Source organism: Anopheles coustani, chromosome 2 (assembly GCF_943734705.1).
Source record: "Anopheles coustani chromosome 2, idAnoCousDA_361_x.2, whole genome shotgun sequence".
NCBI classification, from domain to species: Eukaryota; Metazoa; Arthropoda; class Insecta; order Diptera; family Culicidae; genus Anopheles; species Anopheles coustani.
The window spans coordinates 8,039,333-8,109,885 of NC_071289.1; the positions used below are offsets into that span (position 1 = coordinate 8,039,333).

Below are 70,553 nucleotides of genomic sequence, written 5' to 3' on the forward strand. Positions count from 1 at the left end.
GAACCGATTGCCTTTGGTGGCGCCATTTATACCCCGAAATCGATAATCCAAATTAAGTATAGCGATTTCTAAATCGTTTGTTTTCGAACACTCGTTTCGAGTGATTCCTGGTAAGAACTTTTTTTTTCATTTTTAAACACCACATTTTACACTTTGGTGGGTGACTTTTGAATTACAGAATCGTGCACTGGCGCGTGCTGTATTCCGTAATCATAAATGCCACCATGTCGTTTTCCCCACGGTGGCATCATTTTCCACGCTCGACATGCAGTTGAGCAACTTCCCGGGGACGCGCACATAACCTCAATCCGTTGTGCGTTATCCAGTTGCACGGAAAAAAAAGGATGTTCCTGCGCATGCTGCACAGTTTTCCTCCCTCCTGAGCCTACGGTGAATCGGCGCATTTTGTATTCGCAACACATTGGCTTCCTTGCCAATGCCAGCAGGCTTCCATCCTTCCAATGTATTAACCCCCGACGGAGATGACAACAATATAATGCATGCAGGCACCACCAGGCAAAAAGGGCCACGAAGGGAAGTTGCACCTATTCAAAACCAACCCAGGTCTATGGTGAGGATGAAAATGGTTTGCAATTGCACAATGGGAGCTACCTAGCGGAGAAGTTTCATACATTTCCATGCCTTCATTTGGGAGTTTAGTTGAGCTCAGCGCTGAGAGTATTTGAATTTGTACATCGAGGTTTAAGAAAAAAGTAAACAGCTAGATAGCGGAATAACACACTGTAATAAAAATGTTTCACCTGACTGATTGTATTCTGAATAAGCCCTACACCTTTCCCCTTCCAGAAGCTTTTCAATCCACCGGCTCCCCAGGACATCTCCCGGCTTTGGATGAATATAATTCCTTACAGTAAAATTATCCCCCACCATTGCGAGCGAAACTTCTCGTCCATGCCACGTGAGCGTGTAGCATAATCATGTTTATAAATTGTCAATGCCCTGGCTCGGCGTGTGCGACGCGAACGAAACTCCGACACCGAAGTATCCTGCCGTGTTCGGCATTATCCTCAACAAGCAAAGCGAACGGGGCTCTTGAGGGCGACAACATGCGAAGCGAACCTGTCGAACGACGGGAAAATGTCTGAGGTTGGTTGCATTAGTTTATTTTCATTATTTCATCGTTACACTGCATTAACATTAGCATCATCACCGTCATCGGGTGCTACGATCGAGGTCATACTGAATGTTTGCGTGTGTGTTTGAGCGAGGTGTCGTGGAGTGGTTCCCGGTAATGGTTCACGTGTTGTAGGTTTACTTTCGTACAATGTTACGAGCAGATGGTGACTAAAGCACATACAATTTTAAAGTATATGCGGCACTCACTTTATTACATAAATGAATTACCTATTTAGGAGAAAAACAAAATTTTTAATTTTTTCTTTTATTTTAGATACAGTATAATTTCCAAAAGTGTTTCTCAAATTATATGTTTTACTCCTCCAAATATTCGATTTATGATTAAATATACAAACTTATCGTTACTTTTTTAGGAAGAATCAAAAAGTCCTTAATAGAAATCTCTGTTTTTTTTGTTGGTTTCGTTTATTGTTAGTGACAAGACGTTAACATTCATTCATCGTTCTAGAATTAATTAAAACGTTCTACTATATTACGGCTGTAATAAACCCTGCTCAACCGACTAAACAGCTTATTTCTCCCACTCTAGATAAAACTTTAATTACTTTCCACTCTCTTGCACTTGGTAATTAACTTTCTCTTGTTACAAACTTCCTCCCCTGTGTTTTTTTGTGTTTTAACTCAATTTTTCTTTTTTGTGTTTTCTATACGAACTAAAGCACGCAAGTCTACGACGCCGGCTACGACTACTTCTACTACTACGCTCGGTTGGGCAGCTGGTTTTGGCAGGTCAGTACCGAAATAGGGAGCTCTAGGAGCACTCAGTGTAAAACGCTGTCGATGTGTATAGCATGAGTTTTACCAACGTGAAGGCGGCGAATGAAAACAACGAAAACGGAAAACACTGCATCGAACAGGATACCATCGAGTTGGCATTGATTTTTCCACAACACTTCTAAATTTCGAACCGGTTTGATGATGGGCAGTTAACAACAACCAACAACACACACACACACTTTCCTCGATGGCTTGGAGGTCGTTGATGGATCAAACCGGATTCGGTGTGCTTTTGTTTTCGCTTCATATTTTAACATTTTCTGCCTCACGCAACTTTCGCATTCGTTTACGCTTCAGGAAGAGCAGTGTGCAGATGATCGCCAGGCAGAAGAGCAGTATCAGAGCGCCACCGATCGTCATCGCCTTCACGCGTCGGTACGGATAGACGTAGATCTCGAACTCGTTGCTGCCGCTGGTGTAGTTGGTCGTCGACAGGGCAAACACTTGGAACGTGTACATCTCGTCCTCGTCCAGATCATCCACTGAAAGTAGATGGAAGAACATTAGTGGAGAAAAACACGGATGTCCAATGAGACTTCTGGCACTCACGAATAAGCTGCGTTTCGGAGGTCTCCCGACTGCCATGAAGTACGTGTTTCGGCTCAACCCACCAGCGAAGAATGTAAAAGCGCAACTGATCCAACCCAAGCTCCGGCGGTTCCCACTGGGCGAGGAAGTGTTCCTGCTCTTTGCGCACCAAGAAGTTCCTCGGGGAACCAATCTGACTGAACTGCAGCAGTGCGTCCTGGAGTCCGTTCTCCGGTTGCTCGTATTCGGTCGCTATTGGTGAGGAGATTTTAGAAACGACTAACGCCAACGTCCAACCCTAACGTCGAGTGTCAAGATACTTACGCTTGGTGAAGTACCGGAAGGCCTTGCTGAACATTCCGTCGCCATAGTTATCCTGGCACAGGACCATGAACTCGTACTCCCGAGCCGGCTGAAGGTTGGTGATTGTCGCCTCCAGGATGTGCTTATTGCTCACCTTAAGGGTACGCCACTCCGGTGCGTCAGCCAACCGGTACCAGATGATGTACTCCAGGTACTGCCGGATATAGCCCGGAGCCCAACGGATCGTGATGGCCGTGTCGGTGCTGTTTCCCGTCAGATTGTACGGAGCCCTTGGCGATACGTTCTCGATCATGATCTCCGCGTCCACCGTTACCGTCGCTGCCTCGTTCGTCGCCTGACAGCCGTATATGCCCCGGTCCGACTCTACGATGTCCGTGATTGTCAGATTGCCACCCTCGATCGTATACCGACCGTGCGGCAGCAGGCTTCCATCTTTCTGATGGGACAAAACGCAAAACATGATTTCAATTAAAAACACCTACTCGGAAGTGATGGCCATTTATGACTCACCTTAACCCACATGATGTCGGGAGTGTGGTAACCATCCCGATCGCGTGCATCGCAGTGCATCTCGACCGTGCCACCCATCTTGGTCACGTACACAAGCTTCGGCTTGAGGGTGAAGTACGGTGGTCGCTGTACGATCACGGTGATGATCGGCGACGCACCGTCCGTACCGAGATCGTTGTACGGCGTGCAGGAGTAACGTCCCGCGTGCGAATCATCTACTTTGTCGAACTGAAGACTCCCGTTACGGTTGTAAAAGACGCCCTGCAAGGGGGTATCTTGCCTTGTAACGTGCTCTCTACCTAGCTCCCAGCCACTTACTTGCACATTGTACGGATCGAACAGGAAGCCATCCTTCTCCCAGCGCAGATTCTTCAACGGTGGATTCGACCGGAAGTGACAGTCCAGCACCGCCGACTCGCCAAACGGCAGGTACACCTCCTTCGGTGCGTACACTACTTTCGCTTTATCTGGAACGAATACGAGTTGGACTAAGTTAATCCCCTTTGGTTTTGTAGCATTCCCGTTTGAGGGCTTACATTGCACGTTCAAGTAGGCACTGGCCGCCTGGCTGTCGTTGGCCGCGTTGCGCACCTCGCAGGTGAAGAACCCGAGATCGCTCATCTGCGTCGGGTTGATCGTGAGACTACCGTCGGGGCCCATCGTCGAGCGGTGCGATAGGTCGAAGTATTCCATCAGCGACACTCCATCCTTATACCATTCCACGAACATCGTTTCCTGGTTCTGCACGACGCAGTGGAAGAAGGCTGGATCGCCCTCGAGCACCGTCTGGTTGATTGGAGGAACGCGCAACAGCGTCCCACCTGCAATCCGATGAGAGACCCGTCAAAGGCAACCCTCCGGTAGGAATGTTCTGGCTCTAGGAAAGGGTTCACTCACCAAGTACAGAGATGTGGAACCACGTGCCGTTGTTTCGTTTGTTCGGGACGCGATTGGGGAAGATCACCTTGCACTCGTACCAGCCGTTGTCGCTTTCCCGAATTGACGTTAGGTTGAGCGAAGCCTTGCCGTACACGATGTCGTTATTGAGCATGGTCACGCGTCCGATGAACGTTTCGTACGCATTCAGCAGGCCGTCGTACAGCGTGAAGACCGGTTTGTTCTGAAGATGAAACAAGCCAAAAGTTGGTAAGGTCATAAACTTCATTATTCTGTGTGGTAAATTTGAAAAGTGGTACATAAATGAACTTATTCATGGGTGTGGAACATGATGAGACAATTCGGTCCGAAATAACACGATGATCACATAGTTTACCATCAACGATCAGTTAGGATGACGTAAGGTTCGGATTAATTTGATCAAACGGTAGCATTCCAAGTCAACGATGCGTTTTATTTTGCACCACATTTCGGAACATTGAATTAGAAGAGAGTTTCCTCCAACCGCAAACCGAGCGCGGCATCTCCACAGCTGCTTGCTACAAATTATGATAAATGCGATCAATGGAGCCCCTCGATGGCATGGGAAAATGTTAACCTCATCTCAAAGCCACCATGTTTCGAACCGAAACCATTCCGGACCGTTACGAGATGGTTGGTCTTATCTTTTCCATCCGTTTTCGTATCTTTTCTTCACTGTTCGCCACTTCCCCGCCGCGCTCCGGAATAGGAGCCAATGATAATTGTCATAAAGCCGCAGAGTTGGGCAACGGTTTCCCGGAAGGGAATGGCCGTTCGGGTGAACCGGAGTCATCACGTAAACGACGGCTGATCCCGGTCGTGTTAAATTGGCGAACTCGTGTTTCTCCACCGGTGCGGCCGGCGGGAAGTGGAGGAGGAGCGGACCACCGCACCCCATTCATTATCGAATTAAGGTCATGCTGTCTTAGAAATGGTAATGAATTTATTGACAATATCATTTAAGCGGCCCGCAAAATTCGCCCTCGGAAGTGGTCAACGGTCAGCAATGTTCACCCCGAGATCCACGAGTGGGTTTGGGAGTGGCCGGAGCGAAATTTGGCCCAAGGTTATAGCTGCAATGTTTTGGATTTCTTCGACTTCCCTCAGTACCGTCGTGATGAAATGAACCAAAAGCAGCGAAATTGGAAGGTTTCAAGAAAAGCAGTTCTTTTATTTCTTCTCCAACTCAAACAATCTTCACGGTCTCCTAACGATAATGGACATGTGTTTCGACGTAGTTACCGGCATTGCTTCAGCGTGCTCTTCATATCTCGAAGTAAGTGCCGTTCAGCTTGGCTAGCTCGCGCAATTGCATGCACCGTAGCTCGTTGCCCTCATTCGGTACGTCGACGCCCTTTCGGATTACCTCCCTGACGATATCGGCCGCCTTCTTCACCGCCTCCATATCGCCGGCGCAGATGTACGCGTGCAATGGCTCGTCCTCGCCGGGCAGCGGCTTACCTTTGTTGTGAGCGGCTTTACTAGGCTTCACCGACCCCTTGCCGCGGATGACAATCCTCGCTCCGGAGTCCTTCTCCATCGCCTTTAGGGTGTTTCCCCGGGGCCCAATCAGCAGCCCTATGAAGTTAATGTCCTGGTACTCGTCCTGTGGAATGAGCACCTTCTCACAGGGCCGAACTACAGGCGGCTTGTAGTCCGGTGGGGGCTGGAAGCACGGATTGAGCGACTGCATTCGTCGGATGAGCTGATGGCGTTGCTGTTCCAGCTTCTTGCGCATCCGATACTCGCGCGTGTTCAGTCGAATTCCGTCGCTTCGGTAAACCGGTTCCGGTGACGGAGACCTTTCGTGCCGATTTTGTGGTATCATGAAGTCACCCGTCCTAAGCCGGTAGTTGATCTCTTCGATCTGCAGTTGGACCAGGTACCGTTCCTGCTGATCGGGCGTCAATGATGCTGGCAGAACGGTTGGCATACCCGGAATGAAGGTCCGGCCGTGGATGGCGTCTGACCAGCGGGTCTTTTTTCTACGTTTCCGGACCAACTCTCCCTCGGTGGCACTACTGGGTCCAGCCGAATCGTTTTCTTCTTTAGGTAAAACCGAGGAACACCCACCTTCGTTGTCCTTGTTCAACATTGTTTCTTCCTCCTGCTTTTGATCATAACTGTTTAACAAGTTAACATAGTCACTTACTGTCGATGCTGTTTGCATCGTCAATGTGGTGAGGTTTTGAGAGAACTCTTTTCCCTTGCAATAATAAAGCTTCTCCGGGCTTGACTGATGTGAGCGCTTCGCCATTCTGGAAACATCATCCTCACGTTGGTCTCGTGAACGATTCCGGTACTTGTGGTCACGGCTACGGCTACGATGATGCTCCCGGTGCTGATGTTTGGTCTTCCGACTATCTTCCCGTGAGTGCATATGCTTTTCCATACTGCGTACACTATCACGGATCCGCTTCGTACTTCGTTCCCGGTGACGACTTCGATGATGTTCTTCCGTCGAGGTTCTTATCTTGTAGTCACAGCGAATAACACAGAGTTATTTGGGGTTGAAAGCTGTTACAGATGGTTTTCTATATGCTAGGGTCAATTACACAGCTTCACTTTTGGTCACTTTCAATCCCAAGCGCAAACTACTCTAGTTTCTTCTAGGAAATAGCAAAGTCAACTGGGATGCTGCGTTTTTTGGCAGGGCTGCTCTGTTAGTCGGCTTTGCCATAAAAGCCATAAAATTATGCCATAAAAGCCGTTGTGTAATTGTAACAATATAGTTTTAAATTTCAATCTCTACCAAGCACTCCACATTTTGTTAAGAATTTTATTCAACGTACCACAAAGTATCAAATGCATGCCACACCTGATAAATGTAACGAGTCGTGCATGAGAACTGGTTTGAAGTTTATGGCATTTTAAAATGCTCATGTGTCAAAGTCCCCTGTGAAAAAAGGCGATAAGCAGCATGCAAAACAGCTTTAAATGAATTATTACAATGCATGGATACGAAACACAATTACCTCCCGCCCAAACCGGGCGAAGACCCAAACCGGGAGACAGTTTCAATTAGTGTCAAACCCAAACACGGGCAACCCAAACGCCATCCCAATATGCACTGGCCTTCATTTCCCAGCACGCGTTGTTTCTTTTCCACTTTTTCGTGTTTTTGTTCGTTTTTTGTTCTTTTCTTTCGAATGCCATGCACATCTGTTATCTGTCCAATTGCAACACTGCACGCCAACTGCACAAGATTTCTCATTTGCATTTGCAAAAACGAGCCCCTTTATCCGGCCGTCTGGCGGAGAACCGGAAGCCGTCCACTCGACGACTCTGCTCCGGCTCTGTGCCGCTGTCTCTTTCTGTGTGTGTGTGTGTGTATGAGAATAATTTGAATTGATTTTTGCTCGCAGTGTTTTCGGCGCAAATTAATGCGAATCGCGTGCACTTTTGCTAATTACGATTCTGCCGACGCCGGCCGAGTTTTGCCGCCCTTTTGGGGCAGGGAAGGGGGGCAACGAGTAGGGGGGAAGGGCGTGTGCAACCCTCAACACTGATTGTTTGTTTCTTTGGTTGCTCCAGGTTCTTTGTTTACTCTTGGCGTCGGAGCAAGAAAGCGCTCTCTGTCCGGAAATGGCAAATTTATGTCCGCTCTGCCGAACGATGGACAGTGTTGGAGATAAACATTTTTGCAGCAACAGTCCGACTGACTGAAATAATAATGCAATTATGCGAGGGAAAGATGCAAAAGTGCATCAGTCGTGCCCCGACTGTACCGGTGTGCAATCGAAAATTCAGTTTGTGAATTTATTAATTTATGTTAATAAGCAAATTGTGTTGAAAAAAAAACTACAAGGTGCCTGTTTGGCATTAACATAAACAGATTGGAGTAGCTCTGCATTTTGCTATTCATTTTGAACACAAATTGGATAAAAGAGCAGCTTCTTGATTTAAAGAGGTCCACCAGCAACAACCATTGGTTTGGCAATATTTCTTTAACACGTTGCGTACCGCGTCACCCAAATATGGGTGACGGCAGTTTTAGTACAAAAAAGTTTTTGACCTATAAATAAATGAAAATGCAACATAAAAATTATTGTAATATTTTATATAAATATGTTGGGAAGCTAAGTTTTTGCTTGGCCTTCGAAAACAATCGGTTTAACAAATATGATAAACAAATTGTAATTAGAAAAATTGTACTAAAAATTGTGCTAAAACGCTTGGTACGCAACGTGTTAAACAAGCTACAGCTTTATGTGGATGGATTCCACATTTAGTAGGAAAAAGAAATTAATGACAAAGCAAAAGAAATTTAAATGAAATCGTTTATTAACTCACTTTGAGATGTATCTATTTCAAAATTCACGGAAATTGCTAAAGCCTTCTAACGAAGAAGAATAAATCGAGTAATTAAAGAATTTAAGGATATTCATTATTTTGTAAAACCGTCCTGCCTTCCGTTCATGACTTAAATTCATTTTATTCTTTGCTTTGGCTTCTTTTGAGTACTTCTGTTGTGTTTTCAAATCATTGAAAACCAATTGAAGTATACACCAGAAAGGTAAAATATGCGAGCAGTACAAATTTTAAAATAACAAACACTTCCCAAACATGAAAATTCAATATATTGGTGGGCGTTGTATAACAATAAGCGAACACCATTACCCCCGGAACAACAAACACTTTAAATTCTAACATAAACCATTATTTACGGCCCATTAAAACGAACGCTCGGCGGAAGGAAAAGCAGAGCCGAATAGAAAATAATTGCCGGCGGTGTTTCGAATTAATTTAACCCGATGTAAATCGGGCGATAAAAACCTATGCGCCGACGTCGCCCGTTAAAACCCATTGTCAACCCATAATTTTAAATTCCGCACCATTATTCACAACATCGCCCCGCGGACGGGCGAGCGGGCGTGACATCATAAAAGCGGGCCCACGGTAAAGCTTTATCTCGCCTCATCAGCGTGGTGGTGAAAGTGCACTAAAATGCACACTTTTCAAATGTGAACACACGCCTGGAGAGTAAAGAAAAAAGGGAACAGGGGGAAAGAACCGAACCGCGAGCCACGGAAAAGCTCGTGCAACGATGGACCAACGTTGATTAAGCCACCATTGGGTTGTTTCATTTTGTTTTGGGCTCCAGTTTAGGGTTGGTGTTCCTTTCTTCTGCTGCTCCCACGTTAATCGCATGTTGCGCCCGCGAAACGTGGCCCGTTTGTTTGTGTGCAAACCCGCCTCCCCGGGGCTCTAGCCCTCATTCCCCTCATCATCAACCTGTCAGCTTGACAAGTGCACGCAAAAGCCGTCATGCACCGGATTAGGGGCTGCATGTTGCACATTCGGTTCGCGTGCATGTCACGCTTTCAGTGTCAGAGGCGTCAGCAAGTCATCCGTCCCTGCCCGAGCTGGCGTGCCTGCTGGAATGGATTGCCATCCTCCCCATTCCGGGGTGGCTTAAGCCTGGTCGGACGGAGGGAAATAAAAACCCCATTTACTGCAGCTCCTCCTCCTCCTTCAACTCCCACCACAACCGTAGATGTGCATCTCGTCTGATAGGCACGCTGTTGCCGTTGCGTAAAACAAATAATAATAAATTTGACCTTAAACTTTGCGGTCAATGAAATGATACCCTCCGGCCACTTCTGGGGAAGCTGCATTCCCCTGCCTCCCGTCCCTCAAGCTCGACTAGGCTAGAGATGCGCTTCAGGGCTCTAATAGACCGAGAGAGAGAGAGAGAGAGATGGGTAGTGTGTGTCTTTCGAAGAACGGAACGATACCGTTAACAACAACAACCTTTTACGACGCTGACGTCGTTTCGCAGCGCAACACAATCCCATTTCGCAAAACATGGCCAAATTTGTTTTCCATTAAGGAACCCGGTATCTGGTCCGGGTTTCCACCGTTGTTTACGTTGACACCAATTTACACCGGTAAAATTGGATCGTCCTGGTGAACGTCCGGATGGACGCTATCCGAATCCAGGATCACGTTGTTGTGCCTTTGGGTGTACTAGAATGTTGTGGCTTGATGGACCAACCTGGGTGGTTTGCGATTGGTTTCCACCGAGCGTACCGTTTTTTTTTTATTTTGTTATCTTGGAAAACTCTTCCCACCAACGGCGGTTGGTGAGTAAATTGAATTTTTATCGCAATTTTATCACACTCCAACGATGCTTACCTCCTTGTTCCAGTGCAGCACGTACGGGATCGGTATGTCCTGGGGGAAATCAACCGGACAGTCCAGCACGACGTACGAGCCGATCTTCGCCTCGAGGTAGACCGGTTTGCGGTCCGCCAGGAAGCCGGCGTTACGCCCGATGGCGCCGAACAGCGTCAGCAGCGCCAGCACCGACGACACGTGGGCGACACTGCCCACGACCCGCGCCACCACACCGGTCACTTCGGGCAGCTTCCAGCTTCCCCGCCGCCAGCAGCCCCCGTTCGCCAGTAATTGCTGCATATTAATCATTGTTCTGCCACGGCGCGCGCGCGTTCTGGCAGCGTAATTTGCATTAGCCCTAATTGATGGCTATCTCCGACGGCCGGCGGACTAGACCGAACTCCGCAGGTCTCCTCCCAACTCCCCACCACCACCTCCAAGGTGCACAATGACTTCACTCGAAAGTAGATTTATTTCCCGAAGAATCGAAGCAAATAACACACTTCCTTCGCACTCGGGCTTTGTCTACGGAACGCCACGTCAACGAAACGATGGCTTACGACCTTTGCGACTTTTACGACCGAACTCGTTACCCGGCGGCGCACCCACACAACACTGACCGTTCCCCCCCCGGGGGGCGAGCTGGACTCCGGAATTAGTTTGATTATTTTATTCCGGCTGCAGCTCACCTCACGCTTTGCAGAATTCGCACTGCACGCCAGCCACCAACCACCAGGTCTTACGTAAACCGGCCGTTATGGTCGATTATGCTAATCCGCGAACGAGGAGACTAGCACTTGGAAGGAATTCTTCACTCTCGAACCAGTTTTCGAACCGCCACCAAAATCGCGAACAAGTTTGCTCAACCAGATTCCATTCAAACAGCTGATCGTGGATTCACCGGACCAGCTTCTTCCCCGTGATCTCGATTCTCGAAGGGAAGATTAGAGGCCCTCCGTAGCCGACGCGATCGCAAACGCTGCCAATCCACTACTGATCGCTGGACCAGCGACGCTACACGGTCTAAGCTGCGCATCGCAAATCATCTGAACCTGGCCGGGCCGGGGATGGGAAGATGGGCGGGCCGTCGCATTTAAGGTTGATTCGTTTGATAACATGACAGCGCAGTTGTGTCATGCGTGCGGAGTGCGAGGAAAGATGCTGCGGTTAAACCGGGTGGACACAACGACGCATATGTTTAAGCGCATATGGGTTTCGTCAAAAAAAAAAAATGGAAGAGAAAAAGAGCGTGCTTTCGAAAGAGATGGACAAAGAATGAAGAATACGCGAGAATGAAATAGAAAGTCACCATCGCTAAACAAATGGAAATACTAAACAGTACGGTTACGAACTTGTAGGTGACAGTTGCACAGCGAGAAAGACAAAGAGTACTGAAAGGGAACAAAACGCAATTACATCACAACTGAATGGGGGGGAGGGAGAGGGGGAACTCACGCACACACTTTCCCCCCGATTGGAATAATCGTCAAACACTAAGCCTGATCATCGGAAAACGCTCAGATGAAGTAATGCAGTTGGGAATGGATCACGAGTTAGCATACCGAAGCACGGAACACGGTTACGCGATATGGAACGGCGAGTTGCGTGTTCGCGAGCATTTACCTATGTTTGCAGGAAGCGACGAGTTATTGAACAATTGAGACGAAGACAATAGGAAACCATCGGAACGATGATGCAGCATACCTTCGAGCATAGGCAAGAGATGAATGTTTAAGTAGACAACTGACGAGGCTGACAGAAAGAGGCAGCATGGATTAAACGGTGCTGACATGTATGATAAATGTACAAATCTAGAAACTCCTTTTTTAGTTGATCCTCCTTTAAGAAAGCACCTCATTTTACTACGAACTTCAGCAGCAGCAGGATTATTTTTGATTATTTGCTTTTGGTTTTGTCATATTCTGAAGTAAACTTTTCGTATAATTTCGAGAGTCTGCTCCTAGGCTACCTGCAGATCTTGTTCCTAACCTCTAAAACCCCCAGTTTTAAGATGTACTGCGTACTTTACTTTATTAAAAAAGACACATTAGTTTACTCTTATTAAGAAATCGTGGATGCATGGTTTAACATATTTCAAAGATACAAAAGAGCTACGTTTTTCACTTTAGCTAACCATATCAATAATCAATATGTGTACAAGTATAAAAAAATCATTTATGAAAGTTTTTCATTCTTGTACAAAGATTCTAGTCCCCTTTATCTATACTTGTTTGTAGGCATCACAAAGAAATTAAAGAATAAAATTGTGCACAGCTACGCAAAGAAGTTTAATTAAATTTAAATTGCGTTCCGAAAAATCCATCCAGAAGCGTTATCGTAAGCATTTAAAATGCGTAACTGATTGCGCAGTCTCCCCACCCGAGAAATCTCATCCTAAATACAATCCATCAATCATTTTCGTCTAATGAGCTCCGTCACGGTTCGTTCGAGGGGCCGATCGATAAATCCCGAATGCCTCTGCCTGCCGGATTCTCCAATTTAAACACTCTCCAATCGTGTGTACAAAACAGCGATGAAGTTAAGTAAATACTCTACTCTCAACTTTGGCTCGCCTTTCGAAAATCGCTAGGCACATCACCACCACTTGCCCGCATCCGCATCGAACCTCTGGCTGGTTTCACTTCCTCGCGCACCTAACCCGGAAAAGTTTGGCCCCGGCATCAGACGTTACTGATGCCAGTTTTAGACAGCTTCGCACCAAAACGTTCGTCGTCCGTAGAGAAGGGGAGTGGTCGACGACGTGCCTTCAATTAACATAAATTGTTTAATTAAACTCTTTCACCAAAGTCACCGAAATACCGGTAACGCGCACCCCCCCTCCCCACCGTTACTGCGAGGCCTCGAAGCGGCAGCGCCACATTGCTCCACATTTTCGTGGCTTCGAACGACTCATAATTTAAATTATTCAATTAAGATAGTTCGAACACGGCGTTTGGAGTGGGTTCGTGCGGCGTAAATGTGCTACCGGCGTGCTCGTACGCTTTTCGGCAGTTGCTCGGATAGATTCCACTAAATCTCTCCCGTATCGTATCGGCAGCTTCCGTGACGAGAACTCCTTTTAGCTACGGTTTGATGGACGATTTGGAGCAGCACCTTTACCCTTTCGGGCACCTCCGTGTGTCGTTGTGGTATCGGTAACATGGAAGATAACGGAAACTAAGAACAACATACTGATGATGGGATTAAGAGTAGCTCTTTTCGAGCAGGAAAAAATATTGTGTATATTGTGACACGTGCCATCCGAGCGAGACCGTCGGGGTGATTATCCGTCCACTACATTGCACAACGACGGCTAGACGATGGACATTTGCATTTCTCTGCCGTTGCCATTCGCCCAATCTTCACTTTCCTCTGCACCCAACTCGGTCGTACCGCAACAACACTAGCATCACATTAGACTTTTAGCTAATCAACTGAATAAAAGTAAATCGGGTAAATTTTACTGCATAAAATAAATTTATAATATAGTTTCACCGATCAATGATAATGTTTTGTTTTTTAATAACATGAAAAGGTCTTTTGACTTAATGGAGTTCCAAACGAAAGTTTGTTTCGGACAAACCTTCATGCATAATTAAATCTGAGGATATATGAAAACAGGTCAAAAGATGCGAGCGCGCTCTGTTTAGTGTCAAAACTCTGGTTGCTAAATTTCATTTGGTGAAACCACTCAAATCTAGCTTCTAGCATTCCCCAAATACACTCGTTTTGCGTTCTTCCACCCGTTTGCACATCCTTCGGGTAATTGAATGAAGTAAGAACTCATCTCCACCCAGATGGAGGTGCCTGGTGTCCGGTACGAGGAACCGACCCGGGGGGCACAGGGGGTGGTCGAATGAAACCAAGAAAAATCGGACCCACCACTACACTGCACTCCAGCGTCCAGCAGACGGTCATTTGCATTTAAACAATCGATAATTTGCATGTAAATAACTTTGATAAAGAAAGTTCCGCCAGCGCAACCGTAATCTCGGCGTTTCTGTTTGCCTATCATTGGCCAGAGGCGGAAGGAGCGAGAGAGAGAGAGAGAGGGAGTTGGGAGAAGTCTTTGGGAGTGGCAGTGTAGGTCCTTATGTAAATGACCAGCACAAATAAGGGACGGTTTGGTGCGTTTAGGAAAGAGCACAATTTAATCGACTGAACACAGCAACTTTAGCCGTGCGATAAGATGCCGACAATGTTAGCGTTGATTTTTTCCGCATGGTTCAGACTGTGAAAACAGAAGGAAAAAAGAACAACCGACCTCAACGATGTGCCTTTCTGTTAGTCAATCATCAAAATCAATAATAAGAGTCGTGTTACCAAACTGAGTCAAAAAGAATTTAATAAAAATCAAGCTGCATGCATATTAAAACTTCAATCCAGGCTTGTTAGTAGCTTTTAATAACAATAGTACAAGCATTACTACATTAGAATTGATTTTTTTTACGTAAATGCTTACCGAAAAAACACCTAGAATAATCTATAAACACGGAGACAAACACTATAGTGAAACAAATCGGTCATTTTTATGAAAACAATGACGCAGAAAAGTATCTCTCTAGAACACAACTGTCAAACAAATGTAAATAAAAGAGTAAAAGAGTAACCAAAGTTATACAAATACTGCGGACAAACCAACAAACCAACTGAACTTAATCCGTTTATATTTGCACTATATTTTGTTGAACAAATTCCTTGGAAAAGATCATAAATCGTTACACAATTCAATTGTAAATAATAATTTATGAATAAATCGAATAAATCATAATTAAAATTATACTTATTTCCAAGTACAGATATGGTTTCAAAGGTGGAATTAAAATAACAAAAACGTCGAACATACAAATCACACCGCATTGCATAATCGTTCCACTCACACCTTCCCGGAGCATATGCTCGATGTAATGCACCGTGCCCTTCACCCCGCCCTCCCACATTTCCTCTCCCTCCACCAACCACCGACCAGCAACGGTGAATAATTTATCATTATTGAATTCAATTTCTAGAAAACAACTCTAAATTGCAATTACTTGTGCTGACTCCCCACAAACGCACACACACACCCATCGTCGGTTGTGGTAGCGTCCCGCGAAACGAATCGTGGATCGCGAACGTGAATGTGATACTCAACCCCTCCCGGCCCCCTCTCATGTTTTTCACCTGCCACTTCCGTTTCCCGTCCCACCCCGAAATCGGACACAATCGAGAAGCACCTACTCATGAATGGAAGCGAACGGCGTCGTACGTACCCTAACGGAACGGCTGTAGGTCGAGTGTGCTGCTGCAACCGCAAGGTGCATACGGTCATACAAACACACACACACACACACACATGGGATGTTGGTGCACCTTCGCCGCTGGCTTCGTGGCTTTCCTTCAAGCTGTTCCACCCTCTTTCGCTCTCTCCCTTGCACTCTAAGGACGTAATGCTTTCTTCGCGAAGTCATGCAACCGTAAGTGGCCCGCTGATATGCCCCGTACGGTTGAGTGCCATTGTGCGCGGGTCCTGAGCATAAGTCCCGGCTATGCTCGGTATTTGCCCTCCCCTCCCCGTCCCCCACATGCACTTCCGATGCACTTTCCTATTGTGAACAACGCAACGGCAACGACGACGACGACGACGGGAGTTGGCTTCGCGGCGCACGTTTATTGGACGGAGGTTCGCTCGTTCGAACCGTGAGGAATATTTCTAAGCAGTTCGTGAACTGCCGTTAATTTACGCCAGCCATCATAAAACTAATTGCCGCTGGCCCCGAAGTCGTGGGGGGAGTTCTCTGACTGGCGGGGCACAATTTTCCGCCTACAGTTCTGTGGCCCGTAGGTTGGTTGGTTGGTGCATTGGCCGTCGATGAAGAAGTGGTTGACGCCTGCGAGGGAGAGTCAAAGTGTCAACCTCCCTTCCCGGCTAGGAAGGGTGAAATTAGGGGTGCGTCTGGGAAGCGGTTCGGTTGAGTCATAGAAGTAGGGCCTCCGAAATGCGTTAGCCAAGCTCACTTAATGTCGTGTTGAAATGGAATGTAGTGAGGGTATTTAAAGCTTTAGACCTAGGCTCAATACTTGCAGGGAAGGTGTAGATCATAAAGCGCTTTAGGAGTGTGTTATTTCTAGCGGTTTCTGATTTCGAAATTTTGAGCATGCATGGAAAAATATTGAACGATGGCGAAAGCGAACCGAAATTCGGTTCCCAAACCAGCATTGTGTCTGAGTGGCTGATATTAAACAACGTGATGACAAACCTAACGATTGACAAATAACATGTTGCATGTCCGCCCCCCAAACAAACCGCCAGCATCGAACGGCCTGAGGCGCACCAGAACCGGGTTGCAAATTATGATAATCATCCAGCAAACAGCTCAACCGTGCAATTATCAGGTTGTGTGCTGTACAACCAACTCCTCCCCGTCTCGGGTTCCACCCGGAATCGTTCCTCCACGCCAGTCAGGCGTTTTGTGATTCCTCGGCGAAGCGTAAATCCGCGAATCCCCGCGAGCCGCAGAACAACAGAACAGAGGTGGAAGGCGCACACAGACCTTCCCCTTTCCAGTAGTTCTGGTTTGTGCTTCAGCTCATCTCACCGGCGATGATGCTGATGATGAGACGGCGATGACGGGGCTGCACATTATTTCGTCGCATGGAAATGAAAATAACCAAATTTCACCGAAAACGGGGGGCTTCAAATGGCGACCAAAAACGGAACTCGGCGGCTCATTGCGTGCGGAGAATAGAAATAAAAGTGGACGGTGGCGTTCCTGTCGGCCGCGGAAAAACCTACCGGAGCGCGACTCGGCCCCCGGGAAAAACCACCCCGACACGACATCGACACAAAGCGTTCCAGTGATAAAAGCCTCTCCGCGCGTCCGAAGAGCAAACATTAATAACTCCAACCGTGACACGGACGCAGCTGGACTGAATTTATGATCTAAATAGAAATGGACCTTGCATTTGATTGGGAAGTACAGTTTCCCTTTTTTTTTTTGGCGTTGGTTAGATGAAATTTGCCAATGTTAGATCACGAACGAGCTCCGGGAGCCGTTTTTGATGCGCTTTTCACCTCGAACATCAATCGATACTGGACTGAAAATGGACCGGGAAGACATGGGACAACTAATTCTACGCGACCAACAAATACGCAGAACGAACTAATTAGAATTTTACTCAATCAAATGAACGATATGATGTTCGAGAAAATCAAATGAATCCCAACGTACTGAGAAGTTATTAAAAGCGGTCGAAATTGAGGATTTATTGCATGAGAAAAAAGTTCGTGGAAGATTCGTTAGTTTCGGTTTGGTATTTCCAATCGTGGTTTTTGAACCTGTTTTTTCCAAAGAGTCTAACTAAGTTTATTGGTCTTTGGAAACATAAACAACAACACATGATAAAGTAACGTAGTCAAGGAAACATTGGTTGAAAATAAAGATCATGCTTTAGAAAAAACGTAACGTAAACGTAAAAACAGAAAATAAAGAAACGTTTTCAAATACAAATGTTTCTCATGTGAAATATTTACATTGATAACTTAAAACTTTTTTTAGTCATTTTTTAGTCTATCAAAACCAACGAAAAATAAATCACTATCTTCTTTTATAAAATCCCAACCAATACAAACCAAGCGTTGTACAACAAGTCTCGCTAAAACCAAATCACTTGTTGTGCGCGAAGGAAAGTTGTTGAATGGCAAACAAAACATCCGGTTCGCAGGCAGCAACTTGCCAACCTTAATCCACACTAATCCGGGGTTGAAGCTCGCGCAGCAAAACGCGCCCTGACCCCATGCCCGGTTGTGGTGGCGTTATTTTCAAATCAATTTTCATCCGCGTGGAAAGTGTGACGTAGATGGCGCGGAGGATAAATCGAATAAACCGCATAAACCGGGCACCAGCGAGCCTGAAATGGGTTTTCATTAGTGGTAAATCGAACGAATTTACACCCACCAACCGGAACCTTCGCCAAACCCCGCCTCAACTAACACCGGCTGGTGGGCAAACAATCGTAACATTACCACGACACGGTCCCGTACCGTGGACCACGAATTGTTGTAGTGTTCTGTTCTAGTGAGTGTTTTTTCAACTCTCCTATGCTCTCCTTTTACCGACAGACCATTAATCAGACGCTCACCACCTCGTCGCGCTTTATATTTATCATTCCAATTAGTTTCAGTTTTCCTTCCATCATGAAGTGCATGTGTATGTATGTGTGTGTGTGTGTAACACGTGGCTTTGTGGTACGGACCCGAACGCCAATGTGGATGCGTTCGATTATGAAAAGCTTTCAAGTGCGGTCATAAGTTATCATGGTTACCGGCGGAGTGGAAAGTGGAAACGGGACAGAAGGAAATGAAAGCCGAGAGAAGCGACCTGAAAAAGAGTGCACTTCAATATATTAATGCATACTATTGGCTTTTGAATAGGAGGAGAAAAAAAACCAGTACCCCTCTTGCCCGGGCAGGACACACATTTCACCCCCTTCACCATGTTGTGGTTTGACTTGTTTTAACGAAAGAGGAAAAGAGTGCAGAGGTGAGGATGAGAGCTGGTCAGCCACGAGTAGCACTCGATGTTTATTTTATTGTTTTGCTTTGGCAGTTATTTCTGTCATTGTTTGCAGTACCGGGTTTTCCCGCCCTCCCCCCAAGAGCTTTCCCGTGCCGTTGTTTTTATTGATGGTTTTCACTTTATCTATGCTCGCAAATGTGCAACAGTGAATGATCGGCAACGCACCGAGTGCAATATTGAACTGCGATTCCCCTCCCCCTCCCAAGGCCTCGTGGGTTGGGAAATGTTTTTCATTACGCACACGGACGCACCAGGCGAAGGATAGTAGTGATTTATGACAGGATAACAATTGGTTCAGATTCGAGGAAAAACAAACCCCCCGATGCAACGAATGTGACAAACGGTTCGTCAGCTGCGGTTTTAGGTTTCGAAGCATGCGCTGACGTTTATTTATACGGTGTGTAGATGTGTGTGCATATGTGTGAATTTGTTTGCTGCACAACAAATCGAACATGATAGCGAGTGGTTTTCAAAGTTTATTTTCGTTTGCAAACATTTTTATTTATTTCTGTAAACAACAAACAACATTAAACAAAATGAATATTAAAACTTCAACCAGTCAGGTTCAAAGGCAAAGTAATTAACCTCCTCTACTTTCAGGTCTACTTTCTCCTTTTTATTTTTATACTTTCATGAATTTTATCTTTTGTGTTCTTGCTTCCTTTTTTGTCATACTTTTAGCTAAATCAGTTTTAGCATGACAAGTTTACTAGTAATTTTAAATAACACTTTAAAAATCAGATCAATTGATTGTATTTCTTGATCCATTCCACTGAAGAAGGTTTCAGGAATGTCACAGGGTAGTTTAATGCGTCACGTGTGCTTCTTGAAAGTCATAAACTCTTTTCTAATCGTTTAGTAATATTCAGATTGAATATTCTGTCCCTTTACAAGATAAAAATACTATCATTCTTAAAAGGGAATTTCTTTTTCATCCCTGCATCCAATCTGCTGCCTGCAGTTGCACTTTGCGTAAAGGAAACCACCCCCTTCTAACACATCTTGCAACCCTCACTTGACCCCTCGGATGTGGCCATTGTTGGCCGAAATGTATCTATTCTATTCGTTCCATTTCCGACAATGTGCGCACACTGCGAAGCCCCTTTGTGCCGTCGGATGTTCATTGTTCCGTCGGTGTTTGGGGTGGGTTAGGAAAACCCATTCATTCCACCCTTCCTCCACCAAACCGGCGTAACTCCGTCCGTCGGTGTCGGAATCCATCCGTCCGTCCTGGGGTGGCATCCGGAGGTCATCAAGTTAAAAGCATTTCCCACCAAACGATACCATTCACCGGGAATCTTCACCCTCGGTGTCTTCACGAAACCGAATGCACATTCGCGAGCGTGCTAAGAAAATGGGACGAGAGACTTGGCAGGCCAACCCTTCGCTTGACACTTTCGCATTATCCGACGGTCCATCTTTTAAGCATTTTTCTTCCGGTGTAAATGTTTCTGTCCTCCCTTTTTCCCGAACGCGGTCGTTTTTGCCCTCGATCCCGATGCAGATGTGCATTCGAATGAGGCACGGTTGGGGGTTGCATGCCAACGATGATACTTTCCATTCCATCACCAGCACCAAGCGAGCCGTACGGCTTTGGCTCGTCCGGAAAATCATTTCTTTTACGGCGCATTTCCTGCTTTTGCGGCCGAATGCGGTGCTGTAGTGTACGTCACGTCAAAAGATGATGGGAAGTGTCAGTGGTCGCTTGGATACTCTTATGTTGGTGAGTGTTTGCAAGTGAAGGGTTTGTGGAGTACAGTAGAGTGCAAAGGATTTTCCTAAAGGAAATAAAGAACAGAAATTTCTTAAACACATTCAAATTGAAAGTTCCTTACTATTTTAATGCATTGAAAATAGAATCAATGTTTGAAGAAAACTCAAATGAGGTTTCAGTTTCGAATCTCTAGTCCCACACTGTTTGGTTCAATCTTCGTTCGCCTTTACATATCCGCTGACAACCGGCACGCGGGATCCATTGCATGTATGTACATCTATTTCTGTACACCTAATGACCTACAAAACGAGCATGGGAGCAGGAAAAACCCCTAGTGCTCATATGCCGAAAGCTTCATCCACGCCCGCGTTGCATGACACCGAGCGAATGTGGCACACGTGACGTGCTCCATTTTCCGCTACGGTGATGACGACGACGACGACGATAATGGCCTGGTGATATTCATGCTTTCATTCATTAGAAGAGACGGGCGAGATGGTGTTGTAAGAAAGCGTGTAGCCCTTTTACCTGTGGACACATCGGGAGCAGGATGGATCCATTTCCATCGACCTTCGGGATGGAAGGATGCTGAGTTTGGATGGGATTTCCACACAAAAGCGTGAGAGCACTTGTTCAGCGTGGCGTGTCGGTGAAGGAGGGTTGCAATATCAGTCAGGGTTGCGAGAAGTGCAAACGCCTTCTCGGACTCCTCAAGACGAGCGAGAGTGTAGTAAGACTCGACTAAGTGAGTCAGAGGTTTCCCAAAGAAAGCCTTTCGGTTCGGGGAAATTAATGCCACCCTTTGTCCCAGCGTTTCGACCGTTCGCTCCGCAGTTCGTTCGTTTGTAATTTTAATTTCAAATAAATATTTATCACCGACACCAACTCTCACTTTCTCCTTGCCCAACCTTCCTTAACCAACCTCAGCCAGCTTTCAGTATAAGAAAATCGCTTTTACTTACTCCACTCGTTCGCACGCAAAACATTAGTCGGTGAACTTTCAAACGCTCCCGACCCCCCAAACAAGGCTGTTGGCTGTTGTGTGCTGGCCAGGAAAAGTTTTGTCCCAGCCACATCCGGCTGCCATGGAACACAACCTCAGCCCGCAGAAGCACTCGGTTCCGGTTTGCACCGAAACTCTCAAGTGACGCCCCAGCGGAGGATTCGGTTTGGCTGCTCTTGTTTGGGTATTTTCACCCAAAAATACTCCACTCCAAACGTTCGAGCGCGTCCCATTGCCTTCGGTGGACGCTCCCCGGTGCATCCCTGGCGCAAACAAATGACGAAAGCGTGCAGGAAAAATGAACTGCATCTCGGCGAGGGCGCAGACCTCCGCAAGACAACGGCAAACACTTCCTAGCTGTGTGTGTGTGTTTGAGTGCCTGGCTCATCGCGAGGGTCGTGACCGGTCGGCAGACTTATAATTCTTACCCACCCTTTCCACTTCCTTCCCTCTTGGCAAACAGCGAAAAGTCCGCGGATTCTAACTTCGTCCACGGAAGCACGGTTTGACTTTTGAAATAAGACTCACGGCTACTTTGCGCCGTTGTGAATTGCGCGGCCCCCGCTTCATGGCAGTGAAATGGAACTTTAGTACGCTTTTGCTTTATGTTTCAGGGTGTGTGTGTGTGAGTGTGTACAATTGTGCTTCGAAACGGTGATGCTTTGGGAGGCCAACGAGCAAAGCGATGAATTATGTTGCTTACTCTGCCACGGCACTGAAACACCATAAACAACGGATGAAATAAATGATCCCCCAATGCAACGGGCACACGGAGGGTTTCTATTCCAAGGGAACTTGTGCGAAGTGCTTCCAAAGAGGGGTTTTAAAGCTGCAATTTCATGTAGAACCCCCGTAACGCTTTATGGTGCTTTATGGTGACACATTAAACTATCCCTAATTATCTTCTCGTGCGGGGAACTACTTAAAAGTACTGATTGTTTATTATTACTCTATGATCGGTCCAGTTGCTTAATGTAGCATGAAATTATGTTTTTATTTAAGTTGTATTTTAGGAAAAATATTTTTACATTTGGGGTGACTCAAATATCCAAACATTAAGTAAAGAAACAAAAACACTAAAAAAGAATAGAAACATATCATACCTCCCTGAACATGTAAATCGTTCTTTGTAGTAGAAGTATTTTTATCCTTTGGAAAACAGCCCACCAGGCGCCTCCATAAAAAACGGACCTTTTCGGATGTGATGGAGGCGCCTGGTGTTTGGTGCAATTTTATTTCAAATGGTATGAAAACTTACAAAAAAAAAAAAGAAAAACACTTCAATGCTCCCATGCACCTCCTCAGAAAATGTGTCTCCCGCACCAGAATCGTAGGTAGGGCTAGGAACTTTCAAACACACACTCACATTATTTAAACGGCTCTTTGGGTTTGAAATGAAAACCAAAATACGGCTCTCGCAAGAATCAACCAACAAGCACTTTGATGTCGGCCGGAGCGACCTTCGTATGGTTTGAAACACTTTTTCCTCTGTACCGCTCGTCATGGGTTCCGTCATGCAAACGGTCTTTCGTGTTCGCTTTTTTCCCCATCACCAAAGGTCCAACATCAAAAACTATACGCAAACACGGTGGGTCTATTCATCTAATTTTATGCAGGCCACCGGGATGAAAACCCAACATCTCGGCACTCGTTTGCGGGCAACATTTGCGTGGTGTAATATTGTGGTTGGGTTTTTCAGTTCTTTTTCTTTTCTTCTTTCACTTTGCTCTTTCAGCGCTTTGCAATATTTTGCTTCTTTATGTGGAAGCGGTACGGATAATCAAGGGGCATTTCTTCCGGCCATGAGAAACCCGGGTTGCTTCAAGACGGAACCGTTTAATATCGTTTTTCTTCCGCTCGTTTTGATCTTACGCCTGCACTGGAGCCTCGTTTCATCAGGTTTTCCACACACAAACGCCATGTACAGGATGGAATGTGTTTTCTTTTCCTTTTTTCCTCCAGGCCAACTAGAGCCTGGGAAATGAATAGCATTGAGTAAGGGAGTGGGAAAACACTACCGTCTTCGATATGGAAATAAGTGCACATTTCGTCCTCCTCTGGGCTAATACTTGCTTGGGCACGAGATCAAGCATCACTCCGGGGCAACCGGGCGCAAATTGTATGCCAGAGAAATGTTGACACATGTTCTCTTCTCTGAATAGGATTGTTTACTTCGGGTTTCATCAAAAGCGGCCTCTTGAAGGACAAATGCAGCTCGATGTTCTTGGGTATCAGTTTTGACTCAAGTTCGAAGTGTGTGCGTTCCTCATACTTCTAGTTGCAATTTAAATTTATTTTTCACATGAAACACTTCTCAGACATTATTGAACCGAAGCCGTTGAACTGGAAAAATGCATAAATGTAAAGGAAACAGTTGGTCACCAACTGGGCCATGAATTTTCGCTTTCGTGAAGATCAAGATAAAACGGTACCAATATCTCTCCGACAAAGCGTCGATTTATATCGTAGCGTATTTCATTTCGTGACCATGGATCGATGCCGCTTACCTTGAGAGAAAGGGACGCGAATTCCTTTGTCCTTTTGGCAATACGCGTATGGATTACATTTATAAATTGCATTGCTATTTGAGAAGACAAGGGACGATTTAGATGGTTTCGATACTTCGTTCTTTAGTAATACTTGTCTAAAACGAAACTGACAGATCATTTTATACTCAAATTGATGGTAAATATTTAAACACTTTTGGATTTAAAATCAATTTAACAATATTTTCCCATAATTGAGTCAACTCTTCATTATCCCACACGCACGAAAAACAATGTTTGCAGTTGAGCCTGCGACTGACAAATTTTTCCCAATTGAAAGACGTGAATTACCAAACAAACGAATATATGCTCCGGCGCATAACATGATTCGCACATTTGCATCATCATTTCAGCTCCAGTTCATTTGGTGCGATGTTCGACTTTATTTTATCGGTCCCCGGTCGGAACTCACTGTTGCCCAAACCGCCAACCAGTGAAGTTCCCACTTCGACTCCCATTAATGAGCTTGATTCGGGCATTTCTGACGGATTGTTTGCATTCCTGTCGAAAACTGCTCGTCATATTATTTATTTTACTTTTCCCACTTTCATCTCTCCTTCTCCCATTCTCACCCTGCCGTTGGTATACACCAAAAGAAAGAAAAATACACCAAACTTCAACCGTTGCCAACAATTTGCATCATTAACTTAACCTGACCGCAGAACTCCTCCATCATGCCGGCCGACACAACTCGCGCTCGTGTGCTCGTCGATATTTTATTCCGGGCAATTAACTTGCCACCGAAAGGAAAATTGCTTTCCCCGGTCCCCAAGGCCGATGGTGATAGAGTAAAAAAAGAAAGCGAAACGCCACAAAGAAGACCGGAACGCATCAGGCGAACGCAATCGATCGATCCATGAATCGTTCAATGACTCACCGAAAACGAAGGGATGGGGTAGAGAGGGGGCGAGGGAATGGACAACTGATTCATCCTCCCCGGTGGGGGTGGTGGGTGGAGAACGATTGACGGGAAAAATAATTATTACATACAAACAGCTATTAATTTGGCAAACGTAATGGGACGGCTCCGTTGCGCGAGGTGGGCGAATTTTCCCGGAACCATTTTCTGAACCGAATGTTGCGCTAAAGATGAAGGAGGATAATTAAAATAAAAATCAATCTTGCTACTGATTGACGTGTTACGATGGTATTGGAGCGATGTACGCGCCTTTGTATCGTGGTGCTAATTAGCAACAGGAATTCACGGAAAAACAGCAGGGAGAAAATTCGTTGCGAAACTGTCCGTGAATGCAATGTTTATTACAAAAGGAAGTTGATATGATCAGGCACATATTTTAAATTGGAGAAGAGTTACTTTATACTACATTATTTCGTTTTATTTCCATAGATAGTAGTATGCTTTATTGAGTATTACAATGAAAACTAATTAATATTCACCCTTTCTAAATTTACTTACCCTCCCCTCTAATAAGTCGTTCGATCATTCGCACCATTACATATTGTCACCACGCGGAAAGCCGCCGCTTATCAACCGGTTCCTATTGCGCACGATCTCCTTCGCAGGCCGACGCACCGACAAATGACAAATCCGACCATAATTATGAACCGTGCTAATTGTACATTTATTGTCTTAATTACGCCCGCCGGCGCGCCAGCGCGAGTAAGATAAATGCGATTTATTGCAATACAATGGGTAAACATTTGTCAACGGGTCCTACATAAATCCATCCTTCGCACGCTCTCCCCTTTTCGCCGCATTCCCGGGGCGTGCCTTTTCCAAGTGCGCGACGGGCGTGCAGTGGCACGCGAGCTTACAAAGCTCCCGCCCGAAGCATTTCCCGGAAGCGGCAAAGGAAAATATGGAGGGGGGTGGGGGGGAAAGTGCTCGAGAAGTGTGAGTTTTGCTGCAGCAACAGCAGCAGCAGGCAAGATAAAGCTGATTTGCGCGGTAAGCACCGGTGACGGAGCAAGTTTCCTTTTGGCGCCCTTGGACTCCCTTTTCATTCCGTATGTGGAAAATTTGCGACCATAAAACGACCGAGGGGTCGTTTGCAGATTTAAAGAGAGGAGAGAAAAAAAACAATTATCCTTGTTCATCATAACGAGCGGAGGGCAATGAATAAAATGCGCATTGCCGACTGCCGACAAAACATGAAGCACTACGTCATTTGGAAAACCCAGTAAATGTAAACATAATCCCATGGTAGAAACAAACAAACAAAAAACTGAACCCCGGCAACGTGAGTCGAGTGAACGGAACGGTTGCTAAGAAACGGTAAGCCACGGGGAAACACATAAAAATGACTCTCCATCCAGCGCCCGCCAGGCGCGTTCCACCCTTTTCGTGCAGTTTCGGTTTCCGGCAGTGCAGTTTCCACAGGGAGGAAAAAGGTTGCCAGGACCCGCGAGAGATTCTTCATGCTCATAAATATTTATTATCTGATTATAATCTGCTCATTTCTGCACACCGACGCCCACGAATACAAAAAAAAAAAACAAACTGTGGTGGGAAATGGAAAGCGAAAGCAAACCGGTACAAATTGAAGCAAAGGTCGAAAAAAGTACATGCATTCCGGGTTTCGGACAAAGGTTAGTTGTGGTATGAAAAAAAGATTGATTTCTGTCGCTTTAAACATCAAGTGAAGTGCTAAAAACTAAAAAACAGGTTAAATCAAAGATGGCTGATGTAAAGGCTTGTCAAATATTTGAAGAAAACAAACTAGATGAGAAAAAATGTAACGTATGTGTACTTGATCAATTTGATAAATAAGCACGCTGAATTACGCACACATTGTGCCACAAGCTTTATGCTCTCGTGGTGGATTAATTGCCACAAACATATTGCCGACATTATGGGCGATGATCGGCACACCTCACGCCCCTTAAGCTGCGCTAAGTAAAAGTACAGCAATCTAGTAAATTATGCATGAAGCAACAACGTCGCAAGTTTGATTAGCGCGTCCCTCCCCCCCCCCCCCCTCCCCCCTTCTCAGGGAACCTTTTCCACGGCGGGCGAGCGAAATTAATTATCCTCCCCTTAAATGGGCCTTGGGTTCGGCTCGCGTAAGTCACGTAAGTCCCGAGATTAATGGCCGAGGTCACACCGACGGCTGACAGATGGACAGATACGGCTTCGGGGACGGTTTGGGGCGCGTTCCTCGGTACGAAGGGAACGTTTATTACACCCTCCCCTCCCACGGCGGCCGGCGGTCCTTGCACTGATTAGGGTAAATTAGTTTAATCCAACCGGAACCGAACCCGGCCGTCAATTTTCATAACATAAATTATCCGAACCCGCGTGGAAGCGGGCGAACTGTGCGCTAATTCTTGAGCAGTTCCGCTGCGTTTTCTTGGAACAGGTGCGCCATCTAGCGAACGTTGGAGGATGGAGCGCATAATTCGATCAATCATCTTTCGCATCGCATTCGCAAAACACTAATGAAGTGCGTCGAAGAAATCCCGGGAAAACCCGTTGTGGAAGGTTTTGGCTATGAGCAAGCAACAGATGATGGAAAATTGTTTAGAAAAGAATAAGGCATGGTGGCATGATCAAATCTTAACTGTAATTGGAAATCGTTTTAATTGAATTCACAATTTGATTGAAATGAAGCATCGTAATTAATTTCATTTAGCTTGAACATGAAAACAGAAATAATTGTATTGATTTACACTACAAACAAATTTTCAAATGATTCTCAAACCACCTTGGGATTCGTTTTTCCCCATTTCTTTGATAAGTGAAAAAAATGAGGAAACTCTCCTGTTGAGGGAAAGAACGGACCAACTATGTGCCAACTCATTCGTGTATTATTTGCATTCCTCTTCCAAATGAACAAACAATTTCCATTTTCACTCTCCTCAAATCGTTCCCTCGGAATGCTTTCAGAATACAACCCTCACCGACATTCCAGAAGCTTAAGAAGTCTTCTATTGCCCAACGGAAATGATAAAACTGCATCCTCGCTCGGTAAGGAGGCGAAAGAGCGCATAATCATTTGCTGGCAGCAAATAACCTCCAGTCTGCATCGGATAGCTGACGCACCCCGAGCATACACACACACATGCATACTTGGACGCAGAAGAAAAAAAAAATAACATCACAAACAATCATACACCGAAAGATCCCGTCGACAGTTCAAAATAAACAAAGTTTTTAATTAAATTCCTGGCGAAACTTTTCCACCCAAAAGACACGACAATCTTTTCGGGAGCGAGCGCGAGAGGGGAAAAGAAAAATCCGGTTTGCAACAACAAAAAAAACACACCACACGGTCCTCCTTTACGGTTCCATAAAAGGGCGACGTCTCGGTGTCTGCCGAAAAGGATAACCCGAGAAACCGGAGGAAAATCGCGAAAAAGATCACGCTAACATTCTTCCCATCCACCACCCGCGCACTCTCTCTCTCTCTCTTTCCCCACCGAAGCGTCAAGATGATCTTTTGCGCTACAAAGTTTCCTTCGCGCCCGCTTTTCTTCATTGAGTTTTCCTTCTTTCGCCGAATCACGGCCTCCTTCGGTAGGCTTTGCTTTTCGTTGGTCGCGGTTTTTCTTTTTTCTCCATGGAGTTTCCTTCGCTTGTCCGCTGGTCGATTGCTACGTTGCGGCTCCGGTGGCCCAGGTTGAGTGCCCCTTTTCCTGGGAATGGTAATTAAATTTATAGAAAAATAAATTTTTAATGCTCATTTTCTTTCACTTAAGCCAACCACAAAGCCGAGTGGAGGGGCTCGCGTTTTCGAACAAAAAAGTCCGCCGTCTTTGAAGATTCCGAGATTCCAAATTCCAACGAACCCAACCCGACGGACGATTTTTCCATGTTCCGAGTTTTTCTTCCCCCTCCGAACTTTTATCTTTCCGCAGCTGTTAAACTTTCGACACACCAAAGCGGCTAGCGCTTTCCCTTTCCCCGGGTTTTTCCTCTGGGCGCCAATGGATGCCCACAGATTCACGATCGTGATCCTTGCCGAGAAATCCGACGTAATTTCCGGCACCGACCGGGGCGAAATCTGGCCAGTTTTTATTCGTTTCCCTTTCCCCATCCCCGCCTTTTCATGGCTTCCCACCAGATGACTTTCCCTCGGTGGCTCCTACCCAAGGTTAATCACCACAAGTAAATAAGCTGCACTCCCGGTCGAAAATTGGACTCAGGTGCGACCGAAAAGTAGGGTCCAAAACAGTGGGCCAGAGCGAAGGAGGGGAGGGGAGTTGTTAAACTGCATCGACAATTAGCCGGTTGGGGTGGGACATTTACATTCCGGTGGAAAGCCGCTGGACAGTGCTTGACCGTGGTTGCGCTTCGCAAATTCAACAAGAACGGGGGTTTCCTTTCGCACGAGTTTCTAACAAGCGAAACAAGCACAAAAAAAGGAAAGTCAAGTTTGTTTTCCAAGTTTTTACTCCTCCCCTGAAGGGACTGAATGGCGCAATTAAATGTTTATCCTTTAGCAACATTGTATTTCATGAAACATTTTAACGAAGAAATATAAATAAAGATCATGGAAGCAGGGAACAAGTTAAAGCAGAGTTTTTCAAAGTTTCTCGCTACGAGATTTTTCTCTCATCAAACAGTATTTAAAAAAAAATTCAAAGCAAATTTTCTTTTAAATCTACACAAAATTAAAAAAAAAAAATAATAAAAAGAAAAATTTATTGTTGTCATATAAAATGAAAAATATATATTATAGAAATGGTGGAAATATCCTTGAGAAACTTTATCAACTGTTGCAAAAATATTGAGTTCTGTTTTTATGCCAAAATTCACTATTTTGTTGGTGACTTCAATAATAAACAACTAAATAAACGTTCGGATTGAGCTAATTAGTCCCTCGTTTCTGTGCCATGAGGAAAAACTCATATCTACGCACTAACACTTCGCTTGCTTTTCACCTTTGTTGCGATGGATGTCGTCCACCATCGACCGAAACATTGCCGCTCAGATTTCTGGACGAAGCTATTTAACATCCACAACCCACCTTCCCGGCTCCTCCTCCTTGTCTTCCTCTCCCCACCTAAAGAAACCAACCTGGGAGGGGGAGGAAAATTAAGTCATCACCGTGAGTTTCCCGGAGATAGTTTTTTCTTACGACCGAACGCGTCCGAATAGGATTTTTTGTCCCCAACCATCGGTGGGGCTCGTTCGTTTCTCCTCATTCTCCCCCGTCCCTTTCTCATTTCCTTTTCTACCCGTTGTTTTCCCCGCTCCTTTGGTGGCCGCCCATTTCGCCTAGCTCATCTCCGCACCATTTCTCATTCGAATTACCGTTGGTTCCCTTTTATTTTTTTTTTCTCACGCGCGCCTACGCCAGTTTCCCCACCCACAAACACCCACCGCAGTGGGCAAGAAGACGTCAACGACGGTGGAAATTGCTTTTGCGTCCGGCAGTCAGCGAACGACGGCGACGACGACGACGACGGGGAAAATGGATTTCCACCGAGACGATGATTATTATTATTATTACGAGAGCGATAATCGCTGGCAGGAAGTGGAACTTTGTCAACTCTCACGCGCCCCGAGGAAAGCGATGCAGCTGCATCCTGCTGGGCGAAACACGAAAACTTGCGCTCGCTTGGCCACTTGCTTCGGTTTCCCTCTTCAACCTCCCCCCCCCCCCCCCCCCCCCTAGGGAGTTCTTGTGGCGAAGAAAGTAGTTAAGATGGTGAAGTGATGGTGATTTGAATAAATACTGCATTAGCGTCAACCAACGACCTGCCCAGGACAGTGGATAAGTGGAGCCGCCAGCATGTGGTCGTGGGATTTTCGGTGTCGTTTTTCTTGCGCGGCACGGATTTTCCACCTTCGGTGTAACCTTCGCCCGATGCAGTTTTGCCCCCGCTTGCAAAAGTCTGCATTCCGGCGAGTCAGCTACTTGCGGAGGACGTTCTTTCACTTTCTACACTTTGTTCCCGTTTTTTTGGCTGCGGAAAAACATACGCTCTCAACGATGTGTCATGCGAAGTTTTGTGAATTCAATTATCCATAAATTTCATCTCTTCTTCAATAGAGTTATTTGGGGGGACGATAAATTTAAAAAGCAAAATAATAAAAAATCTTTCTTCTGTGTTAACATACCCAAAGTTCTATTTCAAGAAGCGAAAAATGAAACAATCTAGATATTGTAAAGTAGAAAATATAATTTATCTAGACAATTTATTGCGTCACTTAGTTATTACATTTGTAAATTGATTTATCTCCTCCTTTTATCAAATTTGATATATTTGAAGGCATTATTTCCGTATGAAAATGTAATGAAAATGCAAAGTGGCACGTACTTAACCCCAAAAATACGTTTTCGGTAAACAGGAAATGACAGTTTGCGTTTGTGCAATACGCTCCACTGCAGGAAAATGAAGCTTTTCACCTCGTTGTGGTCACCACGGGCTACCAATCACTTCGCCATTCAACCAAAGCTATAGGGGCACCGCCTGCTGCAAATACACAAGGTCCGTTTGGTCCCCAATGGATACGGACGATGCTGTTCGGAAGCCCATAAATAACCGGTATGCAATTCATAGCGACAAACAAAGCAGCTATTCACTTCTCCCCTTTGCCACTCGACCTTTTAGGCAGCCGGACACCGGAAAATAGGCAACCTGCTCGCGGAGGGATGGAAATGGAACGCACCACAAACGCAATAAGTTACCTCAAATTGCCCGCTTTTCATGTGGCGTGCTGCTTTCTATTTATGTTGTTTTTCTTATTTTTCTCAATCTTTTTTCTAGCGCTAGATGGTCGCGTTTTATTTCATATTTTCCACATGCAATTAAAATATGTTCCCAACTAATCCGCTCATCTGAAAGGTGCCCTGCGGTAGACTGGAAATGATATCATTAGATCGGTCGATGCTGCTACACGCTGTTGGAACTTGTTGTCATCACGATGTACTCATATATTTCTTTTTAACCGTCTGTAATGACGCCGCACGACTGAACGTAAATAGACCTGCAAATTTATTCATCACCTTTACACAACCTCCACCGATACTCCAGAGTAATCCGACTGTAAAACCGTGCCAAACACTCCAGCGGGAAAAACACTCATCGACACCCCTTTAGCTGGGGCTCTACGCTTTCAAAAGCTCCACATTCAAATTCCGCGGGGTGTAAAAAAGAATGCGCTATCCAACTTTCCACGCGAAATGCGGAAAAACCGAGCCAACACCATCCTCATCGCATAAATTTTACTCGCAAAACGAAGCGTCGCAATGTTTGGCTCCATGCATGATGATGCTGTTGTTGATCACGCCGCCTAGCGATGATGATGATGATGATGATGATAATGATAATGATGATGCATGGTTGCCATGAGAAGAAAATGGGAAAACTTTTGGCTTTTCAAATTAATTAATTTGTTAACTCTGGCAGTGGTGTGGCCGCTCTGTTTGTTCGGACTCCTTGGTGGATTAGAGGTATTTTTCGATGAGAGAGAGGGAGAGAAAGAGTAAGAGTAAAAAGGCAAATGCCGAACAAGAAACAGGAAACGAGGTTTGCATGAATGATTTGACCGAACGCAGCTCGGTAATATTTTATAATAAAACAAAAGGTCATGAATTTCGTCTAATGTTTTCCTGTCAGGCTGGTTTTCAGTACTTTTTCTCCCATTTTTCGAATGATGATGGTGATGAAATACTTTTAAATGAAAAGAGTATGGATTTAAAATTATGTAACAACACTGTGGCATCAAGTACAAAACGGCAAGTACGCAATTTTATAAACATTCAAAATGATTTCAGTGACAAAATAAGAGTTCTTTTTAAACTTTTTACTAATGATATTCGGATGTAAAGTAGAGACTTTCAAATTTTTCCCAGAAAAACTAATTAAACATAACATAAAATAAAAATTCAAACCGACCCTCACAAGCTCAGTGATATTTTTAGAGTTTTGTACTGAATAACAAATAAATCGTCCCTTCAAATAACATTGCCTACAACTTTCAGAATACATCGAGTAACAAATGACTGCAGAATCTCCACCACCACCACCCCAAACGTGTTTGCTTCCCATCAAGTCCACTTTAAAACTTTCAAACTTGCCCACGTGGCGCAAACCGACCACCCTCTAAAACCCGTTCCCGGGTAATCTCTGTTTCATTTGCGAACAAATTTCTTCTCCTCCTAATAAATCATTTCCCCCTTGTGGCACGCGACGGTCTTTTCTAAAGCGCCCCTCCCCCTCCCGCCGGTACCATGTCGCCTTTGGCTTTGCATATTAAACAAAGGCATTCCTCCGGCAAGGCTTTGGGGACGCTTTTCCCCTTCTTTATTCCCACAACCATCCGAGGGAAGCGGAGAGTTTTCCGACATTCCAGCTGGGGGAACAATGGTGGGGGAGGGTGGGGGTGTTAGTTTGGTGCAAAGTAAGTGGAAAGCATTGCTCGGGAGTGTTCTCGGGGAGTAGCCCGCCCCCCTCGCTTCAACCCGTAATCATAAATTATCATGCAACAACACCTTTGGCCGACAAATGGAATTTGTTGCAAATTAATGGCATGCCCTGGCTGCGGTGGTAAGCGACAGTGGCCTGATTCGGATCTTTTTTTGACAACGGCCAACCGAAAGTGAGGTTAGTAATTGGCGGTCCACGCGCAGGCTGGTAAATGTGAGGTTATGCCTTCGCCAACCGAGTAAACGAGTGTCAATTCGTCCTCATCAACCGGGACCGGGACGTTCGGAGATGTCCCTCCGTTACTTTCCCCCTTCGGCACTTATGTGGTAGCTCGGGAAAAACCCCCCATTTCGTGCTTAATCCAAAGCGATGGCGATAAGCATTCCGTACGTAATACCCGTTTTCAGGACATTCCATCCCTTCCGATTCTGGCCATTCTCTGGTGCAACGGGTGAAGTTTATCTATCCGATTCCGGTGACGCCTGACGTCCAACACAAACCCGATCCTGGCCGCAGACGAGGGCCTTCCGGCAAATAGTAGCGCGCGCCTGGCACCGGTCACCCTGACAAACGATACGTTCATAAATCAACTCCCGCACACAATGGCAGCATGCCGAGGGGGAACCATCAACAAATATGTTATGAACTCGGGCGGCCCGGATGCACGTCCCGGCGGAGCGAGATGGAGAGGGCGAGGGCCAACAACACCGAATGCGATGCACTTTCCATCCATTCCGACAAAGGTGACACACCCCACCGTTTCGGAAGGGGATAGGAGGTCATCTGCATCGGACACCTGCCATTCACGGGGGCCAGGCAAGGCTCGGGCTAACCCGGGATCGGAAACCGATGCCGGCGCGGGCATCGGTGGCCATAAATAAGTTTTTCCTTTTGCACTTCCGCTGCCCGCGCCGGCAATCGGCCCTGACAGCTGCAGTCATGCGTAAACCAGAACGCGAGGTCACCGGATGGATGTCCCGGCGCGTTGCTCGACCCTTCGAAATACGAAACGGCGGAAGGTTGACCACGTTTCGGGTTGCAGAAATATATAGCTGCAAGGTTGGTACGCTGGCAGGTGGCATCGAATGCGAGAGACGATCAATTGAATTATCTGGAATGCTGCAGGCCAACACGTTTTGCTTACCACCGACGATGTCCTTGCCAACATTTAAATTGCATATCTGTTTACAGCACTAATCGATCTGGTTGGTGGATGCTCTTTCTCGGGGTTGGTTAAATGCTGGGTATGTTTTGTTTTTACACGAAGTACTCGTCGTGACCTTTAAAGCATCGATTGAGGGTCAAGATTTTTAAAACCCTATTTTTAAAATAACCACACAGAGAGTTATTCCTGTTTGCAAAGTACAGGCAATCAAAGCAAAGGTCAATTAATTCACGATTGGATGGATACATTTCTGATGTATATAATCAGCTCTGTAAACGCACCAACGAAAGATTGGGTTGCAAAAAACTGTGTTTATAATTTATATGAACTTGTGGTAATGTTTTGTGCAGTATTGTATATTTGCTTTTGATGAACAGTAATAAGAATCCAATGAGAAGCTCTCGAAAAAGTAATTATGCATTCAACTGAGTAAAATAGTGTAATAAATAGTGTTTTTATAGTGAATAGTGAAAATAGTGTTTTTCTTGTAAAATACGCTTTAAAATTTAAATGTCCAACGACTTTCGTTAAATCTTTGTAGCATTTAATATAAACATAGACCTTTTAAAAATTCCTTCACCTTCAGACAGCTGATTGTAGGGATGGACATGACCAAACGAGTACTAAATGATCCGGAATTAGGTTTCACTATAAACAATAAAATATAAGAGAATTTAAGGAATCTCAAAATTAGCTAACAATTAAATATCTACATACATTTGTTGAAATTAAATCTACAATCAACAGCTTGCATTTTGGTATAAGTTTAATTTTCCAACAATGGGTTCAGTTGATCGCTTGTAAAAGGAACGCCACGAGCTAGCTGGGTGCAATGTGAAGACCCCATCGCTACTGCAGCTTCAAGCAGCGTTTATTTACAAATTTCTTTCGCACCGAATTGGTGTGCGAAGTAAAACGAACGCGAAAAACCTCTGTAAATAAACGGCCGTGCGGGATAGTTTTTAGTTTCTCATCAACCAAAAACACACATCACACTTAAGATGCTGCAGCAGTGTCGATAGAGGCTAACAGCAATCCGGAAAGTAGTCGCAGCCGTTCTTTCTTCGAACAGGCCGTTTTGGTTTTAGAGAGAGTTACCTACAACACGTCAGCGCGGAGGTTTTCCTACCACCGGAGTGCAAAACGTTGCCCAAATGATGGAGGAAAAGCTAAAATATTCCTTCCTGCGCGATCTTACCGATGGCCAGAGTATATGGACCAGGTATGGAACAGCGTGGTTGCACCGAACTCTGCGTCGTTTTATCTTCACCACTCCTTTCTGTTCGTTGTAGGAACGAAAAACGGACCTGGTTTCTGACGCTCATCACTGGCACCTGCATGTTGTACTCCACCCGCACCACCATGCCACTGCTCGTACCGGCCGTGGCGGCCGAGCGGAAGTGGAGCAAAACCGACTCCGGGACGGTGCTCAGTTCGTTCTTCTGGGGCTACACGTTGACGCAGGTGCTTGGCGGCTACCTTAGCGACAAGTTCGGTGGCCAAAAAGTGATACTGCTGGCCGCCATCGGGTGGTCACTGATCACCTTCTGGATGCCGAACATAATCACCTCGTCGTCGCTGTTCGCGTCCTACTCTATCCCGTTCATAGTAACCATTAGGATAATCAATGGCGCCTGCCAGGGCGTCCACTTTCCCAGCATGATCAGCATCACTAGTCAAAACCTGAGCGCGTCGGAGCGAGCCAGTTTTTTCAGCATACTCACTTCCGGCTCGGCCCTCGGGACACTCCTAACCGGCATCCTCGGTTCGTTCATACTCGACTACTTCGGGTGGCCGACGGCCTTCCGGGTGATCGGATTCCTTGGACTCGCGTGGACACTCTTCCTGCGCTACTACACGATGGCGTCCGATCGGAGCCGGATCATCAACATTTCCATGCCGAGCCGGATGTACTCGAAGCTCGGTACGCCCGAAACCGTCCCTTGGTTGCGCCTGTTCGAGCGGGGTTCCTTCTGGGCCTGCGTTCTGGCGCACGCCTGCGAGATGAATTGTTTCTTTGTACTACTTTCGTGGTTACCGACGTACTTTCACGAAAATTTCCCACAAGCAAAGGTAAGCCCCTCAACCCAGTAGCCATCGGAAAAGGTATATTTCTAACAAGTGATTTCTCGTTACAGGGTTGGGTGGTCAATATGATTCCCTGGCTGGCACTTCCGCCGGTAACTTTCGTAGGAAAACTGCTTACGGAACATCTGCTAGCCAAGCAGTGGACCCTCACCCGAATTCGGAAGGTCGTCCAGAGTATATGCTTTCTGGGGCAAAACTGTGCCCTGTTTGCCATGTGCCGGACGCAAGATTTTAATATGGCACTAACGTGCATGTCAATTATAATCGGTAAGAAACGCAAACCACCAACAATTTCGAGCCCGAAAAAATTATGGCTCTTCATTTTTAGGTCTTTCGGGATTCCACAACAGTGCGGTGACGGTGAACCCGCAGGATTTAGCCCCCAGCCACTCGGGGAGTGTGTTCGGGTTAATGAACACGGTCGGTGCGATACCGGGCTTCCTCGGTGTGTACCTGGCGGGGCACATTCTCGAACTAACTCAATCCTGGTCGGCCGTTTTCAGTACGGCCGCCGCTATTAACACCTTCGGGTGGCTCATATTTACCGTCTTCGGGTCAGCGGAAACGATCGTCTAAAGCGAGAGCATCAATACCCCGTGCGTACCTCTTTTCTCTCTCTCTTTTTCTGTCGTTGTGCGCTTCGTCCAGGAAATGTACCTCCGATGGAGGTACACGGTTGGGTTGTAATTTCAGTATGAAATGGAAACGAAAAGCCAAAACCAAAACCAAGCCCGTTGTGGGACCTTTAATCCCCCCCGATGGGTGTGTACAATATTGCCCACTCTTTTTCCCCAATCTTATTCCAACACGCCCTTAAAATGATAAACGTGTCCCTCGAAGGATATACACGACGCGACCCGGTACTAGAGCAAAATTCATTCCCGGACAGTGAACCGACCCGCAATGAAACTTATCCTACCAAATTGACCCACTGAACGGGTGATCATAAATGGCGGTAGTGAAGGGGAACTGCAAAAACTGTTAGATAATGTGAAATCGAAGTATAAAACAAATAAAAAAAAACTAAATTGAATCAATGTACAAAAAGTGGTTGATGGTAAGGGGTGTCATGTTGTCTCGGTCGACTTATTTGTTATTTATTATCAAAAACCCACATGGGAATGGATCGAATATACCGAGGGAATTGTCAGCCGTGTCCTTTCCCTACTCTCCTACTGCTGTTTGAGGGTGTAATGTATACAAGTTTTCCTTTCACTAGGTTAATACCGCGTCTTATTGTGTACTATACTCACAATCTTGTGACCGTGTCGTCTACCGTTGCGCTGCAAAGGTTGGAAACAATAAATTTGATAAGGATGTTGGAAAACGTTCCGCACGAACGGAATTCCTCGCACCGCCGACTGCAGTAACTCGAATATGTCAAGCAAAAGCCTCTTCTATTCGTAAACTTCGTGTATGCCATGCCTTCTAGATCGAAAAAAGATTTCTATCTGTGAAATGTGCATTGATTTACGTCTGCCATGGCTAGGGCAGTCAAGTTCGTTAAACAGGGATCCAAAAATATACATTGCGATGGATTGAGCAATAGTAATAATTTAATGACCTACATAGAAAGGTTTACTGGGCTGAAGAATATTTTTTTTAAATAAATCATCCGTAACTAAAGGAACGTAGAGAAGCAGTGCAGACTACCAAGCGCACAATTATAGCAATATTTCAGGGAAACCAAAGACGATGGTACCGTTCTGTATGGTACCACCTACAGATTTGTGCTGTTTCCCCCAGATGGCAAACAAAAATCTAAACATCACACCCAGAGGAGGGAATGGCTATGCGCAATGTGCAAGCATGTTTCACGAACATCGAAGAAAATATTCCATTCGGAAAAACCGGCCCGCAGCCGAATCCGTATCTATGTGAGTCCTTCCAGTGGTGGTAACACTTCATACATGGCGTACTTCCACGTCCAACGTCGCGCGAGCGCTTCAAACTTTGGTCTATCGTTTTCGTACATACGTCCCAGTTCCGGTTCCATGCAAATCTGTTAAAAAAGAAAGTGTACATTATGTTTGAGGGGGGTGTAATTAACTCGCGGCTATGCTTGATTACCTGGGTGAATGGATCCGTCAAAAGACTTTGTACGGAAAGGAGCAGCTTCGAGATGGTCAGCGCCAAAGACCAGTTGTGCTGAATGATATCGATTCCAACGTCACCATGGCGCGACACGTTCGGGTGAACGATTTTCGTGAGAAACCGTACCTGCGGTGGTAGCATCGGGTACGAAGGGGGTATAATGATGTAGAGGAAAAACTTGCCACCCTCGTACGGGCTACCGGCGGGCCCAAGAATGGACGCCTGCCAGTGGAACAGCTGATTGTCTAGCGCGACCGCATCGATACCCTCGGTTGCATCGAGATCGAGCGAACGGATGTCACCACGGAGCCGGTTGGCCCGGATGTGGTTCACCCGGCCTCGCATTGGCGTTTTGAGTGCCATCTGAATGAGGCAGGTGCGACAGAAACAGGAATTCATCAGAGCACCGTACATCTAGCATGAAAGAAATCAAGTACGTTATTCCATTTCATCAAGTTTTCATACCCCAACGCCTACTTACATGTAGCCAGTTGGGAATGGTTGAAATCTGCTGAAACAGTGGCCAGCGTTCCTTGGTGTACTTCTTCCACATCTGCTGCGGTATGTGCACCTCCAGTATTCGCTTCCACTGCTTGCACACCACGCTCGCGTTCCACAGCGACAAATCGTCGAGGTACGAAAATATCGATAGCAACACTTCGACGGGCAGGGCACAGATCTGTTGGTGCGATTCGTCCGATTCGCGCGGCTGCGACAGCATATCCAAATACTGATTCAGATTGCGCGGTGCCGAAGGCCGCGGTCGTTCCAAGTCGTCAAATCCCGGATCGTCGTCCGAGCGGTCCTTCGCTTCCGAACCGTTCTCGGGCGGTTCGTCGTTGCCGGAATCCTCATCGTCCGACACCTCCGTCACCAGACCCTCGGCTTCTCCGTTCGGGTGGTTGGGGAAAATAAAAGAATGGCACGTACCGCACAGCGGTTCCCCGTAGCTCGATCCGTAGTATCCGTTGCATATCCAACAGGTTGATGAATTCTGGCACAACAAAAGAAAATCCCACCAAACAGTGATTACGCAAACCCATCCGAAGCGGTGCCAATTGTTTCTTTCTTCTACGCTACAAAGAAACAAACGCAGTGGTACTTCTTCACTCACCGAAAATTCAAAGTTTTTACAAAACTCTTCGTACTCCACGTCGTAGTACAGTTCCTCCTCGTACTTGGAGGTAAACGTTTTGCTGCAACCCGCAGCCATCGCTGCCGTTTCTGGAAGGATAGCACTTTTTTCCGGCAATTGTTGCTTGCGAACCGATTTTTCTATGCTTCACAGTTTGTAGACAGTGTGCAAAATGTATGTAAACAAACAATTTAATTTGACAAAACGAGGCTTACAGCAGTGTTGCCAGGAAGACCAAAACATTTGCTTTGCGCCCAAGGTTGATTAAGCTACCTTCAAATACCTTGGTAATAATTTGAAATAATAAATAAAATGCCACACCAGAAATAAACCGTTGACCAAGGCGTAATGAGTTGAAATAATTACTTGCGTAAAATTATTACGTAAAAAAAGAAAGGAACCAGCTTGGCACGAGACTCATAGTTATTTCATGTATTTATTATTGTTTAGCAACGAACCTAGCATGGATTTACAAATATCGTACATCTTCATTCATCCACTTTCGGCTTCGACTAACTTGGTTTGTCTCAAACGAACAAAATTGGAAATCTATATAACCGACGGATCCCGGGCTCTTGGAGCCCGATCGTTACATGCTAGAGGAAGAAATAAAAGACTAACGAAACTAATGCAACAAACTAAAACTGCTCTTGAACGCCACGCCAAGAACATGAACACGCGTTAATGTAGCGGGTTGTTTCGGTCGTCACTAACACGATTCTGGGGGACTATTAAAATGGCTCGTTCGACGTACGGTCGCATCACCCGCGTACGTACGGTTTTTCTGTGTGCACATATTGTCCAGCAAGGGCACGCGCCTCACTACACCGTCAGCAGTGTGTTTCCTATCTTCCTATCACGATCGAATGGTAACTAAATGGTGATTCTTCGTTAATATTACTGAGTTGTCTTTTATCCGCGCGTGGGTTTGTTTACCGTTGTGGGTTTTAAACTTTTTCTTTCCATTAATATTTACTTTATCTAAAATTGCTCCAATTCGCCGATTCCATGGCACCACGGTTATCGTGTGTCGCCGTTGGAGGTTGTATTGTGTGGAACATTGTTGGTGGGATGTTGGGACTGCTGCATGTTCCCGGGTGGTGGCGCCTGCAGGATCAGTGGCGCTCCGGATGTCGACTCGAGGATGGCCATCTCCGGGCCCATATCCTCGTCGGGGAAATCGTGGTCACAGTGATGCTCGCCACAGATTTTACACTCGTAAATGTTCGGCTTCAACGTGTTGAGAAGTTTCTGGACGGAATAGAATTATAATGAATTATTTAACTCTCACTGACAATTGCAAGCAATTCTTTAATTACCTCGCCAAACGTGCTGCCTTCGGCACGAACGATCTGGTATACGGCGTACGATGGAATGCAAACCAGTGAGGCGGACGTGATGGCCCAACCGAGTCCATGGGCCCATCCGGGGTAGTGATACTTTCCGTTATGGTACGTTGGAGCCTCATAATTTATTAAGCTGAATATCCACAGGGACTAAAAGGAACAAAGCATATGGTCAGTTATCGTAGCAGCCTCTAAACCATGTCTAAAAACACTTACGATCAACAGTAACGGTGCAGCGACCAGTAAACAGAACCGTAGATATAACGACGGATACCGTCCCGTCATTTGTTTGACGTTCTTCGACAGTCGATTGATGCCGTAGAACCAGGCGATTGCGATCGTCTCGAAGAATGCCAGAAACATGATCGATATTGAGGCCGCATAGTGATCGATCAGCTGAAAGAAGTATATCCCACCTTGTATCAGGTTTGGGAGACCCGCAAAAAACGACACAACGCACACGATCAGCACCAGCAGCTCGTGGTAGACAAGTTTCCGTTTGATCCAGCGTGGGAAAGCATCCTGAATAGAAGTGACCACGACTTCAACGATGGCAAACTGCAAAAAGGGGAATCGATATTAACGATCATTCTAGATGAAAGAATCAACTCATCCATACCTGACTGTTCAAACCCAAACAGAGCAACATAAAGAAGAACAGTACAGCCCACAGCTGGGCGGCGGGCATCTTCGCCAACGCCTGGGGGTACACGACGAAGATCAACCCCGGACCGCCACTGATCACGTCCTCCACGGTGGAGTTCTGCTCCAGCGCAATGTTGCCGATGGTGGCGAAGGCAAAGATTCCAACCAGCAGACTAGTGACAGCGTTCACAAACGACACAGCCAGCGTGTCGTGCAGGATATTGTTGTTGTACTTGTTGTAGCTCGCGAACGAAATCATCGATCCGAACGCAATACCTATCGAGTTGAAGTTCTGTGCGGCAGCGTTTATCCACACCTGAAGAGAAGAGATTTTAATATTACAGATTTATACCACAACCGGCATGTGGCTACTCACGTTTGCCCGACCCAATTCCTGCCAGTTGGGACGGAAGAAGTAATGCAGACCCTTGTCAGCGCCTTCAAGCGTAAGCGAGCGGCCCAGAAACACCACGATCAGCACAAACGGAAGGGTCGCCGTTAGGTAGCGCACTTTGGCCGAGGATTTGATCGACTTCCAGATGGCGAAGTACACCAGAATCCAGGCGCATACCAGGCACGCCACCAACTCCCAGCGCATCCCGCCCGGATACTCGATACCGTGGCTAATCTGCAACACTTTATTCCTGAAAAAGGAGGACTCGATACAGGTCGTGGATTGGAAGAAACAGGACGAAGGGCTTACTCGAAAAATTCCTCCGTTGGCGTACGGGACATGTCGGGGCGCGTGAAGTTGTGCTTCAGGCGCTCCGGGATCCAACAGTCGGGCGTGTTCCAGCGGTGCGAACAGTCCGTCCACGGCAGGTCCGGCCGGAACGAGGTAAAGAAGTAGTAGATTGCATACGCAATAATCACACTGTAGTACGTGGACATCAGGAATGAAACGACCACACTCGCCAAACCGGTACCTAAAGAAACATTTAAATGGAGAATAAACTCTCATTTTAATAAGCCGATTAAATTTCAATTTCCATCATCTAAAATAAAAAGGTTAGAAAAGGTTATTCAAACAAACACTATCTGTTCTGTCACACAAATGAAGAGCAACAGTGAAAGACTCAACAAGCAGATGAAATTTTCCATTTCCACGTGCCTTGCCACATGATTATGCATGACAATTGAATCGCACGTGTTATGTAACAAACGTACAATGGAAACGACCTTGGATGACATAACGTACTGCTGAAGTAGTGCATCCAGATTGCAGATGTTTTATACCATTGCATACAATAGTTTTGCACATCGCTAGAAGGGGTCGGTTTGGTTTGAAAATATGTATTAGCGCACCTAAATAGTGCATCCCGATTGAATGTGTCATCATAAATCATCTCCTCCTCCTCACTGGAGTTCGAGCAAAACTGATCAACACAACAGTTTTACCACACGTTGTTTTCCATTGTTCCAGAGCTATAAAAATAATCATTCATTTAAAAAACATACAACTACCCATTTGCATTATCATATGTAGCATGTGCATCATAAATGGTAGGTTAATTGATGATCTAATCGGATTTAAATTATATCGATTCCTTGGCATTTATAACCCTTGAAATGACTGTGCCCATTTAAAAATATATATTTTTCAGATTTTTTGAACCAATTGAATTTTAAAATTTCATTTACTTCTTTTTCTACTTCTTCGTACATTAAAAATAAAGAAAATGAAGAAACCTGTTAAACAACATGCAATATAAGCTGCGTTGAAAGGTAAGAGCCGAGTTCCTCTAAGGGTTGAGGGTGGATAACTACTTGAATAAAATAGGAAGCGATAGTAAACGTATCAAATCTAAACAGTAACGCCTTCGGCCACGTGCCCTAATCCCGGAACGCCATCAACGTGTTAAGTGATATTCAAATGTTGATGATTTATAGTGACAGTTTTTTCACCGTAAATAGTGCCCATAGGCGAAACTATGCAAATATGTCGTGCAGCCCGTCCCTTGTCTACCAAACGGTAGAGGAGGAAAAAACACATACTCGCCACATTTATTTTAAACATGAGCATGGTCCCTGAGTGGCGATCGCTTGATCTAAATGAGCTGATTTATTCATTGAACGCGTTTATCACCATTTTGCAGCCCCTTAAACGGGACGCTTACTCAACGCTACGCTGTAATAACTTACACGCCGACCACGGGTGCCGCTCTGTCTGCCCAGACTGCTGGTGGGCGAATTGGCAAACGCTGCTCAAAGGCAAGCATTCGTTTAGGCAGCAATTATGATAAAAATAACTTCCATCCCGACTCGCTCGATGATTGATGATTGGCACTTCGTTTACCCATGCAGCTAAAATCAACAGTTGAGACAAAACTGCAAAACCTTAAAAAAGCACCAGACGTCGGTTTTATACCCCATCGACACCGGCTTTATGAGTGGGACGGTGACGGTGGTCGGTAATTAACATACGGCAGTCGCAACATCGTCACGACAGTAGAGTTTGCTACCGGTGGGTTATTCGGGGAGAATGCATCGGAGGTAGGTTATGGAATTCTACTTCGATTTGAAACAAAAATAACCCGTCGTGATTGTGTTTTTCTCCCTTGCATCTTGTCCTCTTAACTGCAGCATCAATCAAAGCACAATAGGTGTTGACAATGTCTACTTAAACACTTGTCAATCAAACCACTGCTGGAAGTACACTTTGTCAACGTTCGTTAAAGTGAATGAACGAGAATAAAGCAACCCCACAAAAAAAAAACCCTTACCCTTCTGAGAGGCCCTCCCATTTATCAAGCGGTTTATTCTAATTTATTAACGAGTGTAAACACTCGAGCCGTGGCCAGGAAACGTAAAGCGCGTTCGTGTAGGTCTTGTTTCAGCAAGACATCGCTATGGGCCTACGATTAATGTGCCATACGCAGCCCAGCCTGGTTTGACGGAGATTTATGATCACACTGACCTCGACCGTAGAAAGTACGCCCCTGGGAACCGAGGTTCGATACAATAATAAATCTTGTGGTTCATTCACGACATCGTGTGCTAAGCATTAGTGCTTCAAACTGGATTAATTTAATTAAATCACAATGCAATGGAATGTATTCATCTAGCAGTCTGTTTAAACGTTGTTGACAACCATTTTTTGGCACTTTAATTGGCCAACACGATGAAATGAACCAATTAGCGTTGGAAGCTCCCTATGCGGAAACAAAGGATTTGAGCCACACACAAGCGACGAACCTCTGTTTCCTACTTGTAGGCAACATTTTACGATGCGCTTACCTTTGAACAGCGGACAAAGTTGCCCGAGAGCACCGATCGGTCCCCGACCCGTGTACTGACCGACGGCCAGTTCCATGAACAGCATCGGGATTCCACAGATCAGGAGAATGATGAAGTAGGGCACCAGAAACACTCCTGTGGAATGACATGAAAAACATTTACAAGTTTTAGCATTGGTTGACTTTAGTTGGCGTAAAACTCGTGACCATTACCTCCGCCACTCTTATAACACAGATACGGAAATCGCCACACGTTGCCGAGACCCACCGAGTATCCGATACAGGCGAGCACGAACTGCATCTTGTTCGCCCAGTGCTGCTTACGCGGTTTGAGATTATCAAGATCGGAGTCATCCGAGACGCCGCCATAGCTTTCATTCTCGAACGGTTCCTCTGGTGGCCTGCAAAACGATAAAAACAAATTGTTAATAAAGAGAACTAGATGGATTTTAGCTGCCTTTCCGTTAGAAGAAGAGCTAATGGCTTAAAAGTAATCGTTATGCACGAGTTGTGTGCAAAAATTTTCGTCTGAGTTCCAGCTTCTCAATATGGTCATGTCGTGCCCACGATTTTTTAAACAAAAAACATATTGCTGAAAATATTAGCCACCAGTTTTCAGTCTCCAAATAAGGACATGCCAAAAATAAATTATTTCATGCCATGTATTCCATGCACGAGTTCCTTCAACGGCTTCAAAATTCCTCTAAAAAGGCTTTCAAACACGACCCGGGTGTTTTTTCTATTAATATACCTCAATTGCCGGTTCACTTAGCGTATTTATTCTAAAACATCCACCCAAAGAAGGTATCGTTTAAAATTGATCCATATTATTGCAGCTTTGCTTAGCATCTCTAACTGGCACGGAAATGTTACTTGTTGCTGAGGCAAACATAAACAAATCATAACTGATGTTAGGTGATAATTGGTTCCTTTTATCACTCTCAGAAAGAAATAGAGTTCTATTTTGTTTGCTAGTTTGATTTGTGAATATGTCACACCAGATTCACTTCCTGATTGTTCGGAGCAATGGTCGATCGTTTCGGTTCATTTACTGTTCTTAAGGAACCTGGTGAGATGCTGTGAAGGTTTTGTTGATAAAAGTTATTATCAGTACTAATCACTTCACACGATGTTTCCGGAAAAGAGTATATGGTTCGGATAACAAAAAAAATGGAAGTAATAGGATATTTTAACTAAACTATTAAACTGAGCTAGGAAAATTCTTCCCAAAAGACTTAAAGTTGTGATATTAGACATGGAAGCGATTTGAAGAATTGAATCGTTCACAGTAATAAAATTATTATCATGTTCCACATTATTATCATATGAATTCTTTTAACGCCATTTATTTCAAGGGCAATCCATTGTCTATTTTCAATGTGTGTTGCCTAGGTTAGGGATTTATTTTCTGTTTTCATTGCAAGGTTGTTTTCCTCCTTCATCGAGTGAATCACTTTACCCAAACATAACACATCAAATTAACACCTCAAATATCGGATCAGATTACGCTGTTTCCGACTGCAGAGGTTCTATCCGAACTTGCCCTGATAATCCAACACGTATTGGAGACGAATATGTAATGAACCGGGACAAACGGAACCCCGCGACTACCAAACGGCTCCAATTTCACGCTTTTGCGGTCACATGCAAAGTTATTTCATATTCATCATTGTATCAACTAACTGTCTCTCACCCTTTCCCATACAGATGAACGTGTTTCTTGGCACTTGTGGATAAATTGTGATCATAAATAGGCTGCTCATACGAGACACGCTGCACCGAAAGGCACCACACGTCGCTATCAGCCGGATAAATGTGACCGGAAATGGACAATCGTCACGACAATGGGCTTTGCGATCGAAATTCGAAACGTCACCGGATAATGCTACCTGGTTTGGAGGGTGGGTGGGACGGGGGTCGGAATTCGCAATGGACGCTGATGCCTGTTTCCAGTGTAACGTAAGCCCGGAGACCTTTTTTTTCCTTTTGCATTGTTTGAGATGCTGCGGTTTCTGTGTAATAATGACGGGGCAGGAAATGGGAAATAGTAACCTATCACTCTAATTTGACAATCAATCATACATTGGACGTGTACCAACGATAAACTATCTCTAGCGGAGAAATAATTATCATACCATCTTCTCAACCACGGCTAAAGTCCATGTTTGAAATGGTAGGAAGTAACCAACAGATCTGAATATAAAACATGATCGCAAATCTTCCAGATAAAAACAGCACGTGAACCTAAGCTACCCTTGGTTCGTCTTATCTTAATCCAACTACTTGAAGCATCCAACGCCTCGCTCTAATGCTTATCAGTGGCCTCAGTTAGAGTTATGGTTGCAACGCTGGTTTCAGCACTAGAATTAAACTTTATCAATCATAAATCCAACTTAACGATTTATAAGCCCATCGCAATCTCATCAGTATAATTGCACCATGACTCCAGGTATGAATTGTCTGGACCAGCTTCACCTGATCGCTTTATAATATCTACCCTCTGTACCGCTCGTGATGGCAACTTACGCTCCAATGAATCGCCTCGTCATAACCGGGCTGTTGGGATAGCTTCGCATCGAAGTCATGAGAGGTGTCCTGTCCGTGGTGCCACCGTTCGGTTGGGCCACTCGCTGTGGATACTCCGTCGACTCGAGGTCTTTGGGATCGGCCTCATTCTTTGAATTTATATCATTCATTTTGCACGCACAACGGAGTAGTTTAGATCGGTTCACTCGGTTAGCAAAACACTTTGGCACCTTATGAAGCGGCAACCATGTCCACAGCGATCTTTTAAGAAAGGACCTTCCACAATGTAACGAACTCTTATCTTCACCACGTGGGAGTACGCACGAACGGATTGGTGGAAGGATTAAAACTGGTACGAAAGCAGCTAAAACCGTTGATCCACAAAACGGTGGATCATGTAAAGCGACTCGTACCGGCTCACGTTCCGGATCGTACTGCGAGCCCGACCTGAGCCAGCCCGTGGCAACATCCACCCCCGGGGTATCCGTAGGGCTTCTCTCGGTCAATAGAGGCACTGTACGAATGCCTCTATGTCGGATCTACGTCATATCCAACCGGGTGATAATCGTCTGCGACAACATCATGCTGCCTGGGCATTATCTGAGGACTCGCTTGCTTTATCAGATGCCTAAGATTTCGCTAACCCATGAAAACTTAACCAACAGTTTCTATTTGGTCGAATGCAAGGTATCTTCTAGCATACTTTCATACAATAGAGAATTGTAATAATAGTACCAACAGCTAGTCTACTGCATCCGGCATCCCCTACGCGAGCTTCCAGAACTGTTTTCCCCCCAGAGCAGTTGACAGGCTGTTATCGCCTGTCCACCATATCCGATATTTATCATCCCACTAGACACTTTAATCACCGGCGACGTCTCCCATCTCCACAGCCTCCAAAACCATCCAAGCCGACGCATGTCAGCGGCAACCGACAATTCCACACTCGTCCAAGACACGCTAATGGCTCGGGTGAGTTTATGACGTCGGCGGTCAAACATTTGCCCAGCAAATTCACGCCGTTCCACGGTTCACCTCAGGCAATTCGCTTCGTCCACATTTGGTTTCTTTTTCCCAGCGACACCGATATGGCCGGAGCCTTTATATAGACCAACCGGACCATAGATATCAGTTAGATATAGAATCACCGAGGCGCTTGCTAGCGAAAGGTAATTTAGTTTAGTGTTTTACTTGCAGAAGAAAAGCTCATTTGGTTTTATGGACTGACATAATGATGTTTGAACAGAAGGTCTAAACCTTATTAAGGAAAATAACGGGAGCAATGTGTTACTCGTTAACGCTCTCTTCTTCAATCAAATGTTATTCTAGCGATGTTTACCTAAAGTAGAAATTTGTTCACCATGTCATAAAGTTAGTACACTTTCAATCAATTCCCGGGGGAGATTTTATCGTTATTTAATGATCGTCAATGATCATTCCTCGCTCGGTAGAATTTTGAAGTGGGATTTATGTCACAACAAATTGATACAACGTGGTCCTACAAGTAAAACGAAGTATAAATAAAAAATTCAGAGGTGCCATTTGCTTCTTTGTAACTTCTTGGCCTTCGCGATTCCAGCAGCGTGCATATTCTAATCCCCCACAGGGACGGCGAACACGACTTTCACCTTCCACCGTCCGAAAGCTAATCGAACGAAATGCTACTGAGGCCCCATCCCATCCACATTGATAACAATTTCCTCAATTGAGCCGACCCACCGTTTGTTGGGGAGTGGATTAGAGTGGGAAGAACGGTCAAATCCACTCCAGCGACAACGAGCACCAATTCCAAGTGGACCAAGTCGTGTGGCCGTCGCGTTTGCCGCAACAACCGCAGCCTCGTCGAAAATGTAAATGACTAAATCCGTGCATCCGAAGAATGGACATGGCATGGCATAGGCGTGCGCCAATTTAGCTGCGCGTCAGATGACCTCATTACGGCGGCCCCGCACTGACCGTCGTGGACAAATTTAAGCATTCATATCATACGCCAGCGTTCTCTGTGACCATATCGTTCGGTTGGGAGGCTCCACGGTTGTTGGTACGCAGCCTTCTAGATCGTTGCAGTGCAACTGACATGGTCGATCAGGTGCATCATGACTGACGTAAACGGATTCGCGGTAAACCGCAACGGTAATTGCAACTGTTCGACGCATGAGTAGAGACCACTCCAATCATCTAATATTTTCCATCCGAACAGCTTCTTGATGAGGGATTCAATTACACACGGGATGTGCGTGATCAGTTCTTTAACTCTACTTCTCTTAAGAATTCGAGAAAAAACCTAACTAGCCGCTTATCCAATTTGGTTGTTATCGAAATGGTATTTAAATACCGAATACCCGAATTTAAATACCGCATCTATAAAATCTCTATAGGTTCTGCCCTTTGGCCTCCTCTTTTGCCTGATAGCGGTATGTTGAGTAATTGACGCGAGATCGCGTGTCGGTGCGTTAATCGCCCCTTTCAGACCTTCCCTCTCCTCTCCCAACAACGCTATTATGTTACGACACTATGTTTCCCAAATACACCCCGGGAATTTGCTAAACGCAGGGAACGCTCAATTGAATAATTCGTTGGCGGGAACGCACTACCTCCCGATGCCAATCAGGTCAATGGACCGGCTTGGGTCCTTGTTAGAAGCGCGTTTGGCAACACTTACGTCGGTGGGTTGATCATTGTTAGCAGCTCGTTCGGGGAGTTCGGTACCCTCCGGATGACCATCCGCCGGCCATCGGTCGATCCCATGCCTATCGATGCCAGCGATCGGATGGAGGTGGCGTCGGAGAATAGCCGCGGCGTTCCTCCGACATCGCTGAATATGTACGAGCCACTCCGGGCGATCGCCGCCTGATTCTGGTGCGCCATTCCCAGTCCATGGGGATCATGAGCTACGGAGAGGTTGAGAATAGGTTAGAAAACATCCAAATTTTCTATGGAACCACTAGAAATCCCTGTGTGGCGCTCACCTGATCGTACTGATCGTAGGCTATTGAAGTATTTGGGTTTGAGGTACGATCCAACCGGCGCGGTCGGGACCGTTATCGAGCTTGGTCCACTGGACATGGAACCATCGCCCGGCTCTGGTTTGCTACTTCCTCCTCCTGCGACATTAGCACTCGTCCCCGGATTACCTCCGGTCGGGACAACCGTTTGCCCTCCTCCATTAGACGATCCTGTTCCGACTCCAGTTCCAGAATCAGTGACAGCTCCTCCGGTTTGACATGGTACGATCACGAACTTTCGACCGCTCGATCCCACCGTCGGCAGTAGAGCTTTCGCTTCTTCATTTGGTGCACTGTTGTTACTGTTCAGCTTACTCTGCTGCCGGTAGTTGCTGTTGATCGCGCTGTAGTGTAGATCGTTTATCGGGCGTCGGTTCGGTATCGGATTCACTGACTGGATTTCCAGCTGGTTTTGCTCCTGCGAATCCATCGTGCCTCATTGGGAAAGCGGAAGAAATTGGCCTGATTGTTAAGTGGTACGAGGATCGCACGGATCGCGACTCTGGCGCTTCACTATAAACTCACAGTCACAAAGGGTTATTTTTAACTAATTCGTATCACAGCATGGATTAGATGTCTTTTTTGTCTTGTCTACACAACCGTATCACTCACTCACGAGACCACTGCTGGAAAAAATATAGGTTAGATCACGTTCAAATCCCACATCTCTATAAAACACCCTTAAACAACAATACAAAACATTGCAGATATAGCAACAAAAAATAAACGCATGCTTCGAAACACCAGACGATCCTCCGATTATTCACGGTTCAGTAAATAACGCCGAACATATTTTTATCACACTTGAAAAGCAAACACATTTCTGAGATACTTCCGCCACATTCGGTCACGCCAGGTCGGTTAAAAATATAACAACATAAATCGTCATCCCATATCGCACTAAACACTAAACCATCGAAGAAAGCACGCTCGAGCGAATATCGCTCCCCGGTTTGCTTTATTTACATTTGTTTCACAAACAGGACCGAAAGGACCGGACTCCGAGCAGAAGAGCATAACTACCACTACCACCCACTAAATTGCGCGCTTGTAACGAAACCGGGGCGGGGTGCGTTTGTCACATCGCTGATGGTACGCATTTTCTTTATTTTCTTTTTTGATTGTCAGTACATAAAATTCCACGAGATGATCGTAAATTAGTGCCACAACTCCTCGCCAAACAAAGCGTGGCGCCAAGTGCGCATGAAAAAAAGTTTTCCGCAAATTAATTTAGTGTGTAGAAAGTCTAATTGGTGCAAGTATATGCTCAAGAAAACGAAGACGAAAGAACATCAAATTTCCAAACTGCAAAAATCACATCAAATAAATCTGTCGTCGGACTTAAACCGTTTCATAATTGGAAAACACCCCCTAAAAATGTCATCGCACCTTCACCAATCTGCATGCAAACGTAGCACCAATTTACAATAGTTTTGTTGATAAGTCTTGTTGAAGATGATCAACAATCATCCCGCCAAATGTTGCCCAGCTGAACGTGATGGATTGATGAAATTGACTCGCCAACTCACCACCTGACTTTTTATTTTCTTTGGTGATCTCAATAACTGCCACTCATTTGTCGCCACCGAGACGATCAGCAGATGCGTCATGCTCAGAATCGGAACGAAACCCCCCGAAATGTCCACCGTTTTACGACCGCAAGCGTGTGTCCGAAAAACATGCGCGATGCCATTACGCTGTTCACAAAACGCGAGACACCCTCAAACCGTGTGAGGGACAGACGCTGGCAATGAAAATGATGTGGCCACTTACTATGAACCCCGGACCCGGACACGCCTCTCGGGGCGAAGGCGAAAAATGAAAATAAATTTGTATCGAAATACAAAGTCGAGAGTGGGGCTAAACTGTTGATACTTTTTGGGTATTTGGGTCTATACCGAGATGCATTACAAAACTATATGATCAGGACATCAACAAAGCCATATGGTAAATGAGTAGATTACTTGTAGAGCAATACATACTTAGGGTTTCCCAAAGGCAAACATTTCCATTGCCATTGAACAATTGCCACAACATGGCCGGTTCCTGAAGTCTAGTTGTTACAACCAATGGCAAAAGATGTTAGATGCACTTGGAACTCCCATGCGAACATTTCATGTCGCGTGTTGGCCGTATCGTTGTTTACAAACACAAGTCAAACGCTTATTTTACAACACTGCCATACGGACCTGAGTCCAAACCTGTTTAGAATTCGCCCCATCTCCACCACGCGATTACCACCACCCCTTAAGCTTAAACCCCAGCAGCTAATCTCAGCGCACTGCGGACAGGAACTTCCCGAAGCCATGATCTAACTGGCCTCATGCGATTGATAATTGCTCCGCTTTTTACCGCTGATAAGATTGGAAAGACACTTCGACAAAAGGGCACCGCACGTGTGGCACCCATCACAAAGCTGTATGGAAGGACTGTGCAGCCTTGATGTTCGGGCTCACGCTGAGGTGACCAACTATCCTTCATGGTAGTGACTGTAGTTTATGCCGCAGGTAAAGCCCCTCCTTGGCATACCTTCGGGGTCCTCAAGCTACATCAAGGGTTCCGAAAGGCGTTACATAAAGCTGTTGTCGGTAGCGGTACAAAATCCGGTGTCCCACAGGTCAGGCCACTATCAGCACAAACTAACGCTATCAGCAGTCCACGCCCCGGCTGGGTGTGTGAGGTTCCTTTTGGATTAGAAAATCGTTTTATAGCCGCCATCATCTTCTTCTTCTTCTTCTTGGTGTAACGACCTCTTGGTCATGCCTGCCCGTTAAGGGCTTACGAGACTTGTTTCCCTGTTGTACGTGGATAGTCAGTCCTCTCGTACAGGGGAGGGGTCCGGTCTCGGTTGGGATTCGAACCCACGCCGTCGAGGTGGTGAGCCCCGGCGCTCAAGGGCCGATTTTCTAACCGGCGCTACCGCTCGGCTGTCGCGAACCCCCAAAGCCGCCATCATGTTGATCCTTTTTACAGGGTTCTTACTGAAGATAAAATGTTTTGTCATGAAGATGGTTGGCTAAACTAGAGTGAAGGTTTATTATGTCATCTATCCAACGATGCAACGAACCAGACTTTTTACTCTAACTTATCACCTTTATCATGACATCAAAGCTCAAAGAATTTTCAGGAGGTTCAGGAGGTCTAGAAAAACGTAAACCTCTAGGGAACTGTGAACGTTGGTGAAGGGTGAACGAGTTATAGCTGACAAAATAAAATCATGTTGAAGGTTTTTGATTAGTCATTAGTTTTTATACGTTTAGAACTGTATCAACGAAGATGTTCTTTGGTAAATTCGGCAGAAAGTAAGAAGAACTGAATATCCATTAGGTTAGTCACTTACTCGCTGATACCGTACGAAGCGAAATGTTGCAACTAATGTGTTATCAGTGCACGTGATTTCCCCATCGACCGGTGATTCACCATTGAACATTTTGTTCGTTGATAAAATGTTACGACCCCTTGCTTCGCATGAGGATGTCGGAGTCGATAAAAATATGCCTCCTTCCGTGGGAACTCCGTCAAATCCGACCGAAACGATTCGCGTCACCTCCCGCGAAATGGTGTTGGTGCGTTGTAAATCATATGATCACCGTGATTTTTCTCACTCACAGAAAGTTCAAACAACGTGCTGGGGTGGCCCATTATGCTTAGGTCTCGGCTCGTGGTTTTCCCTTGCTGGTGGACAGGGATGGCGCGCTTGGGAGACAATTAAATAAACCATCAATATGCGAAGATCCGCTGCAGGGTCCGCTGTCCACCCGCCGATACCAAAAACCCACCGTAAAAAAAACCGGCCCCGTCAGTCACATCCGTCAGATCCATCAGGGCCCGAGTCAACCGGGTGTCAGATTCAGTGTGGATGACCACATCAACACCGTGGCAAACGCCACAACAATAGTACTGCAGACGGCAACCCGACGCGGCCAGCCGACCAGGGTTTGGCTAATTTTAGAATATCTTTCGACAAAAACAGATAAAACCGCGGTCCGCCGCAACTAAGCAGGCGGAAAAAAGCGAAAATCGAGCGAAATACAATACTTTCTTGGGGACAAGATAAAATGAAACGTGTATCGGAACCGGGAGTACCCAAGTAGGCGCAGTGACAAAAAATACACTTTATCGCTATCAATACCCCCGGACTAGACGGTTTTTTTTATTCGTCAGTTTTGCTCAATCACCTGAACCACCTGAAACTGACCCACCGACGGACAGGGAGAGGAAGTTTGGCAGTAGGCAAAGATATTAAATTATCTTCGACCCTCACCGGTTTTCTCCTCGGCTCGGAAGTAAGCAAGTCGATAGGAGGAGCGGCTACTGCAGGTAGCCATCGATAAGTCAACTCAAGCGATAAGTCGACTCGTTGGAATCTGTAGCATTTACTAACAAACCTTCGCTTTCATGATGCAATATTTCATAGGTTCTCTTATATTCCCTACATTTTTTTATGAGAGTTGACTTCAAAACCACACCTCTTGTTATTAAATTTCTTGCCAATGAACTCTACATGTTGCAATTCGTTTTATAGTTTCTCGAAGGGATGACACCCGGATTCCCACCGGTTCTCCCCGGAAATCACTCGGAGGTTCCCGTAGACTGCACCGATCCATTAATCATCGCGGAACTCCGACGCACTTGGACTTGGACGTGGACCCATTAATGGTACACATTCTCGTCTCGCAGGGTGTGTACTGGACACGCAGACACGCCAATCCGCATCGCGCGTATCACGGCGTAAGGCGAACCTTAGAAGTAGAGACGCTATTAATTAGAACTTGGCTGATGATGGCACGATGCTCCACTCTGACTTCTCGCCGTATGGCATGGATAGTTTGCCAGATAGCTTCTACTATGGGGTAACGTAACAGTGCTCTAGCACACACACACATGGTACGACACGATAGAATGATATGACGATTTGTAAAAATTGTAGATCACACCACTCCCTCCTCACGATCGCCGATCGGTGCCGCGAGCGCGCGAGGTTATTTTCCTGTAAAACAAATACCCGCTGGTCACTCATTTTCATGCTATAATTGACATTAATTTAACTAGCTGCATACAGAGCTGAACTTTGCGCGAACTGGGGTACACGCTTAAACTTGGTCTCGTTCTACTTGCGATGCGAAAAATCGTTTGCGCTTGTGGGAGTTTTGTGTAATTCGTTCTTCTGCGCGATGTTCACATCTTTTGAACAATTTTCTCATATTTACAAACTTATCAGATTCATCCGAAGCACATTTCTCTTTGATCGATCACTTCTGATGTCCTTATATATTGGTTTTCACCTCGTTTTTCTTTTCTTCACTTGCCTCGAAGCTCTAGGAAAAAATATTGCGACCCGGCACACCGTATGCAGCAACGTTCAAGGTTTTACCGGGTCGGTCCAAACATTTTCCACCCATTAGGTTTCACTTTCCCGGATACGTCACGGATGACCGAAAAGTCGGAGGCGTGCGCGCGCGCGCGCACCGACACACAGCACGTTCGTACTATCGGTTTAAAACTTCCGACCCGCACGGTGACACGGTATCAAATGACCAAATGTTCCCGTGAAGCGCATCCGACGCCGACTGTCCCCAACCGTAGCACCACGATGGCATCTTGTCGGGGAAAAAGAAGGGAAAACCCGACCGGCGACCGTGAAATCTGTCCGATCTCTTCTCGCGATCGGTTTTGATAATCGGCACACGATTGCCAACACAGACCAAGAGACAGGGCGCATGTCCGATCGGAGCACCGGTAGAGGAGCAAAACGGAAGCAGGATGAGCTGCAGAAGATGCCCTGGACGAAGGACGTTACGATCAAAACAATGCTACCTGTTGCTCGCGGGTGTTTTTAGTGAGACGGTGAGGATCGTGTCGTTACAATTCACACGTCTTGAATGACACCTTACTTTGTTGTTTTGTCCGAGCAGCCGGAATGTCTAGCCTAAACCGGAACTAACTAAAGACAAAAAAAAGGGGGCCTCAGGAGAATGTTTTTCTGACTCCCAGAATTGATCCAGAGTTAAAGGTATCCGCAAATCAATCCTACATTATAACTCTGCATCATGATACTACAGTGTCGCCTTATCGAGCCCCGTTCATTGGTCGGTCAGTTTGGCACACACTGGCGTAACTCTCTCCGCAAAGAAACCCATAAGGTGCCTTTACACTGTTTTCAGGGCCAATTCGTCGGCATCAAGCTGCTCTTTGTTGGTAGTAGGCAGTCAATTGCACGTGCACGGTTTTTGTTTGGCATCGTTAGGAAACACTTTGGGCTTGTTAAGTTTAACTTTGCCATTATCGGTAGCAACATTGACGCGACGAGAAAAGGTCGCGTTGTTGTCGCGTCAATGTTGCGACCGATAATGGCAAAGTTAAACTTAACAAGCCCAAAGTGTTTCCTAACGATGCCAAACAAAAACCGTGCGCGTGCAATTGACTGCCTACTACCAACAAAAAACAGCTTGATGCCGACGAATTGGCCCTGAAAACAGTGTATCAGTTATCTGGCGGTGTCTGCCACAGCGTTCGGAGCCACGCTATATCGGCATCGGAAACCTCGACAGTGGTCTTGGGTGCGGATTCTTATCGCCTCAGGGCCGCAAAATAACCGATGACGGTGACATGATTTCGAAACGTCGCCCGGAACACCTTCACCGGGGCATGTGGTTAAGAAATAGACGCATATTTTGCGTACAACAAACACTTTATGAGACTCATTTCACCAAAGTAAAGAAACGAACCACGACTATCGAGCACGCACGCACGCGATCAGCTACTCAGCACAACGAGATCAGCACGAAATCGGCAACCTCCAACACTTGCATCATCGCGACTATCTGGCGGACACCCGGGAACGCGCACTCGCGGACTTATGACTCGTGGTCCGGGTCGTGCTATCGCTACTAGCTGCCACTAGCGACTAACGACGACTAAGCGCACGACGGCCAAACAGCCAAAGTATGCGCAGTCGCTCCAAAGTGGGCCGCATCACTCTCACTAGAGATGCTCTCTTGCTTGCACACTCGAGCTCCAGAATCACACATTCAAACTTTCAACGATGGAGGCGACAGGTTGTCTTGATTAAGATGTCGAAGTGAATGTCCTGTGAATTGTACTTTTTTTTAATAAACATATTTTACCACTATTGGGTAATCTGCCAAAGCACCAATTAACTCTTGTTCGTCTCACAAACGTAGTAAAATAAATATGATGCTCTTAGTTCAGATTGACGCATCTCACTCTACTAGTTTCGAATCATTAGTATTTCTTGTATTCGCACTCTACTAGTTTCGAATCATTAGTATTTCTTCATTGTTCTCTCTTTCCGACTTCGTTTTGTTCTCGTACCAATTCTCCAGTTCATAATTTGGCATTGTAAAATAGCATAAGTATGTATTTATGTCTATCTTCATTATTTTTAGTGTACCAATTTAAAAGCAATGATTTCAACAATTGCTAAAAGTTTTCAGGACTATCAGAATTTAGCATATAACGTTCTTGTTATTTTTAATCTTCTTAATTCAATTAAAACGGACTTGAACTTTGAATTATGTTACCATACATACAAAGAGGCAAACAAAAATAGCACGGAAGCAAGTAATGGTAATTAAATTAATCTCACTAACTCACCAAAGAAAAGATTAATTTAATTTTGTCTGAATGGCGGCCTTATCAGACAGGCCACCTTTGAACTTTGTTCAATCTCTTTCGCTCCCGTCCTCGTTCTTTTCGTAATCATCTGCACGACCTGCAAAATTTAATGGTCAACATACCGCCACATGCACCCTCTTATCATTGCTTTGTTTATAGTACATAAATAAGAGAAAATTTCAATTTGAAAGTAAGAAGTGAATGGCAGCAGACGGTTCGGTATCAGTCTCAACGTAGATTAAGCTATGTTAACAAATTAGTTTAAATTTTTGCTCACAACAACAAACATGAACCATCCAGAATCGAGAAGAACACTGCCTTGAATAATGAATAGCATTATTTGTAACATTCAGTGAATGTCTCTGAGTTACGTGTTTGTTACGTCCAATTATAAATCATTTCACATCGACAACATCGACAGTGGGAAGGTAAATCCTTCGCCGTTCGTTCCCCGGGCGGAAAATCATTAATCTTTATTAGCCACCGGCACGAGCATCCAATGTGGACGGTAGATAACCAACCGGTGGACGCACGGCTCCCGGGAGCATGGTTTGCGCCCGCTGGATACGACTCTAATCACGACGTCAATTTACGTCGAACCAAGAGGAGGACAAGAGAGGAAAAGTTTTCTGTTCCTGTTAAATTACTTAATTGTCATTTTCCTTTTTCCAACACCGGCGAACGATTAGCATACGGTGGCAAATGAAGGAGGAAAGGGGATCGTCAGAAAGAAACTCGGACCGGTCAATCCGTGGCCGTGTCTCATCTACAGCTCCATGAGCACGTCCAAATAGAGTCATCATCTCCGGTACGGCATTTGTTGGCCGATGCGTCTATCCAACGCATTTGCCTTCGGTTTTCGGATGTTACTCATTTTCTGCAATCTACAATTCAAATCAACGGATTTTTTTTTTCTTCTGTCAGTTCTCATTCAAATAGACCACGTGAGAGAAGAAAAAGCAAAGGGAAATGAACATATGGAGAGGGTGGGGAGGGGGGGGATAGGGTCTGGGGGATCGGAACAACGCGAAGGGCTGATCCAAAGTCATACCAATTCTGTGCGAATTGCTTACAACGACTTATTTTACTTCAGTGCATCTTTTCGTCATGCAAAAAACCGATCCGATGGAGAAGCGTGGTGTTTTGTAATATGTTTGTACTAAAATTGAAATAAATCATTTGTACTAAAGTTATATATCGATCAGAAAAGTGTCCAAAGGTTTCGGCACAAAGAAGAAAATATTCTAAAATAACAGATGAAGAGAAGAGACGACGAGGACTTTTATATAAATATCATTAAATGCAAGATGAGATTTTTTTTTATTATGCTCTTACTGTTATTCGCCCCGAGGGCTTTATAACGACTAAACTTAAAATTAATTACAAAAAAATAGCAAAGGGTAGAGGGCGCAGGGTCACCGCACGGAAGGACTAAGCAGGAGAGGAGAGGAGACGAGAACGGAATTGGAGTTGAAATCAAACAGACTGTAAACGTCATTGAAGGCAGACCGTGCCCAGAGGAACGGGTCGTTTTGGCCGTAACGTAATTTATTGTGAACACTTGAAACAATTCAAATGCATAGTTGGTAATGAAAGTTATGGGAATACGATTAAATCGATAAGAAACAAATTAAAAGCACAATAGATAAACGATGTTCATAAACAGTTTGTGCGAAGCAACAATAAAACATTTAACTCGACTTCCTTGCATTTACCTTCTTGAACAATGCCGCTGCACGCTGCTTTCGTTCCGCCATCTCCTGCTCATCCTTCACGCGCTGCGGGATCGGTGGGTTAAAATCGGGTATCTTATTTTCCAACCGCTTCTTTCGCCCACGGGTCGCCGGTTCCTCCAGCAAACTATCGGCCGATTGCTGGTTGATGTTAGCAATGATTCCCCCAATATTCGCCAGCGAATGGCCAGGTGTTGCACTGGGTCCTTCAATGTCGTTTGCATCCGTTGATTTCGGATCGGATTTTTTACCACCCCTTTTAGGTTTACCATTTGCGGTTGCAGCATTTGTATTCCCTGTAGCGCCCTTTCTCCTTCCAGTTGCTTTTGGTACGACAAAATCATCGTCGTCGTTTTTCTTTGTTGATTTCTTTTCTTCTCCAGCATCCTCATCGCCCTCATCAATAGTATCCAGATCAATCGATTCAACCGATTCGGCAGCGGAGGACGATGCTTTCTGTTTCCTCCTCGTTGCTGGACCAGCCGCCTGCTTGGCCTTGCGAGGACTTGCTCCTTTCTTCTGCTTCGGTTTATCCTCGGCCGGATCGACCTTTCCCGCCATCGTATCGACCGCGTACTGCACTCGCTTGCTCACCTTCAGCCGGCTCTGAGCGACGGCACTCTGGACCTTGAAAAAGTCCTTTATCGATGCCTGCGACTTCCGCTCGTCTAGTCGCTTAAGTACCGGCAGCAGAATATCGTTCGTTTTCGACTGTGTCCAGCCAAACTTTTGCCGCGCATAGTCACGCAGCCGATCCGCATCCGGGTAACCCCAGGTGAACTGTTCCTCGCTGCAATCGACTGTCGGCCTCAGGTACGCCTCGACCACCCCCGTACTCGGAAAGCCCTCGTGAATGTCGATATTTTTCAGCTTCGACTTTAGCGCCATCCGTGCGCCAACTGTCGCCCCATTCCGTCCATGCTGCCACCAATCGCGAAATCGGCGCAAACCGGACAGTAACGACATCATTTCGGATGTTTCACCCGCCTGCTCGGGGGTCGGCGGAAACGAGGCCAGTATCTCCAATGCCGTCACCGCACCGATCCCATGGATACCGGTCGTATAATCACTGCCCACCAGGAGCGCCAGCTGAATCAACTTATTCCGATCCATGTGGAACATCTGTTCGATCGCCTCGATCGTAAACTCTTGCACCAACTTTTGCTGGTTGAAAAAGTTCTTGTACACCTTCTGGCCACCGAACAGCCAAATATCACTATCGTCCGTGATCGTCCCATCGGTCATCTCGATCTGGTTCAAAAACGCACACTGCGCTTCCGCCTCCATTGGCGCCACGATGTACGGGACACCGAAAAGCGACAGCAGCTCCATGCAATCGTTTCGCATCTGCTCGGTGATGGACACCCCGAGACGGTTCTGTTTGTTCTTCTCACGCTCCAGCTCTCGCTCGGTTTGGGCCAGATCGAGGGCCATCTGTTTCAGCTCCAACGGGGTACGTGATTCCTTCAACGTGTCCGCCATCTCGGTGATCAAATGTTCCGCATTGACCGGTTTCGGTTCTGCAGGGGCCGATTGCTTACTGGTAGACGGAACTGGTTCACTGTCAATACTGGGAAACAACTCTTTGGCTACACCGCTACCTGATTTCTCCACCGGAACACTTTCATTCACAACAGCGCCATCCTTAGCGGATACATTTTTCTTTCCCGATGATGGAGGTGTTTTGTTGACGAAGAAAGGTTTCGTTACGTGGGGTACAACCTCGTCCGGTTGATCGGCCTTCGTATCCTTTCCGGGTGTTCTTGCGATCACTAAGTGTTCAAGCGTTCCCTTCTTCACGGGACTATCTAGAATTTCAATTACAGGAACTGGAGCACTAGCTGATCCTTCATCGGCGTTTTTTGATAAAGGAAGTGAATTCTTTTCAATGCCAGCTTTCTTCTTGGGAGAAATTTCTTTGCAGGGGGTTTTTTGACCTTCTACTGTTTCGGAGTCATAAATAATGGTGCCATCACTATCATAATCATTGTCTGCTGTGGTCAACTAAAAAATAGAAAAACAACATTCCTTTGAGTTAGTCAACACAAATATATTCCGTCGAGTAGGCGAGCCTTACCTTTTCTTTGTCGATCGGGATCGTATCAAGCTTAATATCATCCAAATTGACCGCATTGGCACTGGCTTTCAATTCCTCCAGCTGTTGCTTTAGTGTTTCGCTTAAACGCTTCAGATCCGCACTCGCTTTTTCTCGCTCCTCCACGACAATACAGGGCTTGTTTGAGACGATATCAAGATCGATGACCGGTGCGCCTTTCTTCAAATTTTCCAGCTCCTCTTTTAACTGCGCGTTGATATCATCCACATTTTTTATTTTAATGCCGAAGGATGGTGGTTTTGTAGTTAAAAGATCTTTCGGTGTGTCATTTGGCTCGTTTTCTGCCACTGTTACATTACTCAAAGATCCTTTACCGTCCGTTATCGGAATGATGGTCATAGGAAGTTGCTCGGAGGTTGATTTTTCTTGTCCTTCTTTTTCAACATCCATGTTGTTTTCCTTTTTCACAAAAATGTCTGCAAAAATATCATCTTTGTCGCACACACCCATGTCTTCCTCCTTTATAAACACCTCCACAGCCTTCTTCTTCTTCTGAGTAGTTGAGACGTCCGACAGCTTCTTTAAATCGTCGATAGTAAAATCTACGATCGGATTAAAGTGTGGTTTGAAGTGGTTTGTACTGTTCAGCGGAAGGGAAATTCCCGGCAATGAATCGTTCAGATCATCCTCTGGAACGTCGATAAAGTCTGAATCAGATTCAGTGTCCTCTTCGACACTCTCTTTGCCCAAAGATTTATCATCGCCTTCAATCTGCTTTGATGTGGTGGGTTTCTCGCAAGATGACATTGCCGGTCCCTCAACAATAGACGCTCCGTTGTGTACGAACATTTGTGACATCGAATCATTTATGTCGCCTCCATCAACATCTTGCGTTTGGTGCAAGAGCTCATTAAACTCTTCGCTTGTTAGCCCACCGTACTCAAGCATAAACCCGCGGGCCAAGCTTTGGGCCGCATTTCCGAGCACCTGTTTTTGGGTGCGCGACATCCGAATGTCATCATCGTCCAGCTCGATCAGTGCGTGTGGGTTCTCGTCCTGCATGAGCGACATTTTTATCGCCAACTGTAGTTCCTCGTCCATTTCCTTGTCGTCATCGTCGAGTGCTTCCGCTCTGCTAGTTCCTGCGCCATCCTCCCGAGCTAACTTTGCAAGCTTGGGAGGTTTTGGTGCCAACTTTTGCTCCTCTTCACGGGCCTTAGCTTTCTCGATGGCTTTCTGTACATCGCGCACCAGCAGAAAACGTGTGTTCTCATCAGACGCAATTTGCTGCGCTGCTCGACTCGACGATGTTTCAACGCCTTCCTCGTTCAGCAGCGACTCCAGCTCGACCAGCGACAGACACTTTCCACCCATTTCCTTTTCCGCTTCCTCCAACTCGACCTGCACCTGGCGCCGTTTTAGAAGTCGGTTCATCTGGAACGACGAAAACGAGTTACTCTCCACCGGAAGCTCGTGTAGCCTTCCCCAGGACGATTGTTTGCGCGTTTCTTTGATATCGTTCAGAATCTCGTGCCGGACGTCGGCGGGAAGATTCTTGAAGTACACGCTCGTCACATCGATCGCGTTCAAGTTGAGGTGATAATAGTTGCGGGAAGCCTTTTCGTCCATTGAACTATCGCTCCGATCCAAATCGATCGGTTCCTCGGGGGCTTTCAGTGGTGGCAGTTTAAACATTGCGTCCGGTTCTTCCTCCTGGCCCGGTTGTTTGCTGCTGCCAGCCCCTCCGCTTGTGATCGCTTTCTTGGAAGGAGAGATGAGAATGTTCGTCGCCGATCCGAGGGCTTGCTGAACCACCTTTTCTTTGGCCAACGTCTCGAGCAACAACTGCTGTATGCGATCCGCTTCATTTTGGTAATTGTTCTTGCTTTGATGACGCTTGGCCTATTGAAAATTTAAGAAGCATAGATGAGCTTGGGTTATAACTAATCAACAACATTCTATCTTACAATTGTTTGCTTTTTTAGCACCGGAACACCTCCATCGAAGACAAAAATAGGCTTAATGCGATAGTACATCAGCTTGCACAACCGGTGGAATAAACCGAGGACGTGCGCGTTCGGAAGTGCGCTACCCTTCGAATCCTGGAATCCTTTTATCACTTGATGCAACCAAATCGATATGTCTGCAAAAATAAAGCCTCATTAACTACCGAGCACTCACGACGCCAAACTATATCAACAATCGGACTGACCAACGGCCAACACTTTGTTTTCCAATGTGTCCAAAGGAACAGGCTTGCCCGCCTGCTCGATGAGTTTCCACAGTCCCAATACTCCCATCTTGCCGTAGCTTTTACGGGAGTTCCCGCAGGAGTTTACTCGCGGAAAAGAACCACAATCTCAACAAAGCCTGCCTTTTGCGACTACTTCAAGAAATTACATGTCTGGCGCAATACCACAATTTGTAGAATTGATGACAGCTCGTTCGCCGGTGTAAACAAAACAAATATGCCCGCGCGCGCGATATGTTTATACCTACGAGTTCAGAGTTGTACAGCGCAATGTAACGTTTGTCTTGGCAGCATGTTCTTAGCATAAAACTAGACGAAAAGCATTTTATTTTTGAAAACATTGTTTTCATGGATTGGAAATTCGTTCAACTGTTTTAGGGTAACGTAGGCAATTAATTCAGTTAAAATTAGCCAACGGTTATCAACCAGAAAGGTATATTATATTTGAAAATGGTAAAGCTAATCGAAATATCAGCTCAGGGTAAGTTCGTGATGAGAATCCAGAGTTCCAGAAATAAAATGTACAATTAAAGCAATAAACATGTCCAGTATGATGTTGCATCTTGAATTGTGTTGGTAGTTGCGGGAAAAATAAACTCTAGACACGGCTATTAGCACATTATTGCAGATCCTTCCTCCAATATCGTTATTTCAAAAACAAATTCTTTCCTTTAACTAAAACTAATTTCAACAAATTATGTTGGCTCTTTTTATAACTTTAACCGTTGGCCTTTTATTTACTTCGAAATGAAATCGCTGAATTACAATTTTTAACATTATTTAAAGTTTAAATAGAAACGTACGTGTTGCATATTTTGAGAACGCGTTCGTTCATTTGTTTATTGTAAACGAAACAAAATTCCCAATCAATCTAGCCAATGCTCATCTTTACACTGCTTTGTAGGTAGTATTGAACAATATTCAATCCTTTCCGGTGACTTACAAAATTCCACAGCGATTTCACAGCCATTTACGGAAAACCATGAAATTCTCGGTTGGTTGGGGAGAAAAAAAACGTTGGAAAACGTCTGCCCTGCTGTTGTTCTAGGAATTTTCTCTTTCTCATCGCCGTCGGCAGCACCTCTCTGTTTTTCTTCTGCGCTTTGTCGCGGAACATGTACACACAGCATCCACGGTCCGGCGTTTCTCCCCAGCAGCGGGAGCATCTGCTCTCAAGACACGACGACGGAGCATAATCATCTGCCGTTTGAAAAGGGGGGTCTTTCATGCTCGATGCGGAGCGACTCGGCTCACAGATGTGTACAGACTCTCGTCGGAAACGGTGGACACGACGTTTCGTTCGCGCAGTAGTAGCGACGTTCGACGGCACCTTACTCTTCGTGCCAGAGCAGTGTCAGGAACCAGTCGCCGTCGTCACGACACGCGGCCATCGTGACAGATCCGCGGGAACGAGAACCGTCACGGATTGCTTTGTGTTGGAGGTGAGAAAACCCATTTTCGGTGGTTGACGGCGAATTTGTAAAACCCGTTGGAATGCGTGCTCCCAGGTGTTTGTTCGTGGGATTTTCTGTTCAGTTCCGGTTGTGTTGGTGACACCTGCACGAGAGGGGGGAAACGGTGACTTGCATCGAGAATGGTGTCAATGCTGAGTGCAGTTTGAAGTGCAATGGAAAGCAATTATGGCGACGGTTGTCCAGTTTTCTGTCCTGAGTGCGAGGAGGTTACATTCCCGTGATTGACCCTAGCATGTGCGTTAAACCTTGAAGGCCTTTAACAAAAAACGACCCGAACCGTGTGTGCCCACTGTTTCGGGACCGTGTCCGCGCGTGAAAATATAAATGCTCGATAGATCTTCCTTTTTCCCTACTTTAATGTGTAAAATGACGCGCGTGAGAGTGAGTGTGAACTATTAAACACGAGAGTGTCAACGAAATGGCAAATTCCAAGATTGCCAGAGAGCGTGAGAAAAATGTTTCACTAGCTTTTCTCAGCCGATGAGAGGTCAGTTAGTAGGAAATGTGAATGATTCAGGCCGACAGGATTGTTTGGGGGTACCATCATGTGCGCTCATGTGGTGGTGGGCGGAAAAACGGCGTGAGGCCAACCACCGTATACGGTGCGGAGAAGTTCTACAAACCAATGGCTTCGTGACGAATGTCCTTATTTACTTGGTTCAAGTGCAATTTAATTTCAAATTACCGAATCATGGCCGTTCAGTGGATGCCATAAAACCGTGTGTACCTTTCCCCGGTGCCAATACTAAAACGATTCTTTACGACCGGAAGTTGGGGAAGGCTGTCGCAAAATCAGTGATTTTAAGCGGGCCTAGAAATTCCAAATGTTCTGACCTCCCCCGAATCCACCCGACAGGGGGGTGGACTAATCACCATAAAATCAACACCCCGCAAGGTTTGTTTTGGATGCGAAAATCTGTCCATCACACGACCACACAAAGAGGCAAAACAGTGGCGCGCGGGTGGGAGGGGAAGCAATCACGGCAACTTCCGGCGACGCCTGCTCGAAGACGAGTGTCAGCAACACGACGCTGTATCGTCAAACCACATCGTAAAAGTCTAGACCACGTAGCACGAAAATACAATTTCGCCATTCGCTAATCCGAAACATGATCTACGTCACAGAATGAAAATTAATTTTTCGAGGAAAAAGAAACACCTCAAAACCTTACGCATTTTCAACGTAAAATGGCTGCGGAAAGGACAGCAACACAAAGAGACGGAAAGCAAAAGAATATAACCTAATATCCTGTCCGATGGTGCAAATCTGCCGCCACCCAGCGGAGTTTATCTTGTTTACCAAATATCTCCACCGATTCACCGTTGTCAAAGATTCATATCCAAGGACACTTTGGCGATAGGACACCTTCCTTCAGCGAGACAAATCCTTGTGTCGAGTAATTTTCAGCGGTGCATTTCCATGGTAACGAAATGGATGGTTGGCAAGCAAGGCTTCATCCTCTTCTGCCCGTCATTGACAATAGGATGGAGTTGCAGAGAGTTAACGATGATAGCACAAACAGAAGGAAGGAAGAAAAAAAAAGATGCTAGCTCGCAGGAAGTGACTTTACTTCTTTGCTCGTCTCGGAGAATCCAAATCAGTCCGACACATTTTTAATCCGTCCTTCGTTTGAGATTGAGCACTCGAGTGGAGCAAAAACAAACGCCTCAAGTGACATTTTTCACCTCTTGTCACTTGTTTGCCTAGTTTCGCTCGTTATTTCCCCCCTTCGTTTTCTCGACTCCGGCTTTTTTCACTTCCTTCCATTTATGCCATCCCATCAGAAGCATTGGGATTCGTTCCGTTTCCTTCGCTTGCTTGCCGAACTCTCTGTCCGTTTTCCTTTTCTCCCCCTTTTTTTCCTTTTGCCATGTCACAGCGGTGACATGCCGTTGACAGTTCGTCTGCCAATCTGCGTTTCGTATCCGGAAAGATGATGGAAACATCATAGTTTTATCATATTCCGGCTCTTCTCGCTGGCGCTGGCGCTCGTCCTGCTTGTTCGGCCTCCGTATGCCATCGACGGAAAGCCAGAGCGAAAGCTACTCGAGCTCGGGCCACCCGGGCCATGTTTCTAAATGATCAATTTCCTCTACTGATTACGTATTCCTTGGAGGGCCACGGAAAGTGGCAGGGTAGGGGTGGGGGAAAAATAATCAACTAAAGGCCTCAAGATTGAACCTCAACACCTGTTAACCGGATGGATTTAGTCGTAATTGGATGGACTGCGGTATGTTCGAGGTGGTGTGTGTGCTTTTTTGCGTGTTTGTATGAGCGAAAAGGATCGCCTTTAGGCCTGTGGACATACGAGGTTCGTTTGCACCTGCTTTGATAATTGTTTAATCAAATCATCATCTCAGGAAAATTCCCAGTTCTTCAACTAATAAATCATCAGCTTCCTGACGGGAACTCCAAAAACTAATCCTTTTAATTAACTAATTAAGTTTTGTTTTACTTTCTCTAAACTTCTGGACGCAATACGGGACTGTGAGTAGAAGTTATGAATAGTTTTTCTACACTGCACGTCCCTAAATGATTGTCAACGCAAGGGCATTGACGATGTTAAACAGATGACTAACTCTTACAACCAATAAATCAACAAAAAACCACGACCTCATCTTTGATGTTTACTAGAGTTCTTGGAATGGATACATTTTCTCCACCTCCTCCCTCAATCCTTACAAATGTCCTCGAGAGGGGTGTTTTTTATTCATCTCAGCATAAAACACGTTAACAAATATGCACACGACTACCTTCTGGGTGGGAAAACTTAAACCAATGTCGGACCATTTGCTTGATATTGAAAAATGGACGAAAACTCCCTGAAAATTACCTTTGCCGTTCCGGCAACATTCATTCCGTTTTATTTTATTTTAACATACGCTAATCACACCTGGCACGGTGTCGTGCGTGTTGGTGTTCGTGTAAGGTAATGTCCACCATTAGGAAAACCAAACCTCCGATCGCTCTTTTTCTACTATGAAGAGACCGACTCAAGACACAACAGACCATGTTGTGGAATGAGGCATCGACAGCAACACCAACCTAAAAGAAGGTCGTCATAGCATCTTCGACTACGTGTTTGTCGCCTTAATTCTTCGAACCAGTTCTTTTACTCTCGGGAGATGACGCGCGCGCTTTTTTGGGGTGTTGATACCGAAAATAGTTTCGATTGGCGGCCGACTTCTCTGGGTTGACGCCGGTCATTTTTGGATTATTATTATGTAACTTTACCGTGGGTAGAGCGGGGAAGCATCCATCATCTCGACTATCCGCTCCCCCGAAACGCCCACGGGAAGAGCTGTCGAAGCGGACACCGCAATCATTCGTCTGATGATTATAGTCCTTCGGTCGCACTCGCCACCTCCGCGCTTTATTAAAATTATTTTATAAAAATATTTCAGTGTAACATAATGACGCGGGCTGTGTGCGTGTGTCGCAGACGTGTTGCCACCGAATGAACGACGCGGCCAACAAACACGGAAAATAAAAGCGAACGAAGTGGAAAACCCACACAGTAAGCCGTGAAATGATGTGTTAACACAAGAAGAAAGCACGAAAAAAGAAACGGACGAAAATCTCAAATTGTTCTATCACCCGTTCGGAGTGCTTGTTTGTGAAAACGGGTGTGTGTTTGTGTATGTTTGTATTAAAACATGGCATGTGTGTTGCGCCGTGGTGTGTGAAAGGAAAGCAAATCCCCAGCGAGGCGCCGAATGGAAACCCCGGCAGCTTCCAACGTGGACGTGAAAGTGTGAGAGCGAAACACGGTGAAAAGCGGAAAGTAAATTGAATCAAATTCGTAAGAAATATAATCACCAGCTCCAACGACGTGTATCTGTGTGTTTGTGTGCGTGTTCGTGCGTGTGTTCACACATTGCTGATCGTATGTGAAAGGAATGCCAGCGATGGCGGGAAGGCGAAATGTTTGAGCCTCGAATGCCAGTTCTTTGCCTTCCGCAGCGAAAAGTGGCACCGAAACGCGCGTGTAAATTAGTGAAAGTGAAGAAATGAAATTTTCCCATCAATCAAGCCATCGGACGGGAACGAACGCACTCGATCGGCGGTGTTCGGTTCGGAGAGCTACTACTACTACCACTACTACCACTTGTAATACTGCTTTCGGCTAACAAACAGTGCCCAGTGGAAAGGGACAACACATCGCATACTTTCATTTTTCATCATCTGGAAAACTTGTCTCTTGAACAACCGGTAAGTACCATCCAAAACTGGAGGATATATTCATATCTTTCATTCACAGTAGATTACCCAAGATTGGAAAGGATATTACAGATGATTGATCGTGAATGACGTCATACCCAAACTCTTCTTCTATTCTGTTTTATATTAAAAACACATGAAAAAAGAAGAATTTTCCACGCCCACACCTTAGCTTACATGGCTCGTTGAACAAACAAATTCCAACGAAATCCTTGACAATCAGGAGTGAAAATGTATCCACAATAGATCTTTAAATTTCCAGTAGCAAACGGTTGTTTCTTTGAAATCGGTTCGACTTCGACCACAAAGCAGGTGGTTGATTTCCTCAGAATTTCCACGCAAGAATGTAAGCTGTGGGACAATGGTTAAGACCTATAAATGAGCATCGAGTGGTTATGGTTGTTCTGGATTGTCCTCACGTTGAAGAAGCTTTGTTTGTTGCT

General features: G+C 45.7%; 5 protein-coding genes across 5 annotated transcripts; 1 reads left to right on the forward strand and 4 right to left on the reverse strand.

Annotated features, from left to right (window-relative positions):
• Positions 1-1,532: 1,532 nt before the first annotated feature.
• On the reverse strand, positions 1,533-10,644 carry LOC131261879 (protein borderless). The gene is made up of 8 exons (XM_058263728.1): positions 10,354-10,644; positions 4,195-4,417; positions 3,834-4,118; positions 3,616-3,764; positions 3,298-3,558; positions 2,788-3,223; positions 2,485-2,715; positions 1,533-2,417 (listed from the first exon to the last, which is right to left on the reverse strand). The coding sequence occupies exons 1-8, from the start codon at positions 10,642-10,644 to the stop codon at positions 2,179-2,181; spliced, it is 2,115 nt and encodes a 704-aa protein (XP_058119711.1). The 3' UTR covers positions 1,533-2,178.
• A 24,916-nt stretch (positions 10,645-35,560) lies between these two features.
• On the forward strand, positions 35,561-37,812 carry LOC131265693 (voltage-gated purine nucleotide uniporter SLC17A9). The gene is made up of 4 exons (XM_058267993.1): positions 35,561-35,882; positions 35,953-36,733; positions 36,799-37,015; positions 37,077-37,812. The coding sequence occupies exons 1-4, from the start codon at positions 35,815-35,817 to the stop codon at positions 37,322-37,324; spliced, it is 1,314 nt and encodes a 437-aa protein (XP_058123976.1). The 5' UTR covers positions 35,561-35,814; the 3' UTR covers positions 37,325-37,812.
• Positions 37,813-37,815: 3 nt separating this feature from the next.
• LOC131265695 (uncharacterized) lies at positions 37,816-40,075 on the reverse strand. The gene is made up of 4 exons (XM_058267995.1): positions 39,957-40,075; positions 39,324-39,836; positions 38,819-39,256; positions 37,816-38,750 (listed from the first exon to the last, which is right to left on the reverse strand). Exons 1-4 carry the CDS (start codon positions 40,053-40,055, stop codon positions 38,622-38,624), a joined length of 1,179 nt encoding a protein of 392 aa, XP_058123978.1. The 5' UTR covers positions 40,056-40,075; the 3' UTR covers positions 37,816-38,621.
• Positions 40,076-40,390: 315 nt separating this feature from the next.
• Positions 40,391-51,339, reverse strand: LOC131265676 (sodium- and chloride-dependent GABA transporter ine). The gene is made up of 10 exons (XM_058267968.1): positions 50,700-51,339; positions 50,393-50,621; positions 45,418-45,605; positions 45,206-45,340; positions 42,672-42,894; positions 42,345-42,612; positions 41,943-42,284; positions 41,540-41,881; positions 41,297-41,473; positions 40,391-41,228 (listed from the first exon to the last, which is right to left on the reverse strand). The coding sequence occupies exons 1-10, from the start codon at positions 51,163-51,165 to the stop codon at positions 40,998-41,000; spliced, it is 2,601 nt and encodes an 866-aa protein (XP_058123951.1). The 5' UTR covers positions 51,166-51,339; the 3' UTR covers positions 40,391-40,997.
• Positions 51,340-59,914: 8,575 nt separating this feature from the next.
• On the reverse strand, positions 59,915-64,543 carry LOC131265672 (DNA excision repair protein ERCC-5). Its single transcript, XM_058267962.1, has 4 exons — positions 64,375-64,543; positions 64,130-64,305; positions 62,184-64,064; positions 59,915-62,110 (listed from the first exon to the last, which is right to left on the reverse strand). The coding sequence occupies exons 1-4, from the start codon at positions 64,460-64,462 to the stop codon at positions 60,065-60,067; spliced, it is 4,191 nt and encodes a 1,396-aa protein (XP_058123945.1). The 5' UTR covers positions 64,463-64,543; the 3' UTR covers positions 59,915-60,064.
• Between the last annotated feature and the right edge of the window lie 6,010 nt (positions 64,544-70,553).

What these genes read in the sequence shown, in the direction of transcription:
- LOC131261879 (XM_058263728.1), bottom strand. Translation starts at nt 10,644, where the DNA reads ATGATTAATATGCAGCAATTACTGGCGAACGGGGGCTGCTGGCGGCGG. An exon ending in TCGATCCGTACAATGTGCAA is followed by an intron (nt 3,559 to 3,615) that starts GTAAGTGGCTGG and finishes ACCCCCTTGCAG; the next exon opens with GGCGTCTTTTACAACCGTAA. An exon ending in CTCCGAAACGCAGCTTATTC is followed by an intron (nt 2,418 to 2,484) that starts GTGAGTGCCAGA and finishes ATCTACTTTCAG; the next exon opens with TGGATGATCTGGACGAGGAC.
- LOC131265693 (XM_058267993.1), top strand. Translation starts at nt 35,815, where the DNA reads ATGATGGAGGAAAAGCTAAAATATTCCTTCCTGCGCGATCTTACCGAT. An exon ending in AAAATTTCCCACAAGCAAAG is followed by an intron (nt 36,734 to 36,798) that starts GTAAGCCCCTCA and finishes TTCTCGTTACAG; the next exon opens with GGTTGGGTGGTCAATATGAT. An exon ending in GTGCATGTCAATTATAATCG is followed by an intron (nt 37,016 to 37,076) that starts GTAAGAAACGCA and finishes CTTCATTTTTAG; the next exon opens with GTCTTTCGGGATTCCACAAC.
- LOC131265695 (XM_058267995.1), bottom strand. Translation starts at nt 40,055, where the DNA reads ATGGCTGCGGGTTGCAGCAAAACGTTTACCTCCAAGTACGAGGAGGAA. An exon ending in CCATTCCCAACTGGCTACAT is followed by an intron (nt 39,257 to 39,323) that starts GTAAGTAGGCGT and finishes CTTTCATGCTAG; the next exon opens with ATGTACGGTGCTCTGATGAA. An exon ending in TGACGGATCCATTCACCCAG is followed by an intron (nt 38,751 to 38,818) that starts GTAATCAAGCAT and finishes CTTTTTTAACAG; the next exon opens with ATTTGCATGGAACCGGAACT.
- LOC131265676 (XM_058267968.1), bottom strand. Translation starts at nt 51,165, where the DNA reads ATGGATTCGCAGGAGCAAAACCAGCTGGAAATCCAGTCAGTGAATCCG. An exon ending in GTTTGGGTTTGAACAGTCAG is followed by an intron (nt 41,882 to 41,942) that starts GTATGGATGAGT and finishes CCCTTTTTGCAG; the next exon opens with TTTGCCATCGTTGAAGTCGT. An exon ending in AAGGCAGCACGTTTGGCGAG is followed by an intron (nt 41,229 to 41,296) that starts GTAATTAAAGAA and finishes TATTCCGTCCAG; the next exon opens with AAACTTCTCAACACGTTGAA.
- LOC131265672 (XM_058267962.1), bottom strand. Translation starts at nt 64,462, where the DNA reads ATGGGAGTATTGGGACTGTGGAAACTCATCGAGCAGGCGGGCAAGCCT. An exon ending in AAACAAAGTGTTGGCCGTTG is followed by an intron (nt 64,306 to 64,374) that starts GTCAGTCCGATT and finishes TTATTTTTGCAG; the next exon opens with ACATATCGATTTGGTTGCAT. An exon ending in TGCTAAAAAAGCAAACAATT is followed by an intron (nt 64,065 to 64,129) that starts GTAAGATAGAAT and finishes AATTTTCAATAG; the next exon opens with GCCAAGCGTCATCAAAGCAA.